Source organism: Lates calcarifer, linkage group LG19 (genome assembly GCF_001640805.2).
Source record: "Lates calcarifer isolate ASB-BC8 linkage group LG19, TLL_Latcal_v3, whole genome shotgun sequence".
NCBI classification, from domain to species: domain Eukaryota; kingdom Metazoa; phylum Chordata; class Actinopteri; family Centropomidae; genus Lates; species Lates calcarifer.
The window spans coordinates 18,179,103-18,251,191 of record NC_066851.1 but is presented as its reverse complement, the minus strand read 5'-3'; the positions used below and the strand labels follow the sequence as shown (position 1 = coordinate 18,251,191).

The following is a 72,089-nucleotide window of genomic DNA, read 5'->3' as shown; positions in this document are numbered from 1 at the left end:
ATCTCTTGAGTCAGATCCCGAAAAGCAACATCAGAAGACAAGTGTGACCGTGGCCAGAGAGGACACATTGAGCAACATTGTTTGTAAACTGAACCCTGAACCAGCGACTGCCGGGTTCACAGCGTGAGTCACAGCCTGTGGTGTCGCCAGAGTTTAGCAGCTCGGTAAACAAGGCAACAGATTGCCAAACAGGAGAAAGTGCCCTGGAAAGTACCCAAGACGCTTCGCTGTACAGACGAGGGGAAAATCATCTTTCAGCCTCAATCGATTGATAAGAGGAGACACTCTCAGCCCAGACTTAATCTCTACACGCTGAGGAAGAAACAGGAGATCAAAAGTTAGGCAATAAGCTGCGTGCAGGCTCAGTAAGTTTCTGTCTTTGTGTGTCGCAAGACAACAAGCGAGACTGAAAGAGAAAGAGAGGAAGAATGTGAAGCACTTAAAGGAAATAAATGAGAGAGGCATAAAAACAGTCTGAAACTACAGCTCCACTTTCACTAAAAAGCTCCATTTTGTCAGTCTGTGTTGCATCACTAGTCAACAAAACGACCATTTAATTCAACTTGACCCTTCACCATCTGAGGGGTTTTTTTAGAAGCCATGCAGCCCAGACATGGTCTCACCTTTTGTTCTGTGGGCAATGGAGTAATGACTCACCCTGATCCCAAAAGCAGGGTTTGGCGAAGGTCAGCATGCCCCTCTAGTTCTGATAATGGAGCAGCTGGGCCACATGAAGACAGAGTCGACACACTGTCAAAGTCAAAAGTCTGGAGTTTGAACCCGCTCCACTTTGGACTTGGCTGGAACTCAGAGAGGCTACAGGCCACTTGCTCAGTCTGATAAACAACTCCGGGGCAGAAGAAATAGGCCGGCTGAGAGGGAGCTGAGCTGAATGTACGCATTCAGTATCTTACACATACAAAAAAAATCCATTTGTATGAAATGATGTTTTACATATTGGCAAATAAGCATTCAACTTGCTCAGCTGAAGTGTATTTACATTATTTTCCTCAGCTGGAAACTTGTAGACCTCACAAATGGAGCTAGTGTGCCAGTCCATCCATCAGTCACCTCTACCTCTAGGCAGATTTTGAATATATGGTGCGTTCACTCAAGAGAATGGATATAGTTAAGTGACTCAAAGATGGCATAAGGAATACTAAAACAGCTTGATTTTTGAGTGTGCCGTTGATGGACACTATTGTCCCATAATGCAGTGCACTAAGGAAAACTGAGGAGTAACTCATGGCTGCCAAAAATATTTCCACAAACACATCAGAAATCAATAAATATGCTTAAACTTTGCAGGGTCTTTGAAAAATCAGTGTGTTTACTCGTGAGGTTTAATCTGAGGTGGTATTCCAAGATGACAGTTTATTTAACATCTGTCAATACCAAGGTTGTGTTACCAATGGGGAAAAAGGGGCAACTGTCCAGCAAGAACCCAGACCACTAGGCCCCCCCGATCTTGTTTCCAACTTGGATACCAAAAAAAAAAAAAAAAAAAAGTGCTGCTTGAAAGCAATGCTGCTGCTTGTAGTCGATGCATGATGCTGGAATAATAACTTCTCTATTTCCAAACATAGTGTTACTGTTGGCCGACCATGCACATCCGTCAGAGCTGAACAAAGGTGAACAAAGGTTAATCACACCAAAACAGGAAACATGCTCTTTAATTTGTCCATCATGCGGGCCTCATTGGGAGTAAATGAAAGGTGGAGAGAAGATTTGCAGAACAAAAATGCAGCGTGGCCATACCTTCACTGGGTGTCAGTGGGTGAAAATTTGTTTTGAACTGTACTGCATTTAAGAACAATGTCAGCTGTGAGGTACAATACCAAGGGCCAGCTTCATAACCTGATCTTTTTCACAGCAACCAATTGACTTGTCATTGTAGGAAAACAGTGAGACAGACAGCCAGCAGACACAACAACAGGACCCTGAAACTGAAACAGCTAAATGGAATTCAGCCATCATTAATTTTATGATTTACACTTATGCTTTTCCTACTGTGGTCCAATGTGAAAAAGGTCATATTCTAGCATAAAACTGGACGCAGAGAGTGGAGGAACTGGTGATTAATGGTGATACAATATCTTATATCACTTCCTGTTATTATAAAGGGAAAAGTACTGTACATTCATTTTATACTAACTGCAAAAACGGTATACTATCAAATTAGAATATTCTGAATATAGTTAGTATTTGGTATTGAACTGGAACACAGCTCTTGCCAGTAACACATTAGTAAGACTTGTCAGAGGTGGTCTACAGGGGACAAAAATCACCTTTATACATGAATATTTAAATGACACCACATTACCATGGGATTTTTGTTGTTCATCATTTCACAGGTATCTTCAAGTTTGCAGGCATTTTAAGAATTTTCACAAGCATTTTTGCCCCAGGACCTGTCGACTGCTCAGACTGCTGCGTTTGAACAGCCCCGCTTTACATGCAAACCTGAGCACAGGAAGTGGGCAGAAAGGGGAGTTCTGTCAGACCTAAAATAGCTCATCAGACAGCACGATGTATGTTTCTAAAGTTTTCTGCTTGGGTGCGTCCTCTATTGTGCTTCAGTAACAGCTCATTGTAATAATATGAAGGGGGAGATAATTTTAAAAACAAAACCAGGTGAGGAGGCCTCCACATTGCTGAAAACCAGTTCTTCAAGAAATCTGTGGCTTTCACAGTTCAAGTAGAGCCTTATGCAACAGACAAAGTCATTTATTTAACCTGCACAGGAAAGAACGAGATCAGTGTAGTGGCTGCAAAGTTCATTAGCCAGTGACACTATTCCTTGGAAGTCTCTGTCTGTGTCAGAGGCGTGTGGGGTTGACTTGAAAAGTCGGCACTGCAAACTCCGAGGAGGTCACCTCTTTAACAGCCATGAATCACCCAAAAACCAACAAGCCAAGTCCTTCCCATTAGAGCCTTTTTCCATCAAACTACAGAGGGTCATATAAAGTACATGGCACTGTCACTGTATACCGTGTAAGGGAGTGCAAGCTAGGAGATAGGTCATAAAAACATTTTACCATAGTATATGAATACTGCAACCTACTTCAGGAAACAGCTGTGTAATAATTCACCTCAGATTTATTGTTTTTTTTAAGCTGAGGGTGTTTTATGAGTGAAACTATCATCACCAATGTCATTAGGACTTTTCCCTTTTTATCATATGTTATCATGATTCATTAAATTAAAGTGCAACAAGTTCATGACTCTGTAAGTGGTGCTGACACGATTCAGGACAGTGGATGAACACACTACAAAACATAGCAGAGCCTCACATATAGTGGAAGGAAGATGTATTGCACGGCTGTAGACTAAACATTAACACACCAGAAGTTTACATTAAGAGCTCTAGGCCTGTAACAGCACTGACTCGGCTGGTAGCAGCAGCTTTACCACAGCCACAGATGTGCAATGTACGAGTATTGCACTGTTAGCTGATTTTTAGTCAAAGATGCATCTGTTCCTAATCTTGAATAATGCTCTGAAAATCTGAAAATTACAAGTCACAATATTATTTCGTTACTTTTTATGTGGGTTTTGGTCTTTGTTCTTTCTGCCCCCGCTCCATGTATGTACACAGAGGGATTGTACAGTCCATACAGATGCACTATGGAGCGAATGGGAGCTTCTGCTTTGTCTTTCCTCACTGCAGAAGTCCCAGGAGCAGCAGGAAGGCAGGAAGCTCCACCCTGACCCCCCTCCATCCTCCTTTAACCTTGCTCAGACTGCAGCCGGGCCAAGTCAAGGCCACAGTCTGATCCCCCTCCGACTTTGTTACTGTGTTATCGCGCATGCACGAAGGCATCTTTACACAAACAAACCCTTTATGGTTTTTTTTTCTGTTTTCTTTTTAACACAAGATCCTACAACTCCTAAGCCCGTTGATACATGGAGAGGAAATAAATTAACTTCTCTAAAACTCACTCTCCACCAACTTCTCTCTCTCTAACTTCTTCCAAAAACCCTGTACTCCCACTCCTTCCCTCCCCCCCTCCTGTCCTCCATCCTCCCAACTCCCCCTTCCCCGCCCCCCCTCTTCATCTTCTGGGCTCTCTCACTGACAGCTGGCTCTGATTATGGCTGTGAAAAATGGGGCAGTCACGCCAGCAATCCCCCCCTCCAGCATTCCTACAGCATGACTCCGCACTTTCTCCCTACTGGTGCTGGGCCTGTCTCTGCCTCCCTCCCTCTGCATCCCTCTGCTTCTCTCTGTCTTTCTTCAGCTGTCTTTCTTTCTTCCTAGCTTGTTGTTTTGCAGTTTAAAAACTGCATACTAGAAAAGAAGGAGGTAAAGTTTATGCAAGCAGCTGTTTGTTTGAGGGGATTTGTGTCCTGCTGTAATCAATGTGTTAAAAAAGAGCTGGAGAGAGGAGGGGGGGGGACTGAATGGGATATTATGTTTAAGTTAGTCATACAACAAAGACAGATGGAAGAGATACTGAAGCAACAGTCCACAGCTTCTTCACATATGGAGCACAATTCAAAAACACAATGAGCCCGCACAAGAGTAAACACACTCCATCACTGCCTCGTGCTTGGACGTTTATGGCACATTACATGACTACATAATGATTACAGCATGTCAGAAAACGCCTTGTTTTGGCAGATTTTTCCATACATACTTATTTATTTGTCTAATCCAAAAAAGAGAAAACCACTCTGTTTTTGGCACGACCATAAACAGAGAACGCTGGTTGGGTTTTGTTACATGATTTTGCTCCGCTGAGGCAATTCAGACCATAAAAAGCTGCAGTTTTAGCACATCTATCCACACCTGTGCTATGCTGCCAAGCTTTCCACCTTTGCAGCGTCCACTCTCCTCTGTTTGATATACTGGAAAGTAGGAAGCACGCCCAGAATTCCTAACAGAAACTTGATGCCATAAAACTTAAAATAGTTGGCTGGGAATTTATTTTCTTCATCAAGAAAAATGATCAGGGGATTAATAGATAGGGTTTCACAATCTGAACAATAACCCTAAATCTTACAGCTGAATAATAGAGTATACTATAACATCTAATGAAACATTTTACTGTATCTGCACAGTCCTGAATTCATTATAAAGACCCACAATAGCTTTGCCAGCAGGATATGGTAGTGTGTCTACATGACAGGTTTAATCTGTTGTTGCTTAAGCTCCCTCATCACTGAAAATGTTATGTCTTTTAAGGAGGTGTTTGTTTGCTAAAATATTTGGCATGAAGACAAGTAATAAATTCAGTCCAGATCGTTTATTCTGTGGTAACATGTATCTTGTACTCTGTCATCTATGCTGCTAATTGCCAGATGTTAGATTATAGCTAGGTGTTGCTCAAAGCTAATTGTCACAAAATAAAAACGCAAATAATGTTTTTGAAGAAATGAGATGCTGCAATTTCCCTATCTCTTAAATCTCCTGTATTTGAAATACTTTGTTTTCAAAGAAGAGACCATGGTCATGCTAAATGTGAATGCTTTTATGCTAACATGCTCATAGTAGCAATGCTAACATGCTGATGTTAAGCAGGTATAATGCTCTCTATATTCACCACATCAGGTTAGCATGTTAGCATGTCTAACATTAGCACATGACACAAAGCACGAGTAGCAGAATCACACCAGTTGTGCAGGTATATTATCATAACTGAAGTATCAGATAGATAAGTATTGGTGCTAGAGAAGAAGTCACCAAAGTCATCAGTCAAAGGATTCAGCCTGAAGGAGACATGAATGTGTGTTTCATGACAGTCTGTCCAGTAGTTGTTTAGACATTTTACTCAAAATCACAAATGCTAAGTCTATGACATCAGATATAAATTTCAACTCTGCCTTCAATAATGCCATTCCTTATTTTAGCTGGACAAGATTAAAGCTAGCTAAGCAGGCTATTAGATTTAAACTATGTGTTGTTCAGAGCTCAGTCAGAAGTCCACTAAGTACTGAAAAAATTTCCAAATAGACCAAATGAACTGAATGTCCTTGAACTAGCAGTAATTTTCCTACAATCTCCTGCATCTGAAATACCTTTATAATCTCTGTTTCAGTGTCTAACAGGGAGCGGCAAGGGTTGTTACAGCATGAAGCAAACGCTCCAGAGGCCAGCAGATGCCTTGTGTCAGGTTGCATAAACAAGATGGAACACTTTCATCCATCATGCTGCTGAACTGGGAGCTTTAGTCCCTCTTATCCGGCTCAAGGCATCTTGTTGAAGCAAAGAAGTTTTCAGGACGCCGACCTTGATATTACCTCAGTAGAGATAAATCACGACTGAATACTGAGCTCTACAAATACCCACTCTAGGCCTCTCTCTCTCTCTCTCTCTTTTTCTGACCTCAGAGAAGGGTTTTAACATGATTATTACACAACTCTTCATATTCAAATCGTGTCAAACTGTTCAACCCTTTTTATTCTGAAAATTCTTACGATAACAGAGAGCAGTTTTAATCTCACATGACAGCAATGTGATGGAGGGTGTTGATTCAGAGGCTTGTCAAAAGAGGACAGACTCATATCCTGTGTGTGAGCACACTCAGACAAAAACACAACACCCTCTGGCTCGAGTCGATTAAGGCAGTCACTCAAAAAGACGTAATCATAAAAGTCAAAAGTCAAAAACTTTATTAGTCTAATGTCAAATTTTCTAATATTAACAACAATGGCACAAATTGTACGTCAACGCTTATGTCATCATTCAGTATGAGAGCTTGTAGGTGTGAGTATGTTTATGTGAAGATCATGACAGTTTTCTGTGGTATTTTCAATTGTGCATCCACCTCACGCAGTGAGTCATGCAGTGAGAATGTTGCCCACAGTGGAAGCTCCAGTACTGTATTCTACCATAGGTCCCACCCACGCATCAGCACTTTCTCACCTGCTAACTCTTTTCCATTGTCACTCTCCATTCATAGACTTTACAGACTACATTATAGTTTGATTGTTTATAATTAAAGCCAATGCAGATGATCAAAGCAGGTCAAGTTGAACTCCCGAGGTGCCTGGAAACAGCTGTGCTGGCCAAGTCTGCACAGCCTAGCACTGAGGTTTTATATTCAAAAAATAAATAAATAAAGTAAATGATTGAGGTCACCATATTAAACGTATTAATAGGTTTCCCCCCATAGGGCTGGTGCTCATGTGGAACTAATTTCATCCTCACTCTTCCTAATATCTTTGATTTTATGGGATCGGGCCAACTCAGCGCTGGCGTTTTCAGAAGATATGAATGAATGTCTCACATAGAAACTGACCGCATCCTTCTCTGAGTACACGTGTGAACATGAGCCAGCATGCAAGAAGAGTAAAATCTCTTGTTTTTTTCCTCCAGACTAAAAGCACGAGCGGGAAAAAGAAAGCACAATTAGCATCAACAGCTCATTTTGGGACTGAGTTATTACAAATCCATTTCTTGCTGTAATGAGTTTTATTAACTTTGGATTGAACATTTTGTAACTGGTACGACACGGTTTTTAGTAAAACAGTGAAAAGGCAGTCCTTTAATGCATGTGTATGCCCGTTAAAACACTTAAAGATCTTTATTACAATAACAAAAGTTAAAAATGGAGATTGGAGTATAATGATGAAGTAGGTGCACATAGTTCCCACCAACAGCATTTGGACTGTTCCTCCCTCTGAGTGTTGAGTTGGAGGGCTTTCACCGAGTAAACACTGTTAACAGACAGTTGGAAGGTTTCAGTGAGTAGAAAGGGGGATTGTTTGGGTGTACTTTGGCAGTGGTTTTGGCATATAGTGGTACTGGTAATGGCATGAAGGTGGGGGTTGTCGGCTTGGGAGTTTTGGTAAATGTGCCATTATTTACGAGTCGGGTGGGCTGAGGGGGACAATAAACTTTCATTTCTGGGAAAGCCATTCAAATTTACTAGACTTTGTAGAACCTATAAGAGTACAAGACAAGAAAAAAAAGGGGGCGTGGGGCAAACCAGAAAGTATTTAACAAGCGCAAAAAGTGTTTCCATATTCAGCTGTCACACAACACAGCAATAATGTGAGTACTCCCCTGGGTTGACACAGCCACATGGGCTGCCATTTTGGGCTGATGTGACACTAATAGTGCTTACTGGAAACATACATAAGCAGCATTGTATATGTTTCTGACATGCTCATGACATTAAACCACTCACAAATGCTAAAACCAAACTCAATGCATAATTCATGGCAGTTTTCGCTCATTAAAGCACCGCATCACCAACAGGCAAACTTGCTGACACATATGTTGCTGGTCAAATTACAATAAACATCTATCTTGACAAGTAATTTAGCCTCATATTCAGCCTTCAGATCACAAATTTTCACAAGAAAAGAAATCACAAGAAAATCTATGCCAATGGGGTAAAGTAATTTCACTTGTTCCCATTTAAGTTTCTTTTGTTTGAGGAAGTCATGTAGAAATTGGTGTCACTACCTTGAAATAAGACATAATGCAGCAGTAGCATGAAAAAAATGACATTTGGTTTTCATAAGTCTTGAAACAAGTAGCTTTGTGTTGGAAACAAGTGGACCTGGCCATCTCTAAGGCTCAAAAATTGACTAATTGACTTGTTAAAATTGTAGTGTTTAGTGGTGCACCCAAGTCTGGACCTGTAGATGCTTCCACAGTTTGGCAGACAGGCAATTGGACCCCTGTGTGGTATATGGCTTTGGGACAATCTCCATTGTCCTGCTGGATACAAGTGGCTGGAGCCCAGGAACTGCTCTGGACTGGATGTTAGGCCCTGGCAGCAGAAAATTATAGCTTTGGCCAGGAAAGTCAACCAAATGGGCTAATTCTTCTCATTCAGCCCAAAGGACTCCACACAGCTGCACTTTCTTTCACTGCCAGGGAAGAAGACTGAAAGAGGGAGAGGAGAAAGAGAGGCGGAGTGGGGAACAGTTGGGGGCAGTTGGACTGGACCGGCCTCAAAGACCCAGAGGGTTGTTTTCTTTGCAAAAAAGCAGAAAAAAGAAGCAGCTTAGACTCATCTTGGACATCAAACTCTATTTTGGGCCATGCTGTGTTTGGACTGTGGGCAATCACACAAAATCCCTCAGAGTTGTTTTCTTTGAGTGATTGGGAACGTTTTTGCAAAATTACAATCAAAGAGGTAAGATGGTGATGTATTCTGGCCCCTCTGAGAACATAAAGCGCTGTTTGAGCCTTTGTCTGAGGAAATCCTTCTACCATAGACTCCTTGATCTTTATCCACATAGCCTGAGTTTTGCTCATTTCCTCATCATTTTCCATTAAAGAGAGATTGGATATACTTCACGAGCGTATGGGACTCTCTGGGAGTCGCAGCAGGTCACGGAGAAGAAAAGAGCAGACGTTACAAGGACTTTTCATCTCAGGAGGACAGGCAAAGGTGAAGTTTAACAGATGAATAATCTTTTGCTGAAACTCAAACACCTGTAGCTCTCAAGATAGCAATATATATTTAAGAGCGCAGACTTCACCACTACTCTCCTAATAAACCATAAGCTACAGGGGTCCAGAGAGCTCAACACACTGCAACTGAAGAAAGTAGTGCAAATAGACAAGATATAAGAAAACATCTTAACCAAACTGAAAATGAATTGATCGACTGATTCATTTCTTTTATCCCAGGGGGAAACTGGATTGCAGTTTGGGCACATAAATGAGCATGCACAATAAAACAGTGAAAGACATAGTTCACACATGGCAGAAACCCAACACAGACCCAGACAGCCTACTGCATATGGTGTCATACCACACAGACAGAAACAAAACAATGCAGCAGTTAGCAGCAGGCGATACTACACAGCACTGATCTGCAGGGCTTATACAAGTACAATCTGATATAGGAAACTGGTGTAAGCATAAGTGAAGCATAAGAAAATGCAGCTGCAGATATAGAGACGACAAGCTAATATGGAGGACATGGTGAAAAAACAAACAACACAATCAAACACAGAAAACATAACCAGTGTGTTGCTGCTTATGTTGTTATTGCCAGATGAATGCAATAACAACATAAGCATGGATGAATGTGTTTCTCAACTTGTCTGTGTTTAATTTCTTTACAAGATTTTGTCTAAATGCTCTGCGTGGGTTTTCAAAATTTGTTTTCTTAAGTTACAGTGTGTTGAGTACTGTAAGCACTAACCAGAAGTTTACTACCAACACAGAGAGTAGTAATGGAAATGAAAAACTCAAACCGTGTTGTATTCATCAAGTAGTCTGCAGATGATTATAGTTCGTAGCATTCTACCAGCAATAAAGACAGGCACCAAAACAAAGGTTCAAATAGAGCTGCAGTGACAGTAAATCATCGCACCTACAACAAGGAGGATTTTGACATCACCATATGCCCTGGGTCGACTGAGGACGGCTCGCAAACAATCCTGATCCTATTCTTACAGCTCGACATCATTTAATCGAAACCACGCTTCCCGTCAATTCACACATCATCAAAAGCTAATCTCTTTTTATGATCGGCGAGCTGTTGTCAAACACAAAATGCACCCATGTCCTCATCAACAGCATCTGGAGGGATATCAATAACTGGAGAGAGACGACACGTCCAATTCGATAAATCCGTGGGGATAAAGTGTGAGAAAAGTGGGCAGGGTCACACGGGCGGTTGGCTTTGTGTATTGTCCAGAGCCGGACACATGGACTGTGTAATTCTAGTCCAGGAGTGACCACACAGGGCCGGTTGTGAGGTCTGGGAGTGCTGGAGAATGGAGACAGATGGGACAGGGGCAGGTTTTTTTGTTTTTTTTTTTTTTTAGTGAGAGAATGCTTTCCACTGTTCCTACGTTATACAAAGCCCATTGATTTTTTCCTGCGCTGAGTGAGGAGCTGAGGAATATCTCGTTTCAGCGTCCGCCGCATGGTCATGACACCTGGACCAGGGTCAGGTCTGTCCGGACCCCAGCAGAGGCACGCTGAGCCCAGAGGTGGAGGGGGGAGGAGGGAGGGAGCATGAAACTGGACACAACAAACCCTAAACCCTTTCCTCACTGAGTGTGTCTGCACCAACATCATTGCATATCATGTAGCTGTGGTCATCGGCTCATTTTCTGTAGCTTGATGGCTTTGACCCGCGCTTCTTCCTCTGTGACCCCTAATGTACGAGTGGAAAACCAAACTCTCCCTTCCCATGAGCCCTTCTGGATAGACAGAAAGATTGTTCCTCAGGAAACGCGGGTCAGGAAGTCAGAGAAGGAAGCTGGCCTTTCGTTCTAAATACAACCCTCCTCTAGAGACCGGCGTGTCAGCAGAGAATTGGACAGTAAATCTCCTTTAAACGCTGACCCCCTCACTCTCTTGTTTTGTTGCTATTTTTGTGACCTCGCATTTAACCAAAACATCATTACTCTCTTATTTCTGCCACTAAACTGGCACTGACGGGGGCCAAAGACTTTCATTTCCAGGATGGGTGTTTGTTTTGAACTCTGGTCGTGTAATGCTGTGACGTGTCAGAGCCATCCCGGGTGAGCCAAGGCTCGCATTGATGCCGCATCCCACCCAGTGTGAGATGAAGGGCAGTGGAAGTAGAGTGGATGGCCATGTTGGAGCGATTCATGGGAACAACATCAGCAAGAGCAGTTGGCGGTTCACCACTAACAATGCTGTGGCTACTCTTATGGACAATTAATCGCTGCTAGTTCTTATTTTCCTCCTTCCCTGCCTCTCTCTCGCTCTCCCTCGCTCTCTCTCTCTGAGGCTAGCTTCACCCTGCCCGATGACCACAGTCCTCCCATATGAATTTGGCAAACATACCATGAGACATGAAAGGAGGCAATCATGGTGTCCTGGCTGTCAAAGCTTATACGGAGAAGAACCGGATCACACAAATTGGGGATGTGGGGAGGAGAATGTACACAGAAATAAAACCCACGCCGTGTCACAGTGAACGTGGCCTGATGCATGACAACGCATTCAGGAAACCAAAGCCCCTGCTCGGCTTGAACTTGGCGATCCGTCTGACTGCTGATTGCTCAACAATCAGCAGGCTGATTAGCTGTCCTGGCAGCGTTTCGAAAGATGTGCTCACATGCTGAAGAAAAATAGGAAGTTATAGGAGTATTAAGTAATTTATGGCTTTTTATAGGAGTTTAAACATCACTGACAGTTTTTTGTAATACATCATGCTTGAAGCTGAAGTTCTGTTTTAGGTTCTTGGATGTTACTTGAATATTTCCTTTAAATGCTACTCCACTCTGCTACATTTCAGGGACGATTTTAATACTTTTTACACCACTACAGTCGTTGTACTGCTTTGGTAGAATAAGATAATAAACACAACATATGGTGCATTGTTATAGATTACACTACCAGTACATTCTGTAGTATACATTATCTCTACCTGAATAAGGATGAAATAATAAAATATGTGATACAAGCTGGCCATTTTTCTGTGTATTGAGTATTTTGCATACTTACATAAATTACACTTTTTCTTTTTTCCTTCTTACACTGTGGTGATGCTACTTGTACGTAAGTATAGGATTTTTCCATCAATGTATGCCTGCCTGTAACTGACATAAATAATTAGGTCATATTTTCACCATAAATACATGATTTAAAAAAACACTTCTGATGGCGTTAATGTTCCACTTCCAATTGCTAAGAAAACCCTTAATTGTTAAGGAATTGAAAATGCAAGTGTGTGTGGGGGGGGGGGACTGTTTCCTCTGAAACAGATACTTCAGCTGGAAAATTAACTTTAAAAGAAATCATAAATGCCGGTATGTGACAAACAACTAACTCACTAGTATTCATCAAATCCCAACAACTACATAATATGTACCATGAAGCAGTAAAAATACTACTTATTCCTCTTTTAAGATGCCATTAATGAGTCTGTGGTGGCCCTGAGTGGGATGTGGTGCAGCACAGCTTGAAATTACCGCAGTGCTTGTGTGAGCATTTGTGTTTTGTAGCTGATAAGTCTCCCTGCCTCATATAAGGCCAGTAAGTTAGTGTGTCAGTGCACAGGCTGATTACACAACACACAGGCTTGTGCTGATTGTGCCTAATTCACCTCGAAGCCACACAAGGAAGGAGTTGTGTTTGACTGTGCTGACCTGCTTGTGTAATCTTTTATTTTAAATTCTTACTTGAGGTGTAGCTGCTCTGATAATCTAAATTTACACTTTGGGCAAACATGGGGACACTTTAAATACTTTACAAAGAGAGGGGGATAAATAAAGAACAGAGGAAAGGAAGAACTCTGCCCTCTGTTGGCTGTGAGGCAGAACTGCAGGCTGTCACCACTAACATTCACAATAACCAATTTAGTATGCCTCTCTGTGACTTCTTTCATCTCCAGTTCAGATAGATAAAAATTTAACATCCTGTCATCCCACTTAAACATTATCAGTGACCTCAAGCCTCATCCCCATCCTCCCCTTTCAGGAGAGGTCATCTGAGATGACAGCGCAGGAGGCAGAAATCAAACTGTCCAGTAGAGGCTGAGGAGAGACTGACTACAGCTCCTACACAGACTGATAGGCCCTACAAACCAAAGGAGGACAGCCTTGACCTCGAGGAGCACAAATCCTCAGAAATAAACTCTCCTGAGAAGCAAGTCAACTCTGTCAACAGCCTGTGGAAAATCCTGCCTGAGGAGCTGTGATTTAGTTTGTTCCTTTTGTGCTTTTTCGCCATGGAAGTCGAAGGAATTACTGGATAGGAAAACCTCATAAATATGCCACCTGTACTTTCTACACGCTGCGATGGGATATATGAATGTGTTTGGAGCTAAAAGAAGTAATCGATTAATCAATTAATCAATCAAATATTATCTGTAAGCCAAACATTCTTTAGTTCTAGTCTCTCATTTGTGAGAATTTGTTGATTTTCTCTGATAAATGTGATAGGAAATCGAAAATATTTGGATTTTAGACTCTTGGCTGAACAAAATAAGACATCTGAGAACATCATCCTGAGCTTTAAGGACGGCATTTTTCTCTATTTACTGACATTTAATAGGCCAAATGATAAATCAAACAAACAACTGTGATTAATCGAATTTAATCTTCAGTTGCAGCCCTAATTTTCTCACAGTACATTCTAATATTGCTGTCAGATGTCACCTTTGAGTGAATACTGCATATCCTGTTTTGTAATCACTTGTGCAGAGTCAAGCCTACACCCTGAAATCCCACCAAATCCCATTTAGGGACTTGGTCTCAGTTTTCTTTTAGAGGCATGGAGTTCAGTATAAGTGCATTTCAGCAAACACAACTTCTTAGCAAAACTAAAGGTCAAGGGGCGTGTGCAAACTTCTGTGAGGCACAGTGACAGAGTTATGTCAGTTATGGGGGTTTACTGTCTGCATCTATAAAACAGGAACACATCTGACATTTTCCCTTGAGAGATTTTTCTTTCTTTCTTTCACTTTGGCAGGAAACAGGTGCCTCCTCCTACACCTGGAAGGATAACCCAAGTCGCACAATATCAAGCAAGCACGATACATCTGAGAGTATTAAAGTAAACAACTGCAGCGAATGAGGCTGCTCGAAGATATTTCCACCAGAGTCAGTGATTTGTTGTCAAGTTTTTCGAGCCCTGCTGACCTTGTGGAGTTGAAATCTTGTCTGAGTATCTGCAGTGAAACTCCTACATCACAGTCCCCTGTGCATTTACTGTATTCAAATAAACCCTGGCTCTGACTCTGCTTAATGTGTGACATATTACAAGTCCTTTAGGTCATTTCACACCAGCTAGAGGATTTTGTATAGCTCAAAAAAACGATGTGATTCCCCTCCTACTTCCCCGCTATAGCTACTCCTCAGAGGGCAACAATCGATCTGATCCACTTAATCAATCAGTGACAGGGCCTTTGAACTGCAGACGTGATTTCCAGCAAGTCTGTCATCCCACCCTGTCGTCTGTGAAAACACTCCAGGGGGAGATTGCTCCACACAGCCGTGGCTCGTAAAACTCTTTTTATGTTAAAACACACACCCTCGCTCCTCGCTGACTGGGCTCCAGAATAACTTGCGTGTTTGCATATCTGCTTGTCTTTAATGCACGGGGGGAAAAGATAACGTTGTAGTTCTTAAAGGTCAGTTTATGAAAGGGCTTTGTCTGAGAGGAAGAGAAGTTGAGCTGCATCCCAGGCCCCGCATATCTTGGGTCTTTCCTATCTCGACTAAATTCAAACAATTTGGGCACAAAAACAACTTCCCCCTGCCTCCTCCGTGGCTGCTAGCAGCGAGACAAAGCTCTCCACCTCCCCCCTGTGTGGCTCCTGTATAGGCATAGAAGAGGAAGGGGAAAGGGAATGTTTTGCCTCTCTCTCTCTCTCTCTCCCCACCCCTCTTCCCTCACTTCCCTGGGGCAGCGCTGTGTAGTAATAAACGTCCCCCATAAATCTCCCCCTCACGCCATCATCCCCTCCTCCAACTCCAACCTTTTCTTTTTTTTTTTTTGTTAACAGCTCCTTTTCTTCTCCCCAAACCCTGCCTTTCTTTTTCCCTCTCCTCTTTACTATTGCAACCCAACCCTGACATTGACTCTGCACATGGCCGATGGCTGCTCTGTCATGGATTTAGAGGGAGGGAGGGAGGGAGGAAGAAGGAGGGAGGGAGGGAGGGAGGAAGAAGATGGACCACAATGGATTTGTATAGGTTTCACTCTCTGCAGCCAGGCTCTTTCATATGTGGCTGCGAGTGTCATTTTTGACTGGCTGTGGTTGAATTTGGTGAGCTCACCCGCATATCAGGTTATCGCCCACCTGACGAAATGACACATATTGTACATCCATGTGTACACATTGGTCTCAAGAGGAGAGGAGTTTTCTACCTGTTGGTAAGGAAGAGGAGATGAACTGTGGTGGAAACAGTAGAAAGAAGAGTTTGTGTGGGGGGGATAACTGTGGTCGGGAAAGAGTTAAAAGCCCTGGTTGCCTGAATTCACCGGAAAGTCCCACAAGTGACGTTACAGTCCGGCAATTAAGAGTAAATTAATTACAGAGTAGTGGATGGTAGCTGAAACCCTGAGGATAGTGCAGCGCCTCCCAGTAAACAACTCCAGACTGTTTAAACATCAAATTTCCATAAGAAAAAGAACGAAGCAAAGTTGTGGCCAACTTTTTGCCACTGGGGTTTAAAATTTACTGATAATAACTTTAGTTTTATTAATAGTTTTATTTACTTATAAATAAAAGTAAAGGCACAATTCTTCTTAGAAAGTTAACAAACAGAACATGTATCACTCACTTCACTAAGTCACTTTTTATGTGTAATCCAGTTTCTTCACTCTCCTGATAAACTCATAAAGTGACTAACTACAGAGTTAAAGATAAAACTGTCCTGTTTTTAATCTATGTGTCGCAGAAATACAAAACTTACAACTGTTTAGTATTCATACTGCGTGTAGCGGTGTAGTAATCTCAAACAAACTGACAAACCAATGCAAGTTTGTCAAGGAGAAGAGGAAGGAAAAAAAAGTTAACAGAAAGTTAACGCCCAGCGCTTGAGGCTCCTCCTGCTTAGGATTATAAAGCAAATGTCGGGGCTGGTGCAGGGCAGAGGGGGAGTTCTGCAGGGTCAAAAATACACAGGAGCTGCAAATCAGAAACTCAGCAGACCTGCGCAACTTTCTAACAAGCAGTTGTTTTTTTTTTACTACTTTGACTTGATTCTGGTCGCTGCAAAGATGACCACAGCCGTGGTAACGCCTTTCTTCGACTTCGAAGTAATGAACAAGGTAGCTACAAAACTTTTTTTGTCTCCTCTCGTCTTTTTTTCTCCAGAAATGTGAACTCTTGTTAGCCTGTTAGCAGCAGTGAGTTAGCCCGCTGTGGAGGAATGATGAGCTGCATGCCCGCGGCCCTCTGCCGTGACGCCTGTGTGTGTGTTTGTGTGGAGGATGTTTTGTTTTGCTGTTTTGATTAGTTTTTCCGCTTCATTTCGACTCCACTGTTTGTTTGTTGATTTCGCCTGTTACGTCCTCTCTAAGCCGTCGTCCCAGGCTTTATTTATGTTAAAACTAGTGTCTGAAAAGTGAGCCGAAGCGTGGCGATAACATTAACTAAACATTTGCTGCAGTGTTAAACTTTCTCGTTTTCCACGTTCAACGTGTGCCACATCAGCTAGATTAAAATTAATGGTTTTGCTTACCAGTTACGGTGCACTTTTCGAAGGGGGCAGACGACCGTTAACGTTAGCTTCAGTTTAACTCGTGTCACCTCTCTTTAAATGAGAGCAGTTTTGCGCCACTTTTAATGCTCCTCACAAAGCAGCCACATGCTCGCTAATCATTCACTAGATTCGTCTGGCTTTAACCCACTCTTGCTCCTATAAAACTTGTTTTTACAGTTAACCGCGTTTAACGTTAAAAATCGGTTGGAAAAAAGGGGGAAACAACTGGTTTTAAAATCGTAACGGCTCCTTCGGTTAGGTAATGTCTCTCTGCTCTGCTTTGCATACATTTTAAAGTTTTCAGTGTCAGATTTCTTCTCAAAACTTCTCTCTGCAGTTGTTAGGATTTAATTCTCTGTCATGTAAATCAGTGACTAACCCAGTCATCTCCTCCTAGTTTGGAGGTGTATTGAAAAGCAGATCAGTTTCCCCTTGTAATTCAGCAGGATGCTTGGCCACTTTCATTATCTTTCAAATGATGCAGCCTCTTTGTAGCCACCATAGCAGCCCACTGGCCTCTCATGTGCTGCTGCTGCTGCTCCATTTACTAAACAGGCACACATTCCTAACCAGGGCAACTTGCCAAACCAGCTGCTGTTCTATAGGCCTGTATCCGCTCATGTTGTCAGAGCCAAAAGAACACAGTCATGCAAGAGGAGGCTGTGGATTTTTTCACTCCAGCCCGCCAGCTCTCTTTACATTCAGGACTGCATTGACTGCCAGTTTTGGTGAATCTGTAGAATGGTTGTTCTGATCATGTGTTTTCTTTGTGCCTTTGCAGAACAACAAACTGCTCAGCTACAACAACAACCTGGGCGCCCCCCATCCTATGTCTGTCCCTTGCACTGGCACCAATGTGCCCATCTCCAGCCCCACCGGAGCCCTGCTGGACAGGAAGGCGGTGGGATCTCCCTCTGTGGGAGGTGTGTATCAGCGGCGGCACTCTGTCAGCAGCACAAAGTTCAGCCAGAACCAGTTTCTGAACAGCCTGAAGGCAGCGGACCACTCCTCGCTCATCTCAGGGGTTGGCAATGCCAGCAGCAACAAGGAGAACCGCCTGCGAGACCGCTCCTTTTCCGAGACAGGTGAGAGGCTCATCAACAAGTGCCTGGGCCCTGCCAGTCCCACCAGCGGCAGCAGCCAAGTGAACTCCAGCAGATACAAGACAGAGCTTTGCAGGCCCTTTGAGGAGAACGGATCCTGCAAGTATGGCGACAAATGCCAGTTTGCTCACGGAATCCATGAACTGCGCAGCCTGAGCCGCCATCCCAAATACAAAACTGAGCTGTGCCGCACCTTCCACACCATTGGTTTCTGCCCATATGGGCCTCGCTGCCATTTCATCCACAACGCCGAGGAGCGCCGTGGACCTCCACAGCAGTCCTCTCCTCTAAACTCTTCCAACAAGATCGAGAGGCCTCGACTGCAGCACAGCTACAGCTTCGCAGGCTTCTCCAGCTCAGCTGGGCTGAGAGACAGCCCCACCTCGGTCACCCCTCCACCCATGTTCTTCCCTGATGAAGTCCCCGACTGGCCCAGCAGTAACCCCTTTACCTACTCCAGCCAGGAGCTGGCCAACCTGTTTGGGCCCAGCCTCAGTGCCGGTCCTGTAGGCACAGAGCCCAACACCCCTGCACCTCCCTCTCCAACAAGCACACCTTACTATTTCAGACCCATGTTGGAGTCCCCTCAGATGTTTGAGTCTCCATCCAGCCCTCCTGACTCTCTGTCAGACCAAGAGGGCTACCAGAGCAGCTCTGGAGGCAGCCTGAGTGGCTCTGAGTCCCCCACGCTGGACACCACCCGCCGCCTTCCCATCTTCAGCCGCCTCTCCATCTCTGACGACTAAACAGCATGCACCCACCAATGACTTTTGATGACACAAAGAGAACACGGCACTCCCCTCTACCTCTGCCCTTTTCCTAAGCCTCCCCATCTTCCCTTACACAACACACCGTGTTAGCATTATAAGGATTTAGTCAATTAAGGGAACTCAAATTATCATTTCATCCCTGATAATCTGCACAGCAAGTTTTAAAAAGTACCCTGCCATGTGTCATAGTGCCAAAAAGGAGAGGAAATTGAACAATGAAAATCATGAGAACAAGAATTGACTGTTTTGCCAGGTGCCACTTGTTTTTTTTCTTTCTTCTTCATTTGTTCTTGAATGTGTAGCAGCACAAGTGGCCTTGGAAAGGGGAGTGCATTGCACTAGCCCCCACCCCCTCCCTCCCTGCCTGCCTGCCTGCCTCCCTCCCTCCCTCTCCCGTCCCTGACGATACCACTTCCCCCGAGCTAGCTAGAGGGTGCTCACTAACGTAACTGTAGATCTACCGCAGCCGTTTTTACAGACTGAGTTAAGACAAAAGGAAAAAAAAAATAACAGACCCTGAAAAGATATGAATAGTTTTTAAGAAAAAAAAAAGAAAAAAGTGCCTGGGGCGGTTTCTGCATGTGTTTAGGGTGAATGGACTACTGTTTGTTTTTGGTTCTTTCTCATTTGCCCCCCCTCCACCCCCCTGTCACAGTTCTTCTCAAGCCCCGTCTTATGTAATTGTGGACTGGGTGAGTCTGCAGGAAGGACTTTGAACTGGAAGTTGGTTATAACCCCCACCCTCCTCCCTCTGAGTTTTCTCCTCCTGTTGCTGGTCACTGGCTCCTTTTTTTTCTTCTTTTTTTGGGGGAAGGAAGTCTTGATATCAAACTGATCATTAAACCTGTAAGATTTTGTCCTGCCTCTCAACCCTGCCTCCCTCCCTTCATCCTCACCGATCTGGGGAATTCCAGCATTCCCATGGTGCAGTTGTACATCCTGCGACTTGATCGAGATCGGATCTCCAAGCTATTTTACTTTACTTCTCTCTCCCCTCCCCAACTTTAAAGCATGCTCTGAGGAGCACCCTCTGTACTCATTACATCCCTTTTTTGCTTTCTTTATTTGATAATTATTTTTTATTAATGTTATTATTATGGTTATTATTATTTGAAAAACTTTCCAAACAGAAGGTTTTCTTGTCACTGCTTATTTAACTTATCAGAACATATTTATTGGTGATCATATGCATTTTTGTTAATTTTGTTTTGTATTTATCTGGATAATGAACAATAGAATATATTTTCTTTTATGTTAAATTATGATCTTCCATATTAATCTAAAGATTGTGAAGACGTTGTTGTCAGTTTTCCTTTTTTCACAGTTTAATATATTGTACTTCAATGACTTTTGTTCTGCAACTACACTTTGTCAAAATGAAACTTAATTTAAAGCAAAAAAAAAATGCAAAAAAAGATGTTTTGCGTTTTGATTATTTATTGTACTTTTTTTTCTTAACTCCCTCTTATTGGACTGCAATTCCATCTAAACTAGATTTGCTTGTATTCATTCCTGACGTTTTTTCCCCTCCACACCTTTACAATAATCTGACAATAACAGTAGCTAACTGTTATCACATTGATTCAACTCATCTGTTTTTGTCTCAGATCTCGTCCTGACTTTAACGAGAATTATTCCCAACAGTACTGGGGTTTGATGGTAGAAGTAAAGGGGTGCTAAATAAAAAGACCTCTCACATCACTGGTTTAGGAGGATTCTCCAAGTTAGTAAAGACTGGTTATGTTGAAATGTCTTCTGTAGGTAACGTTCTTACTCCCAGTCTATTACAAGCAATAGCTGTGACCAAATGGGTTGAGGAAAGTTTATTTAGTTTTCTTTTAATTTGATTGGATGCTTGATGCACTTGCTTGGGCCCCCCCTTTCGACCATTGGAAGTGCCTCGTTGAATACATTCCAGGTAGCTAAGGCTTCTCTAGCCTTTTATATTTGATAATGGAGGATGATGAATTTTTTTTAAGTCACTCGTTCTGTGTTGCCTTCACATGTTCGGAAAGAGGTGAACAGATTTTGACACAAAGAAAGTAAAAACTGTTGAATGTATTTTTTCAGCCATGTTTTTTTCACTACAGTAATTTCTGTGAGTTTATATGAAAACCTGTTTTTTTTCCTCTTTTGTAAGTATTGATTGCAGTTAAGTCAATAAACCCCATATTTTTGGAAAAGCTAAACTGTGTAATGAATTGTGTACGAGGGTTTTTATGGGAAAACAACACCTGAAGCAGTTACAGACACATTTACAGCCACATGATGCGACAGAATCTGTATTCTAATTCTGTATTGTAATCAATATTGAGGTTAAAATCATCACATTTCTAACTTGTGCAATGAAAATGAAAGTTTGAAATATCTATATTTAAGAAATTATCAAGTTAAATAATATTCCAACTTCAAGTTGAACGTCTCATATGACCTTATTTTGGGTGGTGTTAGAAGAGACTGGCTATTTAATACAAGCCTTGAGGGACTTGAGTTGTTTTGGAAGGCAGCCGTATCAAAGCCATTTGTCAGAGGTTTTGAAAGTTAAACCCCTTCAAAACTTGCCTGAGAATAATGTTTTTAAGTTTTCTTCAGGATCAAACTAATGCAGCAATAGTTCTCCAAACGTTTACAAATACATCGCAAACACACCCTTCCAGTAGCTAATTCAGCATACTTTTAATAATGCCAGTTTGCCACAATGTTAATAAATAATGGGCTTGAGTTCTAGCTGACTCTATGGCAACAATATATTTCAGTGTCAGACTCTTAACACCCACGCTTTGTATAAAGGAACAAAATGTGTTTGCAGATGTTATATTCAAAAGTAAAATAATGGGAAATAACACAAGGCTGTGCTTCTCTGTGCATGATGCAGAACTAAAGGGAGTTTCACTGTGGTGGAAGTTGATTGGAGAGCTGCACTGAGACCAGTCAGGGGTATTGACCTGGGGATGATCAAACTCAGATAGAGCAGGTCTGGTTACGCAAAAATACACGAAGCTCCTGGTTTCAGCAGAAGTATTGATCTGGGTTGGTGAGGATGTGCTGTAACTGTAATGTTTCCAAGAATTAAAAAAAGAGTGTGATATGCTGAGGTTATGACCTGATCAGTGATCCTGAGGTTGCATGTGAGCTGATCAATAAGTGTGTGAGGATATTCCTGGTAAGACAGGGATAAACAATTGAGTCATAGCTTGTCAGATTGTTCTGATTATCAAACCATCTAGCACAGCTTCCCATGTGGTCTCTTTTAGGTATTTTTACATAGAAAATAAATGGAGATAACAATCTTTTTTAGCCATTAATACAAGCAGAGCAGTATTTGATTTCAGTAACAACATATTGAAGCTTCCTCTTTATCCTCTCCACTCAACATCCACACTGCTTCTGCTTTTCCTTGCTCTCCGGACACTTCCGTCTGTCCATGTTTATATTCTCTCAGATTGCAAAAAGGAGCCAGAACAGGAACTCCCTTCCCTCCATACAATGGTGGGTGCTGACCCGTCACAGCTGACCCATGGAGGCCCCCTTGTTGCTTTATTCCAGAGAACCTGGGCCTGCTGGATTCTTGTCTTGTTACTTTGCTCCCCACCACCCACCCTCCAGCCCCCATCTCTGAACAAGCTGCCTGCCTGCTGAGAGTCTGACTTTACCTCAGGGCCTAGTGTCACTTCAAGTGCTTCTCTGCATACCAATGAGCTCAGAGTGAAACAGCCTAAAATATTGCTTTTCTTTATATTCACAGGTGGTTATAACAAGTTTTCTTTGATGATGATGGCTCACTACTCCATATTGTTTCATTCTGTGTCACACAGTCTTTTAAGAGCAACAAGAGTCAAAGATCTCACAACACGGCAACAACAAACCAAAACCAATGAGTATTCACCATATACTACAAATAAAATCATCGCATTTTAAAGCATAAATCAACACCAAACTTGGCAGCAGAAGCCAAAATGCAACAGGTAGTTACACAAATGTACTCTGAAGTCACTGTGAAAAAATATGGTACACAGTAGTACAAATTCGAGTCACCAAAGCAAGTGCAAAAGCAAAAAAGGCCTTACTGCTATGGTTCATGTTTTATCAGAGCAAAGAGCAGGAGATTACAGGGCCTTTTTAAGAGCTAAAAACATACTTAACACTGTTTTATTAGCTTATAATTTAATAACTCTAACAAATTTTTATGAGAATTGCTCACAGGCATGATTTTGTTTGGGGTCTCAGAGGCTCCAGCTGTAAATCATGGTTAAATACAATGAGTTGTTACACTCTGTATATCTATGATTGGTGTTGACAGTACTGTTTACAGAGCACTACCCAACAGAAATAAGTCTACGGAGATATCACAACCTACAGTATGTGTCTGTGAATGACTATTTTGGCCAACAACAATTATTTCTGTATGTGGTATAATGAGGTTATTTTCATAGTTTGCCACTTTCAGCAAATGTCTGATTCCCCCTTTAAAACTGTTCTATATGTGAGTTTTAATAAGGTGAGAAGAGAAGACAAACATTCAAAGGTTTTTATATCAAGCTAAACCAGGTGAGAATGACTTGTGCGTACCTTACTTTCTCTCGCAGCCTTTCAGAAAAACTCTGAACTGCATGCAGTGTGAGGGACATGAAAGGGGACTGTTTCCTGTTTGTGTGGTGTGTGAATAGAAGCACCTTGAGATGAAGTACCAGGAAGTGGGTTTCTGAACCTCCAGCAGCAGGTCTGAGGGTGGCGGAGGGAGGGGGGGGGTCGCCTGCTCTTCGATATGTGGCAAAAAAAGAAAGAGAAAAAAAAAAAAAAACTACCATTACTTCATCACATTTTACAGCAGGTTATGTTCCAATATGGAAACGGAGCAGTGGCACAGATCAAGCTTGCGGTTCATTCATTACTTCCTGCACAACAGGATAAAGCAGGTGTGTAGTTCTACTCTCAGAACCCAATCTTCATTCACCTTTAACCTGTAGGGTTGAGCAAGAGAATGTGGCGGCATGTACACTTTGTTAAGTGTGTTATCAGAGGCAGGTTTACCTCTTTGTTTGAGAAAGAGGTGAGCAAATACTGCTGGATGTGCTAACTGTGCTATTTTCCTTATCTACGTTCACAGCTGAGAGTAGGGTAGCTGTAGCTCTGCGTGCATGCATGTGTCTGCATGGCTGCAGTGTGACAGGTGATGTGGGAGGGATAATTAATCACCAAACAAGGGCTGAGGTCAACAATGAGTGATGGGGTTAGGTTAGAGGGTACTCAGGGGCTGCTTTGTCTGTAGAAAACAGAGCGGCACAATTAACCTCCTTCAGACACACATACCAGAGCTCAGAAACCTGCATTAGAAACATCCACCCAAGTAAAAACTTTGAACGTCAGTGGAGGGATTAGATGTTCCTCTGAGGAGTGAAAAACACTGACCCATGGTGAGATCATAATCCTGCATGGAACAAATGTGCATGGTTCTCAAGTTTAAAGGAATAGTTTGACATTTTTGGAACTATTTGCTTTACCTCTCCCATGAAGCTACACACACTACTTAGTTAGCTTAGCTTAGCATAAAGGCTGAAAACAGGGGGAAACAGCTAGCCTGGCTCTTGGTTTGTGTAATCGGTGTAAAAACCCAAGATTGCAATTTGACATTTTACTTGGGGTTATGTGGTGGACTATTTCTTGGCTGGTAGTTTCAGCTGGTTGCCTGGCAGCTGGTCTTGGCCAAGAAATAGTTCCCCTGTAAAATGGCAAAATGTAATTTTTTTCTCTTTGGTTTTTCGTGGGCATTCAGGTTCCTGAAAAGTGGGTTTTCTTATTTTTAGACAGAGCCAGAATAGCTGTTTCCCTCATTTCCAGTCTTCATGCTAAGCTAAGCTAACTAGCTGATGGTAACAACTACATACAGAGTGGTATCAAACTTCTCATCCAACTCTTATGGAGAAAGCAAATAAACATATTCCCCAAAGCTTGATGATTGCATTACAGCAAATGCCAAATGTCAACCTGTGACAGTCCAATGAGTTTAGTGTCTAAAACATACCTGAACAAGGCATGCATGATCAAACCTTTGACCTCACACTCGTTACAGGAGACACTCGGAACCCTGCCACCGCTGCTAAAGGTCACTTTTTGCGTATGTATAGTGAAAGTACACCTTTATCTCTTTTTGCCTGCACTCACTTTTAACTCTGCTGCTCTGCGGTTGATGTGCCCATGACTTCACAGGTGGGATTGTGGGGAGTTAAGAGTCTTGTTTTCGCAAATATTGAAATTCTTAACTTAATTATGGGGATGTATTTTATAATTTGTGTTAACAAGGGGCCTTCTCATCCCATCTCTAATCCCTTCCTGGCTAATATCAGCCTGTATCTTACTGTATACTTCACTGTTGGAGTTTACCTTTTGAGTACAAAACAATACAGATTACTGTGAAACTGTAGCCACTTTCATTTCCTTGTTGATAAATGTATCTTCTAAGTAGAATAAAATTAAAGATGCCAACTCTAACTATTGTAGTACAGCTGATATACAGTAGCTTACACATTATCAGCAACATCAGCACTGTCCTGTTCTCAACCTCTCAATTTCCCCTGCATACAGTATGTGATTCTGGGTAATCACATAGTTCATACAATATCTCATCTGACGATCACGCTTTAACAATAATTGTCAAGCCTTACAGTGAGAACTTTAGCAATCAAATTGCTCTAATCTCAGTATATGTAACGCTATTTCATGCAGTTGTGCAGTTTGCTCTGTTGCCCGCAGCAAATGGCAGGCTTTATCTTTGTAGGTCTATGGCTGTATGTGTCACTGTTAGACTGATTGCAGATCAACAAAGACAACACTCACAACCACTCCCTGATCCTGTGGGTTTAACCCAGGCACTCCACAGCCCTATTATCTAGGCAACTGAGGCTATGACACACTGCTTACCGAGTAATGACATTAGCCCTGCCAGGATCCAGTGTCACATGTGCTTTTCTTCCCTCGGGCTAAGTGGGGACCCTTGACCTGTAAAAGAAAGGAAGAGAAAACACATATGTGTTGAGCAGAGGAGCAGAGAGGTGAGGAGGCTTCAGAGGAGAGCACCAGTGATGGCCGTCTGACAGGTTGTGGAAACACACCCTTCCACTCCTTAGTGTGACAGAAAAACAAACACAGAGCCACTAAACTCTCGCTGAGCCCTGCACTAATGGACAAGCGATGACTTTTTCCTAACGAGACAGGCTGGTCCGGTGGAAACAGGAGACGAGGACCGGCCAATGGGAGAGCCCGTCCCGAACCTGACACTGTTGTGCTTTAGTTTTCTGGTCCACTGGGCCGAGTGAGTCACTCCTTCAGCTTTCCTGAGTGCCGAGCCACTTTAGCTCTTCCTGTCTGATGATTCCCACAATCGAGGCCTGATGGGAGCAAAGTGGCCCCCCTTAGTGGAGCAGCACCTGTTCAGCATTTTGACTTATTTACAGAATAAATCTGGTTAATTTTAACTTGCTTATTTTTGTAGTTTTAGCCATTCATTTCTATCAGTTATAATTGAAAACTGTGCTCACTTAAGTCATTGTTTAAATGTGGGAACATGGCAAAATCAGTCTGAGTGGTATGAAACAAAAGTCAAGCCTAGAGTTTAGCCAGATTATCTGAACCAGCAGTTCCCAAGCTTTTTTTGTGACCCCTTAATAAAAAGTAATCTCCACTCGCTACCCCTCATAGCATATGTGTCTACAAGCAGTGTAATGAAAGACTGAAGCCATTTTACAACCCTGAAGAGATAAACAAGACAGTATTATAATATGAAAAGGGCAACATGCCAAAAATAAACATACTTATGTGTAACAGAGTTTAGTTTTTTTCTCACTTCCTGCCACAGTAATCATTTCGCAACCCCTTGTTGGGGTCCAGACTCCTATGTTGGGAACCACTAATCTAAAACACTTTATCTGGAGGTGAAACCAAAAGTGAACAGACCTGCAGTGTAGGTAAAAATCCATTATTGCACAAGATGAGTATGTGTGCATAATTAGAGCAAGCATGGAGCAACCGTTATTGATGTTTGGATGTTAATTTTACCATCTGCTTAGGGGTTTGTTTAAAACCTGACTGTCTGACTGCTCATGTAACTTGCTTGTCTTTTCCTGTTAGCATCTCAGCAATGGTACCAGCAAATATAACTTGTGCACACTTATCCTGCTGTGCATTACAGTACATGTACATATAGAGGAGAGACTACCCAGCTTGATAACACCTCTCTTATTTCCGTCTGTGTGTGTGATGCATGATAGTGGATGAGGTTAGCGTTAAGCCACTGAACCATGCTAAAGCTAAAAACAGCACGTTTCCTCGCACATGATTCTCAGTTTTGTTTTGCAGCATCTGTTTCCTCTGGTGGCAGCGGTGCTGGAAAACAACCTCTTTCTCACTTCTTAAACGTAGTTTTCAGTTTCTCACAAGTTTCTCTCCAGTTCAGGAGTGTGATGTGTTTGTGTGTGACTTCAACTCACACACAAACACATCACACTCATAGTAATAAACACACTCCTACACCCTTATCAGCCTACAGATATCCTTAGGATCATGACAGGCAAGTATAGTTGACAAACCAGCCACTCTGAGTCACAGGCCCTTCAGAGGTATAAGCAGACAAAGATGACATCAGTGATAGTCTTACAGGAAGCCCTCGCTTCGTCTTGTATTGAGGCCAAGTATGCGCTATGCACAGATGGCCATCTTGTATCTGTGATCTAATACTCAACTCAGTCACATGATGTTGATGAAAAAAAGGATATTAAAATTACGAAATGGTGCAATTGTGATAAGATGCAAGCTGCTTCAATGTCACAAAAGTTGAAAAAAGTGATAGTGGGTGCTTTAAAAACAAAGAGAGAGAGGGGACAGTGAGACACAGAGGACTGGACTTAAGTCACCCTCCTGCTAATATAACCACGGCTGTATCATTTTGTTGTTTGAGTTGTAAACAAGCCCTTGATATCTGGCCTTGGGAGGCTAGGGAATAGTTAAAAGTGAACTCTGTATCTCTCTCTCCCTCTCTCATTCTGTGTGTATTTCACAATGATCTGCTGGCTGAGGCTCAGAGAGACGAAGATAAGAACTGACTGTGAGAAACCGCAGATCTCACACCCACTCACTAGGAAGGAGCACACAGATACAACTGGGCGTACACACTGAAAGCACACACAGGAACATGCACGTACGCACACATTCGAGGCGTAGGTGCATGCATGCTCCGGCTCATATAAGTCTGAACACACAGAGTAGCAACCTATGAGAAGGCATATTTAACAGTTGACTTTGGATTCCCTTGTGGACGTACGTGGGGCTCCTCACATTTGAGGAATTTAGTTGTAAAAATGCATCACAGATTGTTTGGAAGTGTCTGACTGCTGTTCAGATTCTCAAGGCAAGTCTTCCATTGAGATAAGGCCCCGGCCTGAAACATGTCAAGCTCGCTCCTGTCCCGCACTCACCCTCAAGGCTCACCTGCTAACCTGTCACGACATGCACTCACACAGGTAGGCAGGAAAAAAGGATTAGAGCGTAACTTTACACAAAAGCCGTGAGTGATGAGGGTGTCAGGGTATTACTAAATCAACAATCACAAACTCAGTGTGCTACCAGTGTGCAGTTTCTATCTTAGACTTTCTGTAAACTTCATCAGAGGGTAACAGAGGGTGACAGTTGACTCAAACTAAGATGACTATTATTGGAAGTGTGCTTTGACTGACTCCAGAGCTGTGAAGCTGTGAGAGTTAAAACTTAGACTTGACTTAGACTTAGACCTCAAAAATGAGGGCTTTGGTCTTTACTGAAACCAAGACTAATGTTACATAACTTTTAGTGGACAAACTAACAAAAGGTTGGAGTCAAAAGCAATAAATCACACCCTTGTTTAAAGCAATACACTCAGGGCTGCTACAGCCTCACTTGTTCTGATTTGGCTTCTAGCTAGCTTGCTGTATGTTAGCAAACATTAGATAGATGTTACATTAAGTCAGTTTTTCACACTATATGATTGTTGTGCAAAAAAAAAAAAAAAAAAAAAATCACATATCACCATACTTCCAGCCCACGGTTCCAGTTTCCTCTTCATTCTTAGTCATGTTGACCAATGATGCCTTTAAAGCCAGAAATAACACAATAACAGTCTCCCTCTTACAATTTAAAGCTGAATTCATAAGCAATAAAACACACCCTAGTTCAGTTTAAAATACACTAGAGTTTTGTTGCAACATCCTTATTTGTTCTGGTATAATTGCTAACTAGCATATGGCAGCTAATGGCAGCAGATTTTAGATTTAGATTTAGATCACACTGTGTGACTGACAGTTACTGACAATTTCAAATGATCAGGAAGGTATTAGACAGGCCTTGCGGTGCATGTAAAAAACCTGTTAGTGTAGAAAACTCTATTAACACATCTTTAAAAGGAAAATGTGAACATCCAACTTCATCTTATTTGTCAGTCTTTGGACCTGAAAGACTTGCAATTCACTTGTGAAGCCATGATTTGGACTTGCCCTCAAGGATTTGAAACTTACAACTTGCTTTGACAAGACTTGAGACTTGACTTGGAGCAGCCCCAAAAGACATAAAAACAACTCCTCTAGGGTCTGTATCTACCCAAGAAAAAGCCTAAACCATCTACACAATAGCCCTATGCAAGGAAACAATAAATTTGTTCTCCGAGGGGAACTCATCTGGCTTTTCCACTCGAGAATCAGGCATCATTGTTATCGGAGACACGGAATAACAGGCGAGAAGGGGAACATGATGTGTGAGGGCAGGCTGAGGCCCAGAGGAAGGCCGCAGCACAATGCGAGGCAAAGGAGATCTCTATAAATCACAGCCCTAACTGATTCCCCACCTGTGTCCGCTGTCTTCCCAGAAACACACAGTCACACACAAACAGCTGCCCTGCTCTGGAAAACCATCACGTCCGTGATACTCAGACACAAAGTCACACAGTCAGGAGTTTTGGATATCAAACGCCAGCAACGCGTAGGACAAACTACGCCTTTAAGGGAGAAATTGTTGCTTTGGCATAGGATTTTGGTATGATGTTCCACAGTGGCGCACACACACACAGCTGTACAAATTCATGCTTTGCACACAAGCGATCAAACAACACAGCCTATTAATTTGATTAAAAGGCTCTTAACAATTTCCAGTTTTCAATCTTAAAAGGGTATTGTGGTCTCAGCCAAAACCAAAAGCCTGAAATAAATTAAAGTCATCCATAAACCATCGTCATATTAACAGTAAGACAGTGCCATCCAGATTTAGAGTATTTCCCAGTAAAAGGTTGTCAGTGTTTCTGCGGGTGACGCATCAAGTGTGTGTGTATATATATATATATGTACAAGTCTGCTGCATATGTAAACACATCCAAATGTGTATGAGCATACAAACACATGTGTGTATGGGCATGTGTGCTGAAAGGGAGGAGGGTTGTTTACTCGGGCAGCCTCTCAGAGAGTGTTTCCTGGCCGGCTCCCACTTCCTGCCCCTGCGCCTGGAGCAGCAGCCTGTCTAGTCAGCCACCTAGGGCTGACAGGCAGACCACATGCTAAAAGACTTATTGGCCTACTTTAGAAGACCTATGGGAGAGAAGGGGACTATAAGGCCTGCTCTGGGTGGGGCTGGGACTGTTTTGAAGGGAGATTGTGGGGGGGTCTAATGCAGGGGGGGGGTGTCTGATTTTTTTAATAAAGCACTCAGCCTCCCTCCCCTCGCTCCCTTCTTTTTCTCTGAGTGCTTACAGCTGCAGAGGGATGGAGAAGGGGGGCATAGCGGAACAGAGCGAACAGGCTCTGCATAGAGAGGGCCCTTCATGAAGTCACATCTGGACCTTTCCCAGAGAACTCAATGGAGCGGAGAGGCTAATGAAAGTCTTAAGTTATGTAATTGAGCTCTTCCATGTGCACCAGACGGTAATGTTGGCTTGATCCGCGGCACAGGATGTTAGCAAAATCCTATGGACATTTATGTCCCTCACAAAGGCCTACAAACTGGGCCGGGCTCATGTTGCTACTGTCATGTCATGTAACAGTTTGCTAACACAGATATACTAGAGCTCCAGGCCCATAGATGGAATCACTTCAGTGAGAGACTTGGCCTGTGAGGCATAACAAACAGGGTTTGGCATTTACTGCTACTAAAAGACCTACTTAGGTTGATTGGCCCATGTTGTTTTGCTGTAGTTAGGCTTCCACTGTCCGGCAGGCAGCAGTGGAAAATCACTAGAGAATTATGAACATTAAGTACAGCGCATGATTAAATGTGGTGTACAATGATTCCTTTTGAACTTTGTTCAAAGTGTAAACGATTGTAATGTAATTTTGAGCCTTCCAGTTTATGACAAACATATGTCTGCTGGTGTATTGTTATGTTTAGCAGTGACTTGAGCAGAGAGGCTGTAAAATAAGCTGCCTGGCTGGTTATGAGTGGAGGAGGGAAAGAAAGACCGGCACTGTAGGATTACATGGTGAGAGGTGGAGTGATGAATGTTAGAAAACACACATGCACAGTGTATGTGTGGATGCTAACGAGAATGTAGTCGTGTGTGTGTGTGTGTGTGTCCATATTTGTGGGATGACTGCGGGATGGGTGTAGACTGTAACCACAGTCAGATTGAATAAGGTCTCCAGTATCAGCCTCAGCTTTGATTTACCTTCCACGGTCGAGGGGAGAAGAAAGAGAAGCAGCCGAAGCGGAGGAGATGCTCCTGAAATGAACACCTTGGTAAAACCTGCCGCTGTATAAAGTGTCAGCGCTGGGCCTCTCTGTGGCGCGGTGCCAACCCTGAAGCCACTATCACCTCCACCACCGTCACCACCACACCGCTGTGCCTTCCATTAATAGAGGAGAAGAATAACAGTGATGGACGGGACGACAGGCCGGAGTGACGATACATTACCTGCCAATTAGACGAAGGGCGGAGGCAATGAGGAGAAATGCGTACCATATGGGAGGCTATGTGAGAGGCCACCTGACCCAAGGGGCCCACAACTCTCACATCAACACTCCTCGCCAGACTGGACCTGTTTGATGTCTTACATAATGCTCTGAATACCACCCTCTTCTCCTTCTCTTGCCACAGTCTTTCCAACCTCCCCATCCACCTCCTCCTCCTCCTCCTCCTCCTCCTCTTGCCCTTTGCTTTCCACTCTGAGACCACAACCACAAAGACATGCTCCGGCCAAGACAAACACAGCCCAGAATCAAATCAATTTTGAGAAGTTATGGTGCAACTATTACAGCTTAACACACTGCTGACAAGCCGCATGAGACGGTCCCCTCATGAGCGTGTGAAGAATGAAGGCTGTTACGTCTGTAACATAAGCGATCAGACACACAAGAGACATAACAGCGCTTGCCACTGACAAAGTCCTTCTTCATGCATCCTTTATATAACATGCATTAGTAATCCTGATGATTATTCCTTGGATGTTGCTCAGTGGAATCAAGCAGCATACCGTGACACAGATCTCTTATACCGGATCATTACTGGGTCTTTCCCTGTGTTTTCCAATGCTTTGAAAGAGAATTTTCCAAACATTTCCTTTTGGTGATGGAGCTGAAGTGTTGCATTATTTCAACAAGCATAGAGTAAAAAGCTTCAAGGAATGGTTTGGGAAATACACTTTCTGGCCAAGAGTTAGATAATAACAAAAGCATTCTCTTATGTGTGTGCTGAATATGAAGCTGCAGCCAGATGCTAGTTAGCTTAGCATAAACACTGGAAACAGGGGGAAACAGCTAGCCTGGCTCTGTTCAAAAGTAAAAAACTCAGCACCTTTAAAGCTAATTAATTAACATGTTACATCTTATTTGTTGTGTGAAAACAACCGTTTGTGGATTTTCTAGGGTGATGACATGACAATTTCTGCCGGGTGTAGTGACTTCCTGGAGTCAAGTCTGGCAAATTCACAACCTATGAAATAATCCTGGACATACCCTTCCATAAAACCACAACATGTCAACAAAGCAAGATACAACATGGTAATGACTGAGTTTTAGAGGTGCTGCTAGGCAGAATTTGGAGTTTGACAAAGAAAGGCTGGCTGTTTCCTAGCTTCTTTGTAGTCTTTATTCTAAGTTTTCTGTAGCTTTATACACGATGCACAAATATAAGTGGTATTAATATTCTTATCATAGTGTGCAGTGGCTCTTCTGCTGGCTCGGCCTGGCTAGTGGATATGAGCAGCTTGTGGCCAGGTCTAGTCAGAACCAGAAGGGCCAGCAGCAGCAGCAGCAGCAGCAGCAGCAGCAGCTCTATGGAAACACTGACTCACCAGCCAGGGGCTTTAACTCAACTCTGCCTCCTCACAGCTGGCTGATGGGGGAAAAAAAAGAATTTTATTTCTAAAACACCTTCATTGTTACCACACAAAACATAACACAGATAAAACAAACTTGCGAGAAAACTTTACCACAATCCAGAGAAATAAATCTCACACCTCACACAAACAAGCCCCAGAAAAAAAACAAAAAAACACTCACATTAAAAATCAAGCAGCACTTCGCCACAGATCCTAAACCACCATAAAACAGAAAAGGAGGGAGAGAAAGACAGACAGAAAGCTATATCATTAACGTGGTTGGACCCCTGGGAGACTGCTGGCCCATCATAAGCCTCTTATTAGACGACACTCCTCTGAGAACTTGTGGTCTAATCTTATAAAACTCTGAACACCCGCACCCTGCATGCTCTACCACTGGCTTATTAGTCACAGCTCTGTTTTTTGGTGCTTCGGTGTGGTAAATGGACCTGTTATACTTCAGGCTAACTTAAAAAAAATGCCACTATGACAGAGCCCCATCTGAATTATGGAGGAAAAGCACAGGCCAAAGAGGTGTTGAGGTGTTGTTAGAGTGTCACAGGTTTTTTTTCACACTTTTCTGTGCTGTTGCTGAAAGCTGAATCTTTCATCAGCCCAACCTTGCTCAAACCATGTACAAAGTCCTGTGCACAGAGCCCAGCCTACACACCACAGTGAAGTCATACTAACACAAAGCAGAAATAGAGTTTAACGCATTGCAATGTACAAATTTGTGTGCAAATTATGTGGTTTAACAGTATTTGTGTATTTAAATTTCAGGTCAGAGGTCTCAAATTTAGCTCTGTGGTAGGCAAACAGACTGCAGGTTTTCGTTTTAACAAGGTACTTTTACCTTAAACCACAAAAGAGGAATGAATCACTCAAGCATCATCATCCTTGCTGAACTAATTTTTGACTAACCCAGGGAAACAGGAAACAGCAGTGATAAAGGAAGTCAGAGAATAACAACAACAGCAATAGTTGTGGTGAAAAAGGCAGCTCAGAAAATATGACAATTTAACTGTTTATTCATCCCCTAATGGTTTCACATCCTCTGACAAAAAGCAAACAAACACTTTGAAAGTGTCGATGCTAGCATTAAGATAAAAACAAAGCATGCTATGCCACACACACAACCACTCACTCTGTATTTAGATTTGCACTAGAAAAGGTTTTGCAGGATTTATGCAGCATTATATTGACATTTGAGAGTTAGCTGAAAAGATTGATACTGCTCTCACATCTGTGCATTAATTACAGAGCTATAGCCAAGGCACAATTAGCCTAGCTTAGCATAAGAAATGGTAACAGGGCACTTCCAAAACTCACTAATTAACACACTGTAGTGCACTTGTTTAATCTATTCAGAAACAGGAATGTGAAATGAGCAACATCCAGATTGATTCTTGAGATCAGCCTTTAAAGGGTAATTTCACCCAAATTTCAGCTGTTTACATGTGGGGACTATTTTACCAATAGAAATTAGTTCTGATTAAATCTGTTTGTAGCGAGGCCTGTGGATTATTTGGACTGACTGCTATGCTGTTACTGAAAACACATGTTTCTATTGGAATTTTAAAATGCTACTTTGCACTGCTCTGAGCTCCAAGTTAATATTTTATGATGAGGAAGGAGGTGATAGGAAACTTTGAAGCACATATCTCAAAAACTGGTTGGAATAAGCCATGGCTTTATACATGGAAATGTGTTTTTTTGTAATTTGGGTTAACTTGGAGCAAACTTTACACCAAACTCCTTCTGAAACTGAAAAAAATGAATCATTAAAGATTTGTGTAAAAACTCCAGCTTGTGTCCCTGCTCCGCCCACGCCCCCTGTATTCGCTCTCCAGGCCAGGATTTGGTGTGAAACTGAGTTCCAGCAGCTGTGTCCAGGGCTGCAGAGACCTCTTGGTCTCTAGGCCAAGTTCCATGTCCGCTCTGATTATAGCACTAGAACAATGCAAGCCATTGTGGCGCAGTGAGTGTGGAGTCTCTGCAGTTTTCTCCATCATCTCTCTCAAATGCTCTCATTCAACACACACACACACACACACACACACACACACATACACATGCACACACACACAAACGTGCTGTAATGGACTGTAGTGTTAGGTGAACCACATAAAGGTAAAAATGTATGGTGTTTTTTCTTTTTTTTTTTTTTTTTTTGGAGTGAGAATGAAATATGGTTGACTGGGTCCCTGGTGTTCAGGCAGCCTGCCAAGACTTGAAACAGGCAGTTGAAATTCATCACACACGCACACACACACACACACACATATGCAGTCACACACATTCTCGCTGCTGGAGACCTCAGGCCACAGGGGAAGAACAATCTGACATGCCACACAGCGAGGCTCTCTGCAATTAGACAGTCACTTTATCACACTACAAACTTCTCTCTTTCCATCTCTTGCGCACTCTCACACACACATATACACATGCAGACACACACCCAAACAAACGCACGAAGGTGTAATCATTCACAAACACACTGCCAAACTCAAAACTGCTATTATCTGTCATTAGACACACACACACTCACACACACATGCTCTGTCAGAAACACATTTCGTTGCCCCACATTCTCCATAAGCAAACACAATCAGCTTACTAGCCAGCAAGTTCCAGAGAAGTGCAGTAATACACAAGTCTCTTGCAAAGAGAGTTATAAATAGTTATAAATAGTGAAGTGTTATGCTGCCTGTCCCTTCGGGGGAAGACTGGGAGGATCAGTCATAACCTCTGCGACCCATGACCTTTAACCTCTTACCCTGGGGGTTCAGTGGACGTGCTGAGAGTCAATGATGTCCAGAGGGGTGCACAGGAGTATTAGCTTTTATATGGTCTGTGCTCATGTCCCCCCTTCACCCCGACTTCCTGGAACACATCTTGAGTTCCACTACTCTGCATGTGTGAAACGGATACATGCAAGTAGATTTTAACACATGCTTACAGGCATGCAGCGAGTACGTATGTGTGTACACAAACACATAAGGCGGGCACCGCTGCGGTCCTCACATTTGGTGTAACCTTACATTTACACCATCAACAAGTCACTGGGTGACTGTTTCAGACCTAGAGAGCAAAGCAAACATGGAAATCCAGACAGTGAATGTGTGGGTGGTCAGAGATGTTGTTGGCTATGAAGATTTGGTCACAACTAGGTGTTATGAGTGAAAAGACAAGAATAAACATGCACTGAGATTGGCTGCATCAATTGTCATCATTGATAAGTGGCAATTAGCTTAGCTTAGAATACTGACTGTGGAGGGGGGACAGTTAGCCTGCAAGTTAGGTAGTGTAATAGTGTATGAACTATAGTTTATCCATGCAATAAAAAGTCATAGCCTCTCACCCATCATCCACATGTGGTCACAACAGAACAGCCCATCAGCCAAGAGGCTCACAGTGTGAACACAGGGTCAGAGGTCAAGCAGTGATTGGCCAATAAAGGGAACGTAATACGCAGGGCAGAGCTTTGCTGAAGATTTGTCACCCTTCGTTTCACTGCATCCCTTTACAAAACAGATCCCTGCTCTGCGGTGGGAGCACAATAGCTTAAAAGGACTTAAACCCCAGCTTAGAGAATGTTTTTGATTACCTTGATGCAACAGTTGGAAGTAAATGTGTGGACCGGATGGCACAGGGAAGGCAGGGTGTGGAGTGGGTGGGGGCTGGGCAAGACTGAACTGGCATGGAATAAACAGAACAAAGATAAATGACAGTGTGTAAGTGAATCACACCAGAGACTGGAAGTTATTTTAAAATTATCATACCGTATATCACAGTGTCACCTGGAGCAGTTTATGGAAACATGTGGCATCATGGGACACCATGTTTTACTGGAAGTAATGGGGGAAATGTGGGGCAGGGCCAGGCAGAACTAACTTGCCTTGCGAGGCAATCAAGGTTTTTGCGTTTGAAATCAATTCAAATCATTATCCATAAATATTTTAAGTATAGTGTAATTCTTCTTCTAAAATACTGGATTGCAGTAGACCTAAATATCCTCTTAAGTTCATAATCAATGTGGTTACTGAGGAGTCACAAGTAGATATTGCACTATAACTTGAGTTAACCAGAATCAAAATATTGCTCCATTAAGTGAAGTTTTATCTTGTGTATCATTTAGGTAAAATGACAAAAAAAGCTACTACTAACTAGTGATCAACATTAAGAGACCCACAACAGAAAAGAGAGCAAAATATATGCTATCACATGTTTTGTCCATTTAAAATCACCTCACTTCTGTTACTGTTACAAGTAGCTGCTTTTGTATATCAATTATACTTTGACACATGGTTGTGAGGAGGCAGATATCGAGCAACCCTGCAATTAGTGGACGACCTGCTCTACCTGCTGAGCCACACAAGTTTCTGTTATGACAATTCCTGTCTTGAGTGACTGTGGCATAAAAATCACACCTGTGAGCATGTCTAATTCAGTTAAAGGTAACTGTAGCTTACTAGCCAGCAAGTTCCAGAGAAAACACAAGTGTGTAATTCAGTTAAAGGTGGCTGTGAAGCACGATAAGGAGCATGTGTGTCAGTGCCATCATAAATGTCAAAGGTTTCGTCACTGGCCATTCTGATATTTTAGTCCCCACTATCTTTCCAACCATTCTGCCATGGCAATAATTCATAAGGAGTGACTCACACCTGCATGTGGGAGGGGTAAATTTCAATTAACAAGTTTTGCTTTTATTCTGACAGGTGTTTCTAATATTTTGGAACTTCCTTCATATAAATGAGGCAAGACTGCATTTGTTTTAATTAGGTGTACTTAATAAACTGGTAACTGAGTGCAGCTCTTAACTCTGTGTCATCAGTAACTTGCATTGTGCAACCAACTCATTTTCAGAGAGCTTAACTCCCACACATCTGAAAACAACTCCTCACTATAGCTAGGACACTCATGAATTAATCATAACAGAATAAATACAGCTCTCAAAATATTCTCCTCCAGTAAATGCAGCAGATGTTTTGCTCATCTGTTTCTTCACCATTAAACACCAACCCCCCCAGGTCTCAAAACAAACCCTCTGAGTAGAATGTAAGCAAAGCGAGAGGAAAGAGGAAAGTCAAAAGAAGAAGACGCCAGAGAGGATAAACAAATGCAATTCAACTTGACATCAGCTCTTATGTAGTGGGAGGTGTAAACATACAGAGGTGTAAACATGTAGATGGCAATGGCTCCAATTCAAGACGAGTGAACTTTCAGAGAGCTCGAACGAGGTGTGAACGCCCTCCGAGTTACGTGTAGGAGAGTGTGTGTGTGTGTGTGTATATGTGTCTATATTTGAATGTGTGTGCAAGCTACAGAAGAGCAAGCTAAGAACATTGTGTCCACACATGCAGACAGGCAGTGAGTCAAGGTTGCAAGCTGTATGTGTGTATATGTGTGTATATGTGTGTGTGTGTGTGGTGTCTCAAACCTTGACACTACTGATGCTGCTGTACACTTTAGCCAGACTCTGCGTTTTCTACATAAACAGTTCAATGATCACAGCTCTGAAATAGTGTCGTATAAAAGGAAGTGACTGGAGGCTGGACCTGCCCGTGGGGTGTTCTCCTCGACAGCACCTCAGATCAGTGTCTCCTTTCACTCTTCTGATCTTTGTAGCTGTCATCAAAGACACCAGAGCTGTTTGGCTGAGGCTGAGATGGGCCCAACCCTGCCTGCAGTGCATATACACCCTGAGCTATTTCTCTTACTTACCCTGTAAAGATGGTTTGGTTTCAGACAGGCTGCTACAGGCCTGCATCTGGGATCAGGATGGGGAAAGACTCCTGCCTGTGTGTGTGTGTGTGTGTGTGTGTGTGTGTGTGTGTGTGTGTGTGTGTGTGTCATTGTATGTTTTCAGAGAGTGAAACAGATTTGCTAGAAAGGGCAGACAGGTTGGTGCATGCTGCCGTGTTATGCCCTGAGTGTAATACTGTAAAATAATCTTTATATAACACCTTTTAAAACAGAAAGGTACTGCACAGAACAATGCAGCACAAATGCATCAATAGAGTAAAGTAAAAGACAAAAATAACAGGATAATGAGTAATAATGTGTAAGACTGTCTACAAACCATCTCCAGAAAGTTAAAACTATATTCTGAGCCAAGAAAATTAACTTTCTGTGAAATATAATGTGCTAGAAGCAAATACTGGTGAATACGTGTAGGTCTAGTGAACTACTGTAGCTAGGCAAAGCAACAGTCACAACAGATGTCTGGAGTTTTTTCTTTTTTCTCTGTACCGGCCCGTTTACCCCCACGGCATTCTGTTCTCAGGATTTAACATCATTTATTTCAATAAAGACTTAACTAGGTTAACTAGGTACATAACTGACAGTTTATCTTAAGACTTGGCGTGTACCATAGATTCTTGTCTGTAGAGCATTCCTCTCTTGTGGAGCAGTTTATCCTCAGACAGAGGGGGTTAAATATCAAAATACAGTTTTAAATGCAGACGTGACGAAGCCTTTCAGGTCCTAGGACTATGCCTAAGTCCTCAGGCGTAAGGCATAAGGGGTTAAACAGACAGAAATATATTAAAGGATCAGGCGCAGATGTGTTTTAAAAGTAAAACTGAAAATCTCTTTGAAGATACAAAAGTAGGCAGTGTAAAGGTGTTAAAAGTGGTGTTACATGTTTACTCTTTGGGATCCAGAAGATGTTTTTTTTTTTTTTTTTTCCAATTCAAAATTACAGCTGTCAAGACGAGATGATTTACGTTGGGGGCCTTGGAGAAACTAGGTTGAGACATTCAAAGGATACGTGGGTGTGTTTTCTTGTTGAATGCATCTTATCAGTAAAATCATTTAAAGAATTCCTCACAACTTCCACATGAGTCACTGGTTCAACGCAGAGTAAGCTCTGCTGCCAACACTGAAAATGTTTTCACAAAACAGTATCACCATTGGACCACAAGGTCTATTTACTGTAGTAGCTGTGCTGGAACCGTCTCTTATATCACACGATTAAGACAAAATTTAAAACATCTATAATCCTGTGAAAACTGGGGAGGCAACAAAGGACTAACAGTATTTCTTCTTTTTAAATTAAATTATTCAAACAGCAAGTCTCTGCATTTTAACCACAAAGACAAACTGGCTCATAAAATCTCATAGTGTTGATTTAGTCTTGCTCCATGTGCGCTCGTCTTGACTCTTTCTCTTTCGGCAGCAGAAGTCTTTAGTTAACCAAGGCTAAAACATTTTTAGGAACAAGTAGCACAATAATCTGTGGTCTGAGAACCCAACATCAGTACACAACACACATTATTTAGTGGTTAACCATGATTGAAAAGACGATCTAGCGTGTGGTCTTTCATATGTGTGGGGTAAAGACTAATTATGAGATTAACAATAAATAAGCAACTGATCTGAATCTCTTTGAATAACCTGATAATGATAATAATATACTGTCAGGGTTAAAGCTTCCTACCACAGCCTGTACTCATCTGTCAGGAGGCGATTGCGCAAAGTAGCCTTGCATCAGACACCCAGTGACAGGTTTGATGAGTTGATGGAAGTGATTGCACTTCACACTTCAGGTCCTCTCAATGTGGCAGGGCCACACTCAGGCAGGACAAGACACGCCTGACACTCGTGAAAAAGAACACCGTGATTACTTTATTGGCACTTACACACACAGGATAGGATTTATAAAAAATATATATATATAATGCTGCTGTTTTTTCAGAGGAGGGCTTCAGAAAACAGGGTCATCAAACTCTGCAGCTGCCTAAAGTAGCTTGATGCCAAGTTCAAATGCATCAAGTTTGACCTATTTACTACAGGTGCTTTACCTCAAAGACAATGAATTTATAAAGTATATAGCTATACATCAAGTTTAACCGTTTCTGATAGTATGATTAAATTAGAAATCATGTGCTCCTGGGTGTATCTGTATCTGTTTTTTTTTCTCATAGAAACAACAACATTCAGAGATATGATCAAGTTATGAGTATTTGCTTCTGTTGCCAAGTTTGTGACAGACTGTTCTCTTAATGCGTGGAGCTATGAAATGAGAAACTAATGTTTAAAACTGGAGGCTAAGCTTTGATGACATGTAAGATTTTTTTTAAAAGCTTAGGAAAACCTGAAAGGTTAGTTGAACAGCTGATAAGTGACTCCTCATCCCCCATGCTGTTAAAATCCAAAATCCAGTTTTGATGTTAGCACACTTGTCCAGTGTTCCCCAAGCTGATGAAATCCTGGTTGCTGTTCCTTTAAATATGATTGGACTCCTGTCTATCAGTCTTTCAGACCTCCTATCTCCACCTTGACCACCAGGACATCCACCTTTCACCACCAGCTTCTAGACTCCAGGGAATCTGGTCTTAACATCTATCTTCATTGGGCTCACTCTTAATGAAGATGCTCATTTTCAGTCTAATCTGCAAAACACTGCCAACTGATTTCTCCTGAATGAATGAACAATGATAATGGTGGCAAGATTTTTGGAAAAAGGGTTCATCATTTCAGGTGCTGGTATCCAGTGTAGTTATCTAGCTAATTAGGCTAACTTTGTTGTAAAATAAAACCGACTGAGGCTAAGCTGAATATATGGAAAAATCTGAAACTTGACAGACCTGCCGTGCAAGTTCAGTTACGAAGCTATGATTGGACAATCACAGTTCAAAGGAGAATTTACATGAGCATCAGGAAAGACAGCAAAGATATACGTGTACTTCCACATACATCACATGCGTATGCGCACATACAAACCGGTGTAACATGCATATCCAGACATGTATATATGTACATACACGTCCACCTGTCTACATCTGTGCACACAGTCAGTTTTGCCTCAGTTTGAGAGATTTTGATTGATGAACTAAATCCTTACTTCTTGTGAAATTATGTATGTCAGTTTAGTAACTGTATGTTAACTTTAAAGGTCAAGTATGAGGCAAAAAAAGTGAAATAATGGTTCAGCAAAAAGCAGCAGCAGCTCCCATTTTCACTTATTTACTTACTCAGAAAGTAAGCTTGTGTGACTCACTCTTCAGTAGCCCCAAGACAGTTCAAGCAGATTATCTTTGTTTTATTTCTGAGAGGGTGTTGTTCTTTTCCAAGAAAGATAACTCAATCTATTACAAAGGTGCTTCAGTGCAGAAACACGTCTGTGACTGCTTCCTTTATTTTGACACAATAGAAAAATCAATCAACAGATGAAAGCAGCCAGGTATTTAGAGGAGGAGGAGGAGGAGGAGGAACCTGCGAGGGTTTCTCCAGGAAAACGTGTTCCAGCTGGGAGATTTTATAAGCTTGTCACATATCAACTGACTGCCTAACAAAATAACACTTTCCACACCCAAGGGCTCCCATTGTACGAGGTGTGTGTGTGTTGTGTATCTATCTGATGTCTAAATATTTTCAGTCAGGATGCAGGGGCTTTGAGGAAGAGAGAGAGAGAGAGAGACCAGGACCCCCCCACACACACACACACCTCCCCCTCTCTACAGCCTATTCCAGTTACTTACCGTAAATGTGTGGTTAACCAGAAAAAGCTGTTGGTGGGGGCAGAGCAAATCTTGAGGGAAGTGCACTTTGAGAAATCCCGTTTTTTGGTAATGTTGAGGGCATTGTGGATTTGTTTAGGCCGAGCCCGTGACTTGCCTGTGGATGTGATGATTATTATGATTGAGTTTGTGCATTTGTGTCTGGGGTAAAAACATGCATGTTGCCTCTCTGTTGCCTCTGGCTGTACAACGAGCTCGGCAGAAGCCAGAAGTCAACCTCTGTGTGTGTGTGTGTGTGTGAGTGAGACAGAAGAGAGAAAGAGGGATAGAGATAGAGTGGGAGGAGAAATAGAAGGCCAAAAAACGAGGCTGTGAATGAAAGAAACAGATAGCGAGAGAAGAAGGACTGAGAGAGGAGAGAATGACCGAAACAGCACGAGAGCGAGAGAGCAGAGAGCAGAGAGAAGGGAGAGGAAGAGGAGGAGGAGGAGGAGGAGGAGGAGGGAGTGACTGAGCATTGCTTTTCAAGAGCAGGGAGAACAAAGGCTCCTTTGTGCACAGTGCTGAGAGAGTGAAGTGGAGCCAGGGCTTAGGGAGTGTTTAACAGTGTACACCGACTGCATTCCTGCAATGTGATTACAAGACGCTTTTAATTTATACTCAGGAAATGGACTTAACTCTTCCCTCTCCTCGCATTCCCTTACTCGCTACCTGTCTCTGTTTTCCCTCTCGCTGGGTTTGTTTCAGAGTTTTAATGAGCTCAGCTGTAGCCAGTCAGCTTAAATTGTACTGTATGTGTGCCTTTTGTGAGTTTGTACAGTAAAGGTCATTTTGTGCGCACAGACCTACCTGTGGGCCAACCATTACAAACTAGTATAGTAGAGCCAAACACTGCTGAAACTAGCATAACTTTACATTTTAATGGAGACTGATGATGAATCTAAAAACCCTTGTATACAACCTGTTCAAAGCAGGAATGTTGGAGGGGGGGCATTGGTATCTGTGATCACACATGGGGGCAGCATCATGCTGACTTTGTTTGGTACAATGTAAACTAGCAAAGACAGCATAATGAGGGGTGTTCTTAACGGCAATATAGCAGGAATTATGTTTAAATGATGCTTAAATCTGTACACTTGATGAATATAAGTCAAATACTCACTCTCCTTTTACCTCTGTCTTAGTCTCAACCATCTCCTGAGAGAAATATCTGGCTCTTTAGCTGTTAAATGCTCCACTATGTTCACCTGCTACATGCTGACTTTGTCTGTCTGCTGTTGGTGGATATTAAAAATATTGGTAAGTGCAGCTTTAAAGTAATCAAACTGTCTCAAGCTTTCACTTTTTAACTATTAATTAGAAATTAAACTGTTGTATGCATGTTCCTATTTTTCCAGTTCACTTATAACTCAGAACATATTAGTTCACTCAAAAGAAATTACAATTAGATAAACTGGTGATCATAAATTTCAAACCGCCTGAAAAACAACTTCTGTTGCCGCCCCCAAAAACACAACAGCATTGTTTGCCAACTAGAGTGCCATTACATATTGTGGACAGCCTCCATTATCTAATTTAGCAAATAACATTTGGGCCTCACAGTCTCCTGACTTGGCTTGCCGAGTCAGAAACGCCTGCTGGCTGGAAAGGTGGAACGAGAGAGAGGGAGTGAAGAAGGGAGGGAGAAATCTGGTGGATCTGGAGGCCGAGGTCAGGGCACAGTGGACTTCAACCTCTGGCCTCGCTGCTGAAAAAAAACAAAAAAAAACCCCAGTGCATGTCTGGAAGTGATCATCACAGCTGCTTGTTATCAGGAGGAAACATCTGATCTCAGATCATCTGCCCCCCTCCTCCTCCTTCTCCTCCTCCTCCTCCTCCTCCTCCTCCTCCTCCTTGGGATGAAGACAAAAGTGTAGTCTCAGTGTGTCCTCCTTACATGAGACTAGCCACTAACTGCTTCTTTTACAGCACACTTCCTCTGCTGTTTTTTTTTTGTTATTCCACCCCTCACCCAACTCCCCCACACCTACCACCCACTGTATTCATACATTCAAATGTAAGATAAAACTCCCCACATTAAATCCTCCTCCTTGCTGTGTGATTTACTTTTCTCCTTTCCCTTTCTCTCTCGACATCTCTCTGCTCAGACCTCGTTCCAGTAATGAGGCTCTGCATTGTCCACTCGCTCTCAATCTTCCATCAAACGCAGAGAGAGAAAAAAAAATATTTCACTAAGGGTAAAGAAAATCAGGGGTGGGCTGAGAATGCATGAAACAAGAAAAGAAAAGTTTTTTGAAAACTCTTTTAAAAGCAGGACAGGCCAACTCCCACCCACCAGATTAGCTTCTCCTCAGAAAGACGGTATAAAGATTTAATTAGTGAACCGTTTCTGCGTGGTCCACTATTCACCCTTTTTTCTTTTATCTGTATTTCAATATGCCCACTCTGCATTTTCCAGACCACCTCAAAACCTTAACTCCATCGTTTTTGTGTGTGTGTGTGTGTGTGTGTGTGCGTGTCCTTTTTCCTTTTCTTTTACCTAATCAGAAATGCAGCTCTGTGGTGAAAGGAAGGGCTAAAGGGTGAGACGAGTGAGGAGGGAAAGCATTTGGAATTGGGAACAGAGGGTGGGGGGTGTTACAGTATATTGTCCATCAAAAACAATACAAGGTTTTATATTCAGCTAGGATTAAGCACCCAATCAACAGGTCTTGAGTGCATGAGGTACCACATGAGAAGCTTATGAGTGTGTAGTGAAGCAACTAAGCAAATTTTTGTGTTTGTGTGAGTAGCCTGTGTTCACACTCACGCACATATATTTGAAAATGCATCTGTTTCTCTCAGTTTTTGCAATTCCACCCGCACTGAACTACTGTTTTTGATCACCAAAGAATGCTGATGCATGTGATTTGCTGTAAAAACCTCTGGCTCGAGTGGCTCGTACATTCCCAGAAGAAGAGTTTTTAAGTGTTTACTTATAGTTTTGGTGGTTGCTGGATCAGTTTTGACGTTGAATGACTTGGGAGTGCGAAGGTGCACGGAAAATAAGTGAAGTTCTCCAACTCATACAACAAAACAAGTTGTGTGTCATTACCTTCCAAAACAAGCCATAATGAGCGTGCACCAAATGCACCACTGCTGGCAGTTACATCAAAATAAAATCCAACATTAACACTAATACAATCCATTCAGCTTATTTAAAAGGAGCAACACACTGTTGTATGTGATACCACATGGCTACAAAATGCTACAAATATACGACGACAGTAGCTAATTTAAGCTTTTTATCTGGTTTAACTACAAAGTTAGCTCTCAAAATAAGGGGTGTTTTTCCTGACTTTCCCATGGGTGCATTTCCTTCCTCATAAAACATTTTCAAAGTTGCTTTTTTAAGTATTTTAAATGCGATACTGTTGGAAAGGCTGTGGTCATGGTTAAAATAAAACACTGGATATTTGTAGGAAATGGGATGTGAATAGTGTCAAAGTAAGACAACATGAATGCCAAGTCATCCTCCCCTAATTTCATCCTAAGGCAACATTCAGACTGACTTTGTTTAAAAATACGCAGCATTAAATGTACAAATGCTCATTTTTGGGCGATTGTAACACCAGTACTGTATTTCTGCTGTTTAGATCACAAACATTGTGACAAATGATTATAAAAAAGTGCCTGTAATAACTTTCTCATAAAATTATAAACCGCTAATCAGTGTTTTGTTATCTGATAAGCCTCATGGATGTATTACTCAAACTGGGTTTCCTGTATCACCAAGTTTCATCGTGTGCCTCTTGCTTTTTTTGGCCTAAACGCCCGATAAAGTAAAATCATGTTCAAACAGAGAAAATCCTTCACTTGATTGGCCACAGGAGGGCGCATGTCAAGATTTTTGACTAAATGTTGCAACGTAGCGCTTGTGGTGAGGAAAGTCTCGGAAAAACCTTAAATATGTTCAATAAATTACATTTTAAAATTTAGACTATACTTAATAGTGTGGTCTTAGTTTTAGTGCCAGTAGGATAGTTCACAACAACAAACAAAATGTCACTGAGATTAGAGGGGATGCAGGAGAAAAGAGTGGGAGTGCAAAAAGAGCGAAGAGCAAAAAGAGCTGGGTACGTTTGGAGGAGGCAGCTCAGTGTGCCCGAGGGTCTGTTTTGTCAGTTGAAGAGAGACAGAGTGAGGGTTAGAGAGAAGAGAGAAGCAGTGGGGGACTAAAGGCGGGAGGAGGCAGGGAGGCATGGTGAAAGTTAGTCTGTATGAAATCCCTCTTTTTTTCACTTTACATCAAAGCTGAGCCTGGCAATAGAATTCAAAGAGGCAATCTGCATTTCCATAGGCTCCTCCTGACCCTGCCTTGCTACCCCCACATCCCTCCACCAAACACCACCACCCCATCTCCTCCCAAACCTCTCCACCAACCACCAACCACCCTCCTATCCCACCCACACCTTTTTCCTCCACTCACACAGCAGGACTATTGTCATCCACTCACATTAGCCTTCAACTGTAACCCCGTCCAGACCGCTCGCCCCCACATCTTCCCCCCACCCTCACCTCCTCTGTCACCCCTCTGTCCATGTGTCCAGTACTCCACCAGTAACACCAGTATAAGTATAAACATTCAGTATATCACAGCAAGAAATGATGGAAATATTGTTGTTAATAATCCCTGTAGAAGTTTCCTTTTTTGTGTTTTCACACTCTGGTTAAGTCTAAGGTGAAGTTCAGCTACAGAACAGCATCTCTGTGCTCAGACTAGACTTGCTGAAGGGCACATCAGCAGGGCAGAGGCTTGCCAAAACTGGTTATGTATCTAGGTCATTGCCTAACCAACCATTATGCTGTGGATGAGCGTATTTATTGGTGTATAAATGTAAAACCATGAATTTTCTGCCCTCTTGTTCTGATTGTGAATCCAAGTTGGTGAAAGTTTATGTCAGCTTGTATGTCATTCATCTCTACATTTTATATTGAATGTTGGATCATAAACTAATCACAAACCTCAGTACAGTACAGAAAGAAATTCATATGTAGTGTATCTTTTCATCTTTAATAACATTCTTGGTAAACTTCCTGTCTACTTCTGTAAAATGCTCTCTCCTGCTCTGAGCAGCTATCGCACTAGATCATCTGTATCGATAATCTTCCAGGAATGGTTAGACATTTTGGGAAACACATTTGTTTGCTTTTTTCCTAAGAGCTGAGAAGATTGACACACTCTCAGTCTGTGCTGTGAATATGAAGCTGCAGCCAGCATCTGATTAGCTTAGCTTAGCATAAAGAATGGGAAGAACTAGCCTCACTCTGTCAGAAGGGAACAAAATAGGCTCACAAGCACCTCTCAAGTCCACTAATGAACATGTGATATTGTACAAAAGTCCTGGTGTAAAAATTACTATTTGTGGTTTACCAGCTGCTGGTTTCAGCTTCACACTGACTGGACAAATATGAAAGCGGTATAGATCTCATCTAACTCACAGCAATAAAGCATTTTCCAAAACATCAAACTGTTCCCTTAGATGTCCTCAAACACATTTTGGCCCAGTGTGTCTTGTTAAAGAGACAATGATTCTCAGTACACTTGTTACCCTGTTAAACAAAGCTTAAAGGAAATACCTAAAAATACAACAAAGACAACACAGTTTCATCACTGCTGCTGTCACCAACCGTCCAGGTAGTGAGTCATGACTATATTGTGAGTCATGACTATATGAATGAAGGACAAACCTGATCAACATAGCTCAGCACAGCAGCAATTCCCAGCACTTATAAATACTCACAGTCCTCTGTACAGGTGGAGCTAATATGATAGACTGATTCATATTAACTTCAAATATGATAAACCTGAACTTTATCAAGGCGTCTTAGTGCTTTTTGGAGTAAAAACAAAATCAGGCTATGAAATTACATGTCTGCGTGTTTACTGGCAAATACATGCTACATTTATTTGTTTTGACTACTGCTGGATAGTATTGGTTTTTATTTGTTTTGTTTTTGTTGATGCAGTGGTTTTTGTGGGTGTGGGTCGACATTTTGTTCCACTGCCGGCTGTGCAGTGCCAACATTTTCTGTTGGTTTTAGTTGCATGCTTAGTGGTTTTATGATCAAAATCTGCTCCATTTTTCTGGGTCAACAAGCTCTGAGAAGAATCTCTTGGCCACAGATCCACATACAGTGGCCTAAAAGTCAGCTACGGTTGCCCAAAGGACACAGTGGTGAACTTGAAATTGTAGCAAAAACAATAAAACATGCCTTCTATCTATGATTAAAAGTTATTTTGTAAAAAAACCCAAAAACCTCTGACCAAAGTCCTACTTAATAATTGGCTCTAAATGCTACAATAGATATGTGTGTGCCTTAACATTCACTAGTTTAACCATTCATCATTGTTACTTGCATTGTTTGACTTTATACGGCATATAAGATGTCAAAAACACAGGTACTATATTTTTTTCTGCCACCTGTGCTCCATTGCAGTGGGCCTCCCACACATCACCAGTTTCAAGATCTTGTCTTTCATTGTCTGTGGGTGAAGATGACATGTCAGCACACCTAAAAAGGTCAAACCACAAACGGAGAACATATCTGAGAGGCAGACAGTCGTGGCCAAAGACGTATGTTTCCAAACCACCAGGTAGCCGGACTTAAAGAAGGACCAGGTTAGCCATGATGCATTGGGTACCGCGCACTGTGGTCGGCCAGTGTGATGTGGTTGGAAAAAGACACACAGGACATGAGAAATGGCAGAGGAGAAAGTGCACGAGATAAAAATACAGATCGGAAGATGAATGCGGAGAGAGATGAGACAGAGTGACTTCTGAGAGAGAGACACTTCAGTCAAAACCACAACATCACTGTTTCTTGTGAGATAAAGATAAATTAGCCAAGAAGCAGGTTTCATATCAACATGCTGACTTAGTCCCTGCAGGTTCTCTCCTTCTGAAATCATTCATGACAAACAGGCTTCACACTTTCTGGTGTGTTGTAGTTAGTTAGTTGTAGTTCACTACAGAGATTCACTCAAGATTTTAACACATGCAGTACTAGAGTGCACATATTAGTGTTGCCCAGAGCTTTTCGAGCATACCCACTGGTCATTTTTAGCAAACAGATCTTGCTATAAATGTTAAAACCATTCATTTTCAAGCATGCATACTTTCCAATCCACCCTGCATTCCAGTTGGTGAGAGAAATGCTTGCCTACTGCTATCAAAATCAAGAGACAGAAGAAGAAGAAGCAATTTCTTATCAGGAGTTCAACGCTATTTGACTGTCTTTGTGTTGTTTCAAAGAAGAATATAAACATGGTTTAATGCCTGATTTCCTTGCACAACCTCTCTTCACAAGAGAGAGCATGCACACTTGCTACACGTACAGAGGGTCACACATTTTGGGTCCATCAATGGATGATGACAGTTCAGTGCAGTCCAGTATTCACTCTCCTTTTAGCTCTGATTTTGGTCTCTACCAACTCCTGAGGGAAATATCTGGCTCTTTAGCTGCTGCAGGAAACAAAGTTGAGAGATTATGATAATGTAATACAATGACCTCCTGTGTTGAAATGAGTAAAGCTGTGAGCCATAAAACCAAAACAAAGAGCTAAGGCCCTAAAAAGCTCTGTAGCTTTAAACTACACCATGACTTAGATGAAGTGACATCACACTGATAACAACGCACGAGACGCTGCATTATTGCAGATTTGTTGCTGGGGCAGAGCCTAAAATGAAAAATACAAACCAGCAAATCCAGTTCAATTGTTTGTTTTTTTGAATGTCACCATGACCTAATTATTAACCTCAAAAGTCAATGATTTTGTTCTCCACCTTGATGCTGGCATGGACAGGAGATCATTAGAACAACAGCAGAGTGTGGGAATTTAACACGATGTGTAAGCACGCAGGTATTTAATCAGTCAGTGCAGTTTGTTGCCAGATGATGGTGCGCTGCATTACCGAAAAAGGAAAGCCACAACTCACTTGGTTTCCTGTATCATACTCTCTTGTTTTTGTTGATGTTGTTTTGCCAAAGCTCTGCACACTGCCTAAGCAGACACCCGTTCCTTTTTAGTACATCTGTTTTTTGGTTTTGATGATGTTAAAGCTTCTACCAACTTATGGGTAGCAATGGCAGAGCTACATCTAAATCATCTTAAATCTCCAGTGCCCTCCTTTGAAAATCTGAGACACACACACACACACACACACACATTCAAACACCCCCACAACTACGTCTCTGTTTAGACAATGGCAGGATTTGGGAGATACGGGTGCACTCGTCCAGATTTCACGCTCCCTCGGTCACAGTGGAGAAGTGTTGACCCCAGCAGTGCTGCGTTAGCGCTCAAGACACTGGGCTCAATTCAGCGGGGCCCTAAAATATGAAACACCCCGCTGTGTACAAGACTTATCTCTCCCCTTCCTCCCGTCCGTCCCTCCCCCATTTCTCTTTCTGTCATGTCTCTCTGTCTTTACACTGTATTCAATGCTCAGCCATTGATCAGTGCGACTGACACTGGAATGTGTTGCTTGGCATCATTTTGACGTCTCTTCAGGGAGAGCTTTGGAAAAAATGCTCTATGCAAATTAATCTAGGTGTAGTTTTATTTTGTTTTTGATTTGCCTGTCAGTTGTGGTTATTATCAGCTGGAAAAATGTGGTCAACAGTTTTTTTTCCACTTGTGTGTAATAACAAATTGAAAATATCTACTTTGTATGTTTCCATTAGAGATGTTTGCCACAACAACAGCATGACGGAGGGTAAAAAACGACTCAAAATTACATGGAATGTCTGGTGTCTTCAATAAAACCAGTTGCATTGTCGTTGTTTAATTGCCTCATGGTTACGGCCTTATGATTCAACAGTTGGCATCTTAGTTTATTTACCACAACAACACTGATCACAGCGGTAATGATAAAAGAAATCAAGTGCAGTGGAGGTTTTACCAACAGAGCAAAGTGGGGTTTGCCAACCCTTGGATAAACCAAAAGCCTTTGTAACGTAAGACTCCAAGCTTTTGTTTACTTCTTCATTGTAACTACAGCCCAAAACACAACTTGTCCCTTTCCAAAAAGACAAAAGAGCCACATGCGTTTTATTTAGGAAAAAGCTGAGCGAAATGGAAATTAATAAATGGATCTTTTCAAGCTATCCCTGTGTGACCCTGATGAGGTAAGGGGGACATTTTTAGAAAAAGAAACAACAAGTATACCTGGACGTTAGCTCGGGTGCTAAGCAAGCTCTAAGAATAGACACTCATCTCAATAAATACTAGAGAACGATCTGGGTGTGCCATATTTCACCTTGGCACTGATTCTATTGGCTGAGGTGTGCCGATCCCCCGGATCATACGAGCCCAGACAGGGGCAGGAAGTCAAAGGGTGGATTCAGCGTTCAGATCGAGACAAGGCTGAGCTTGAAGTCTAATCTCACTCCTCCCTCATATTTATTGTCTATCTAAAGTTAGCAGAATGTAATCACATGAATGATACCTTTAGTACTTGTGACCATTGTTAAGCAGTCATAGCACCGATGTAATGGTGGTGTATTAATAAATTCACAGATTATTTTTACCATTCTCTGCAGTTTTTGTGTCTTTTAACCCACTGTTTTGATAACATATTTAACTTTTTAATCTAATAACATGTCAGTGTTTTGTTTACAGCTTCTTGTGGCCCTCGAGTGCCCCCCCCCCCCCAAAAAAAAAAAAACATTTAATGCAGGTTTAAAGTAGCTATAATCAATATTTTTATATTCACACTGTGTCTTAGTCTTGTCTTTTAACTTACTGCAGACGGACAAAGTTTGTGAGTCACTTTGTCATTTAGCAGCGAGAAGAAGACAGAATATTTGACTTACATTCATCCAGTGGCCAGAGACATGGCCCCAAATGAATGGGAATGTGTTGTGTTACTTGTATAATAGCTCCGTAGGGTAATAACATGTTAATGTTGTGTTTGGTTTTATCAAAAGAGAAAGTGGCGAAATATTCAGCCCCACATTTTAAAGAAGGTACTGAAAACCACTTCTGCTCCCACTCGTTTTCACTTTAGCATTGTCCTTTTCTCATTTCTCACTTTCACAACACACCTTTACACCGAGATCACCTAACATTAGAACATATTGTGGTCAGCGACAACTACCGTAACAGTAACACTGGCACTGTCAGCATGATTTCTAGGGCTGTCACCTTTTCAGGTGTTAAAAAACAGGAACTTGACATTAGCTGCCTGATGACTGAATGGCAAACGCACAAGTTTACATAACAGTTTGTTTTTTCAGTTCATCTTAAAGGTTTCACAAACTCAGCCCAACTGTGAAGTTTCTTAATTCACTTGGGAGCAAAGAAAAAAAATCAGCAATCATTATTCATCTCTAGCTACTACAGAGTTTTCAGGCTGCACAGCAGTGTGTGATTGCATCCATAAGTAGAGTCATGTCCTCATCTCCATGCGCAGCAATATATTCACACACCTGGGAGTAATTTGTGAGCAATGTGGGCTCTGATGAATCCGGAACACAGATTTAGATTTAATAATCCAAATTGGAGGGATTACACGAGTGGAAAGACAAGTGCGCCTCCTCTCCTGGCTTCACCCTGTCTTCGTTTTACCCCACCTCTTCCATCTGCTACTACCTTCATCATCATCACCATCATCCCTTCCACTCCCCTCCCTCCCCACACTCTGCGCTGACCCTGTGACCCCTCCCCCACATCACTCACGGGTCATCAGTAAGAAGAAAGGGGGATTTAACGGCTAACTTGGCCCGGGGAAGGCCTGTGGAGGTGGGGGCCGAGTATGTCTCAGAGAATTCCTGTCTTCAGCTGACTCCCCCCCCCCGTCCCACACCACCATCCCTCCTGCCTCCTTACCTTCCCACTGCGCTTTTCTGTTCCCACTGAGCAACAGAGAGAAAACATCTCCCCTCGTTTTTTTTTTGGGTTGATTATCAGGGCTGGAGAGCACAGTCTCGCAGGAGTCCACAGATGAGGAACAGAGACGCCAAGTCCCTCGACACGCAGTCTTGTAGACACATGGCAAATGATCTGAAAGAGAAAAAAAAAACTTAAAGGAATAGTCTGACATTTTTAGAAAAGACTGATACCACCCTGAAGTCTTCACACTAATGTAGCTGAGGCCAGCAGCCGGTTCGCTTACTATAAAAACTGGAAACAGAGAAACAGCTGACCATTAGTATATATATATATATATATATATATATATATATATATATATACATATTCTCATGTACAGTTTTAGATTTTCTGTGATCTGTTTCTGTGATCTTTTGTGTTCTTGATGAAGAGTTAATGATAAGTTTAACACCACTCATCTCTGGGAAGCCACAGCCAGCAGAAAGATAGCTTAGCTTAGCATAAAAATCCTCTAAAACTTACTGATTAACAGTCTCCAGACCACAGACACATGTTGAACAGACAAACATGAGAGTCGTAACTATCAGCAAAAAAGTGAGCAATTGTACCGCATTGGCCTCAATATACGATGATTTTAGGTTAGAAAAAGTTGGGCTAGTCTTATATTTGAGGACTAGGCAATTAAATGACATCAGATATCATTTTTGAATGGAGATAACACCAGTTTAACACAGTATAATGTTGCTAGGTTAGCAAGTGTTTTCAGTCTGTTTATAGTCTTTTAGATTCAGTCAGTGTTTTGTTAACCCAGTTTAACCGGCATGAGTTTCTGAAGACTTGTGTAACGTGTTTTACTGCCATGGAACAAACAAATTCATGACAACTGAAAACAAGTTCATAGCGACTCCTGACATCTTTAGTGCAGAAATGAACTGTGAAGAAAATCTGTCAAATGGCCAAGAATAACAGCTGTCACAGATGATGAGCTGAAAAAAAAAAAACAACTCTCTGATTCCGGCCGCTTCATCAGCCTGACAGGACTATATATGGCACAATATAGGATTTTCCAATACGTCTAATTACTCCTTATCAATTTATACAAAAAAAAAACCCAAAGCATAAGAAGACCAATTTGTCCTTTTATGTTTTGCTGTTCAGATCAGATTCCGTGACCTGATCTGCCATGAGCTGCCATATTGTCATACTTGACTGCATGATTTATTGTGATAGCTGTTACCAAAAATGGTGCCAGTATAGCATTTAGAAAGAGTCACACATTTCTGACAAATCAGATGACACCAAAGGATCAATTATATGAAAAATATAGAGAAATATCATCAGGTAAAGGGTTAATGCTCCACAGAGTGACCTAGTAAACTAAAGTCTGAGCTCCCACAGCCAACAAAACTTGTGACTGTCTTGAAATCTAATATCCATAAATATGTACTCTCAATTTTTGGTTAACCACTACCAAATCTGGGACCCTTTCTAAGACCTGTGGGGGTAGACAACAAGAGGTAACAAGCAGAAACTTCAGGAAGAACAACTTATCGTTTCTGCGCTTCAGGTTGTGCAAAGATCAAACAGGCAGGTGTTGATAGACAGATTTTTCTACACCTTCAGACAAAGCCAGGCTTGCTATTTCCCCCCATTTCCAGTCTTCATGCTAAGATAATCTATCCTGTCTCCAGCTTCATATGCACCATACAGACATGAGAAAGGATATCAGTCTTCTCCTCTAACCCTCAACAAAAAAGCAAATAAGCGTATTTCCCAAAAAACTATTCCTATATGGTGCCTTCTGCGAATCAACAAGTGACTTTTTCGGCACTTGCAGGGCAAAGTAAGGATTTGAGGAGTGAAATTATGTTTTGTTGTCTAGAAACTAAAGATTAAGATCAGCAGAATCACAAATGCAATCCCACCTCTTCTCTAAAGAGCCTCATATCACCCATTGAGAGGGAAAGTCATTGGGAGGTATTTGTTCCTTCCAGGACTCCTCAACTCACTGCTTCACTTCTGAAGCAGCGCTGGCGAGGCCGAGGCGGGGGGTTTAGCCTTGAGGTGGGGAAAAGAATTGAGAGAAGGACTTGTAGAACAATTCTAGCCTGATCAATAACGCTATTAAACACTAATGCATTCAGTGGAGGCAGACTCAATTTGATTGTGAAGCTTTATTTGAACATGGCAGGAAGCAGCAGCAGCAGAAGCACATCAAAGGGAGGCTTTGTGAGGAAAGGACCAGATTAGGGCCTCTGACGCAAGGATGGACCCAGCCAAGAGGAGGCCATGAATACACACACACACACGCTAACACACATCAAGGAAAACTGCTTCAGCACACAAGCCAACACACTGCAAAGGCATTCAATCTAATTCCACATTTTCCGTTCGCTTTCATTGGATGTCTACACGCACAGCTATGCAGAGGCATATGTGCACACACAGTCAACAGCACTCAGACACACACAAATACTCCACAAGATTCAGGTTTGTCTTCATGCTGCCTATCCAGAAGATGGGTAAAAGAGGCATTAATCATTCTTTTTCAAGGAATTGTTTGACATGTGGGAGATCAGGTCTATTTGCTTAAGAGAGTTAGATGAGAAGACTGATAGCATTCTCAGGTGGGTTATGTCCTAGAACAATTTCTCGGTCAGGAGCTGATTGAGAGTCGATTGAACCCTCTAAATCTCACTAATATTATTTGTATAATATTATACTGTATATACTAATCTATTTTATATACTCATTTGTTTTATCAGAACAAATACTTAGACAAAGACAGGCCTCCTGTTTCCAGTCTTAAAGCATGCTAAGCTAACTATCTCCTGGCTGTAGCTTCATATTTAGCAGACAGATTTTTTTCTTTCACATAACTCCTTCTCCATTTTCTAATGTCCATTTTTTTTATTATTAGAGTCATTTAAGGTCATGGCAGCCATGTGCGCAGTGTGATGAGGACCACCTTGGAATTTGGTGTCGGAAACAAACCCTTAATTCACCAAATTCAGCATATTTTCAGGAAAATGTTTTGGTGTATTCTGGCAGAGAAAAACATTTATAAACCCAAGGAAGTGGCAAATTTATTGACTTGTCTACTCGCAGCCTTTTGTTGCAGGTTTCATGTATCTATGAGATGCGAGCAGTACAACACCATGAGAGTGGTCTCTCTCAGATTGTTTCATTTGAATAGTTTCCAGTGGCCTGTAGAGGAAAAACTATCCAGTATTTCGAGTATTAATCTGTGTCACAGAAATGTGTTTTTCGTTTCTTTTTTCTTATCTCACGAATCATCTCCAGAGGTTTTACTGACTTTGAGATGAGTCTGGCATTGTTTAACACTTTCCTTATTGTCAAATCCCATGAAAAGTCCTCCTGTTAGTACTTCCTGACTTCCCGAAGCTGTGTGTGGCTTTCACCCTAAACCCAATTGTTCTTACTGAAGATTTAAATCTTTAACATCAGGTCACAAATAGGTAATTGAAGTAATTTCCTAAACAGGAGGAAACCGTGCATTTGTTGGGGACTACTTTCAGCAGCGGAGCGACACACATTTGGTGCCCTAGTCACTTATTTTACAGCAGCAGGATGGATCAACTCAAAATAAACCACAATGTTCATATTCACTGTTTATGGATAACAATGGAGGACTATGGTGCAGACAAAAACAATACTGTAGATCAGGATTGGCTACGCAGATAATACTTGGTTAGTGGGATCGATTTAGTGCTGATTTGGGTAGTTTCAGGTGATTTGTTGACCTTAAGAAAACCACAGACTATTGAAACACATTGTTGCATACTTCCCTTTATTCCGCGAATCATAACAGTGAAGCGACTTTGTTGAGAAATACTGAAACACAGATACATTTAGACAGTGGTAAGAATTGGGAAATTCCACTTTTTGATTGTATTATTTCTAATAAACAGCATTGCAACAGTGTGTGGTCTATGAAGTAGCGTCTATCTCCACTCTGTTAGTAAAGTTTGAGAAGCTGCCAAGGTTTACATCTATGTATAACCAGGCAAATGTCATTTGATTTGCATTTGTCACACCAATGAAACTGTGTGGGAGAAGGGTACAAAAAAAAGATATCGAAAGTCTCAAAAGCACCTGGCTGCACTAAAAATATACACAGGTTACTGTTTATTTCCTACAGCCGAAGGGATTAAAAAAGAATATTCTGCAGATACAAAACTGTCCACACTCCCACATCTCCCCCACCACCACCTCCCTCCTCCCACTTACCCTCCACCCCCACCTCCTACTTTTACAATGCCCTGCTTCCTAATAAACTTTTGTGGTGTTTGGAATCCATTAGGAGCAATATCCCACTTCTCAAAACATCCTGGCTCATTCTGGGGGAGTGGAGCAAGGAGACGGGGAGCCGCGGGAGGGGAGGGCCTCAAATTTCCATTTCTATTGAAGGCAGACTGAGGGGATTTGAGGAGGGAGAACGGGGCTGCAGGGCCGCTGAGCGTACAGTCAGATAGTAAAGAGAGGGAATGTCATAGGAGAGGATCTCAGGGGGAAAACACACTGCTAGCATTAAATGTTCTCTGGAAAGGAGCTTTTTTCTGCAAGAGCAGAGTGTTTGTTAGCAAACCGATGCCATAATCATTAAGTTTTTGAAGGTTTTGTGTCCTAAAAAACACTGAAATGTCTAAATTAGAAACAAACTGGGTAAATATATCAAATCATCAATATCAAAATATATCAAACGTCCTTTGGAAAAATGACCTATTTTGTACAATAGCACTTTTTTCCCTTCTTTTTAGCAAACTAATTCCACATTTATCTGGTTTTTGATGCCATTTTTTTGGCCTGAAACACATTAAAATCCCTCTAAATAAGAAACAAACTATGAGAAAATCTTTCAAATGTTATAAATTAGATGTATTAGAAGAATGTCAGGGGAGGATCTCAGGGGAAGTTCATCGGAAAATCAGCTGGCAAACTTTTTTGAGGTTTTCTTGGCCTTAAAAACGCACTGAAATGAATCAAAATTACAAACTAACTGTGAAAATATGTCAAATGTTATACATTAGATGTGTTAGAAGAATGTCATAGGAGAGGATCTCACTGCTAGCAAGCGCAGGTTTCTTAGTAAACATATGTCATATATTACTTTCAAATGAGATGTTAAAGTATAGGACTGTACTGTTTTACTGACTGGCTTGTTTCATACTCAGACACTTGGAACACACCAACACCAAACTGTGAGAAGTCTTTTGGAGTTAGAAAACCAAAGATCAAACTAACAGGAGCCACATGGAACAATGAAATGTTCCTCAAATAAAACAAATGAACCATGTAGGTGTTGAACCAGTCCTTCAGTTAGTGGTCATAAATCTGTTTCGCACCAGTTAAAAGAGGAACTTTTGTTTTTCAAGTGTAGAGTTTGTTGTGTTTCTGCGTAAAGGACAATGAAAAGTGTCCGATTTCTTTCCTCATAGAACGATTTGGTTAGTCAGAACAGAAAGAAGATTTAAGTAGAACATCAATGCACTAAAGACTGCTTTTAAGGATCTGAGAATTTATACTTGAAAGAACTTTTACTTTCCATTCTACCCTTAATTATTAGCTGCCCCTCCTCTGCCTCCACCTTTAAATCTACAGGTATTGTGGGGTATTGTCACAGGCTGCTCTTACTCATATGTATTCCCACCGTATCAGCTCTAGTGGGTGTTATCCAGCTCCAAACAAACCTTTAATCCAATTCAGATAGCAGGCACTCAAGTGTCGCAACAATTGTTCCCACAGTGTGAAAGTAAGCCACTATCTGGAAAACACAAGAGCTGCAAGACAAATGTGTGGCTGCGAGCCAGCGGTGGGAGGTACAGGAGCGAGGGGCCTGAGATTACAGACAAAGCAGGAGTAAACAGTGCCTTCAGATAAAAAACACTGCTGGGTACTTTTAACAATAGTTCTTTCCTGGCAGGGAGCGACAACAAAGCGCCTTCCTGTGTGCGCGCCCCCTTGCATGCGCCCTCACTTCCTGTGGACGCTCAGACATGTGGCTTGCCGCATACGCATCAGCGCTGACCGACCTCTCGTACCATCAACCTCTGACCCAGACACCGCTCTCTCACACACAGTGAGAGCGGAAGAAGTATCTTAAGTAACAGTAGCAGTACAGTCAAGTACAAATACTCTGTTACAAGTAAAAACTCATTGTTGTGTTTTGTACGACATTATGGCCTGGCACTCACTGTCTCTACATGGACTCATCCACTGGTACAATCTGATTCATAAAGTAATTACTGGTATTTTGCCTCCTTATTAATGCAACTTTACTGTTTTACTGCTCGGAAAACAAACGTTGCCAGAATATCCAATTAGTGAACAACATTTCCTCATAATGTTAGTAGAAAATGCAATCAGGTTGGCTTTATACTTGTTTAAAAACTCATTCCAGAGAGACAGGGTGTTAGATAATACTGATGCATCAGTGTTTAAGTAGCATATTAGTGTTGTAGCTGGTTAATTTTAATTATTTAATACGCAGTTTGGTGGGGTAGTCCATTGTTTCACAACATATAGGGTCGGGCCTGATGACTCTGAGGGTTTGTAAAATGATTAATAGTGTAGGAGAGAAGGAAAACAAAACTTCTGCTACACAAATTAACTTTATTTCTGGGATTTTTCTCAAATCTTTGCTTTTTTGTGAATCATTAGATATTTTGGGAGTCACCTTTGGGCGTCAAACTGTTATCTAAATGAAAACTTTGGAAAAGTCTAGAGAGGAAATGTCTCCAAACATCTGAAACAAGTGGAAAACAAGCTTTTTTTTAAGGAGTCGGAAGCCAAAAAGATTATGAACCACTGTTTTGATAACAATGTACTGTATTTAATAGGCTTCTTGCATGTTTTGAAACTGTATCTGTCAGATAAATGGAGTGGAGTAAAAAGTACCCTCTCAAATGTAATAGAGTATTAGTATTTGGCAGCTTAAAACAGAAGTAACTGCAGTAAAGTGCCTCAAAATAGAACTTAAGTACAATACTTGTGTTAATGTAGTTACTTTCCAGCTCTGGAAACCACACACACAGGCACACACTGTCCCATAAGACATCTATATCATCAGAAACTGTCCTCTTTCCCACTCCCACTCCTTACTCGGCTGCTTCAAAACAGCACAAACATCTCAAGGGGCAAACAACTATCTAGAGAAGAAATTACGGTTCAAACTGGGTAACTGATTCATTATGTTTGTCTTTTATAAGTTCTGGCAACACATGCTCGGCTGAGGAAAAAGCATATTTCTGGATGGCACATCTCTACAGACACGAGAAAGCCTGTTTCCTTCTAAATCATGACTATAAATGACGTTTGTGCGCTCCATGCTTTTATGATTTGAGCCGAGGAGGGGGCTGAGGATCATAAAAAGAAAAGAGAAAAGGAGAACACAGGGCTTGTGGGTAATTACGGCACAGAGTGGTGGGAGAGGGAGCGTTTGGGAAAGACTCGGGGGCCAGATGTGTGAGGAATGTTCTGGCTGCTGCAGCGTGCAGAGAGGTGGGTGGATGGATGGTGGGTGGAGGGGAGTAAAGACCAGTCGAATTACACAGCCTGCAGATCGTTAAAGAGCTGTCAAGCCTCCAGCGCTCTACTGTGTATTTCACATCATCTCACTGAGCAGCTACAGCCTCACCTTTCTGCCTGACAGCGGTGGAAAGTAAGAATATTTACTCAGGTATTGTACTGTAGAAGACATTTGAGGTATTTGTACTTTACTTATTAGTATTTATATTTTAAAATACTTTAGACTTTACGTCATTTTTAATGGAAGTACTGCACTTTTTAGCCATGCTAGCTGCACAGCATCAGTCTGTCAGTGAAACTTTGGTCCAAACTAAAATATATCAACAACTATTATGAGTGTGACGCATATTCATGGTCCCCAGAGGATGAATCCTACTGACTCTGGTGACCCCCTGACTTTCCCCCTAGTGCCACAATCAGGCTGACATTTGTAGTTTTTAGTGAAAAGTCTACTAGTCTACTACTTGACGGACTGCCATGATATTTTACTTTCATATTCATGTCTCCTTCAGGATGAACTGTAATCACTTTTGTGTATGTGTCCCAATACTTCCCACCAGCCTCAGCTGCACTGTATGTTTAGTGCTGAATAGCAAATATTAGCATGCTTACATTCTAAACTAATATGGTGAACATTTTAAACAGTACACCTGCTGTAACAGATGTTGTTACGAGAGACTTTTCAGATTAAAAGTTTACATTAAAAACAGGTAACAGGTAAAATGATCCAGTATTTAACAAAAACAGATTACAGAAAAGTCCAACAAAATAGATAAAAATTGACATTTTATTTTTTGTTTTTTCTTCTTTCCTCTCTTGTTAATCATCTCACAACCCCATAAAGTTGTGAGAAACCACTGGTAAAGTACCTAACAATATATAAAGTAGTTAAAACAGCTACATCAGTATTATTAATCTAATAATGTCATACGTGACACTAAACTTTTCCCAAGGGACATTTTTCTACAAAACAAGCATTTTTATTTTAGATACTTTAAGTACATTTTGCTGTTAATTCATCTTTACTTCTCTTTAAGTGGACTGTTAGGTACTTTTACTCAAGTAAATGATCAGAATACTTCCTCCACCGCTGCAGACAGCTGCATCACCACAGCCAGCCATCCACGATCAATTTGGAGCCACAAGAAGCTGGGCATACACTCCTCCAGGCTACCCACAATGCACCTGGAGAGCTCAACCTGCGTCACAGGCAGATAATTTCAGAAAAAAAGAAGAAAATAAAAAACACGCCCTCCATCTGCTTCTCATCATCCCCATCCATCTCCTCTTCCACCACCCCCCTAACCCCTGTCATACAGACTCCCTTCTCTCTCTCTCTCTGTTTCATGCTCTGCCACACTAACTCATCCAACCCTCCAACACCGCAACCTCTGGAGCTGTGGCATGGATAAATAGGCCACAACAGCTGGGTCTGAGTCCTGACCAGGACCACCCCTCCAGACCTGACCAACAACACTCCCTTTCCTTCCCCACGACCACCATCACCACCACCACCAGCCCTCTATGAGTCCACATGTTTTGAAGATCAGAACTCAGAGACGTTTCCCCATTACTGGCTTTGTTTACATAATGATTTATTTGGGTGTGGATAGTTTTTTATTCATTAGAAATTCATTACCTGAGCTTTTGATAAATGAACATGCTTAGTCTGAGCTTGTAAAAGGTTTGTTTACAGTTGCAGAGTTCATAAAAAAAAAAAAGGGAAAAAAAGTCCAGGTTTTGAGTTATGACAGCTCTACAAAAATCTATTTTCCATGTTCTGTCTTCAGGGTCATACACAAATATACCCATAACGTACATGGTCCAAATAAATTCCTGATTGCGCCTTTAAGTTGAGAGCATGTTGTTTGTTCAGCTGCTGAGGGCCTCAGAGAGAAACCCAGGGAGGCCGCGAAGAATTCATACCTTCCATTCATCACAGAGGAGAGGGATGGAGGAGGCGGAGAAGGAGGGAGGAGGGGGGTAAAGAAAGAGCGAGGAAATGAAGAGGCAACAAGAGTGTGTGTTTTTTTTCTGCTCTGCTGAGTAAGGGGAGAGTTAAGCTCAGCTTTCTGACAGCTGGGCTGTGAAACCTCTGCTCCACTGATTGACTGCTCATGGCTCATTCATCGTGACCGTTTCGTACGAGTCACCACAGATTTGCAGCCGTCTGGTTTAAAGTCATTACAGGCTCTCAAAGAGGACGTGCAGTTTTCATTTTTAGGAAACTATTCAGTGTGATTCACACTTTACAGGCAACAGCAGTTTGGTTTCAACACATCTTTAAAGGAGTACAACGTTTCAGGAATCACTTTCTGTCTGAGAATTAGATTAGATGATCAATACTATTCTCATGTCAGTGTGTGAGGTACACAGCTGGAGGAGGAGAGTGATTAACTCAGCTTAGCACAATGACTGGAAGCAGAGGGAAACTGCTAGCCTGACTCAGCCTTAAGTTAAAAAAAAACATGCATACCCACACCTTTAAAACAGACTGATAACATCGTCATGTATACATAGTTATATGTCCATAGTTTGTGGTTTTAGGAGGAGATAGGTGTTGGAACAAATTTGGGTGTGGTGACTTCCTGAAGTCTTGTCTTTACAGAAAGGGTAGCCAGGAAACCAATGCATAGCCAGAGCTGCTGTTGAAATTGCTTCCAAGCTCTATCACCACACTTCAAGGAGCCCTGTGGATCTTCCTTGTAAACAAAGTTCTGCATACATTCAGTGTAACTCATCATACACGTTGTTTGTATCCTCAAGGTCTAAGGAATGTAGCGAATGTGTTTTCTTATGTGGTTCCATGAAACATTTGCAAATCTGTTTAGATCTTTGTTTAATTGCTGGCAGTTGGCAGGACACTCGATGACACTACTAGTGGCCAAAAACTCTGCATCTCATCAAAATTATCTTCAATCCAAGGATATAAGAGTGATGTTGATGTTCTCAGCTAACTCTCAGAATGAAAGCAAGAATAACAGTATTTCCCAAAATGTTCAACTGTTTTGAATTAAAACAATGTTGTGTCATGCGAAAACTGAATATTCCCTGTAGCTGTTGTTGATTTGAGACAATCTATTTTAATTTTTGATTGTTTGACTGACTGTTTAATCTACAAAATATCCACTACTTTCTAATTTTTCTCCCATTTTGTTCAAATTCTCATATTTGAGAAAGTGGAACCAGTAAATATTTAGCATTTGTGCTTGATAAATATTAATGGATTAATTAACAAATCTCTTCACTAAAGTAAAGCTTATGTATTTAAAAAAAAAAAAAAAAAAAACGTTCTCAGCTTCTCTTGACTAATTGCACCAGAACTGACAGGACGCAGAAACTCCAGGAGGCCTGAGTAACGTCTGGTTATGGAGTCATACTAATGTGAGGACATACATGAACCATTTGGGTACTCATGGAAACATATCATCTTCTTTACAGTCTCTTGTCACTGCTGTTATCATCACAAAGCAGTCATAGTCTGTTAGGACCTATTGAAAGCAGAACTTTCCAAATACGCAAGGTTGCTACGAGGCTAACAAAAATACAAAATAAACTGAAAATGCACACAAGTGGAGGATGACTAATCCCTGGTGGTGTGTCCATGTTCAACCTCAACTGACTGTATCTTTACTGTCACCACGACTCAAACGGAGACCCATCTCCACTCGGCTCCCACTTCCCTAGTCATGTCCGAGGCCACGCCACAGCCTTGCTTCATCCTGTTGTTACTCACTTTAGTTGCACCAGTGCTGCTACACAATTGTCTCATCAGCACTTCTCACTTCCTCAAAACCTTTGCAGACCAAAAAAACACGGCTAGATGGCTGACTTCAGATCAGGAAGAACACACACTGCGGTCAAGGAATAATCCCAACCACGTGAACCACGCTGTGCCTAGAACAGCTGTGAGCCCTGCTGATTCAACAGAATACTAACAGTGTGGAGGGATTTTTTTGCCATTTGACCATGTTTGAGTAAAATATTTTGACATAATCACATTTGCTATCATACCAGCGCCTGTCGGAGTCGAGCTGAGGCCGGGGCGAAGGAACTGGGACAGGAAAAATAAGGAAAGGGCGGGAAAAAGAACCACACGAAGGAGGTTGTTTTGAGAGCCCCAATCGTTTATTACCCTCGATTTTCAAGGGCTGAAATTTCAGCCTCGCTGTGAGGAGAAACTCGAAACGGTGGTCCAGCTGTCCACAGCCTGCCAGAGTTGAGAAAACCACCACCGCATACGCTCTCCCACCCTTCCCCTCCTGTCTCATCTCCCCCAGCCAGGTAATCAATGGGAAACGCACACCCAAACACAACACGGCTGTGAGAGGGATCAGGATAAGCTGTTGCGACATGTAGGCCCTACAAACAAATCTGTCACTTGGCTCTGTGACCATGTTCCCAGTTGTATGTTGTTGTTCCTTTGCTTGTTCTCACTCTGTAGCTAGAAAACACAGATAAGAAGGTCAAACAATTTCAAACATTACTTTCTTTGAGGCCTTTCCCACTAGAAGAAATTAACGGCTCATAACTTACGGTGCAGACATTGTCACTGATTCTGACTTTGGTTGCGCTGTGCTTCCCGTGCATCTTAAGTTTGGTTCTGCAGGACATGTGTTTAGATTAGCACAGCATGGATTAGGCTGCTCTTGTTATGCAGTCATCTACACAATCTATAGACTGAGGGCATAGGGTTGGGGAGTACATAAGTAGTGTAATTACATTTCCCAGTGACGTTTGGGTCAAAATGTGCCCAAAATCCAAGGTAATATATTTAAGTCTCACTTTTTCTATGGGAGTCCTCCATTAATTTAATGATACTGACATTTAAAGCAACATTATGTAACTATTTTACCTTAAAACAACAGCTTCTAAATCATTTTGATGGTTCACTGACTTGTAACAGGGAGAATGGTGCCTCTGTGATTCCAGCTCTGCAAAAACACACCTGCTCTGCACCATGTAACTTTGGCGAGCAGGTACAATCTCCTGCTAAGTGAATGAGTAAGTAGGTAATGGCGAACTGCAGAGCAATTTAAAAAACGTAGAAGTCATTAAAACCCAGCGTTCATCTCCGAAATCCAGCTAATAAACTTTTAATATATCAAGAATTATAAACCAAATTTTTCCGGGAATCGTGGGTAATACACACCATTCAGATGTGTTTCAAGTCAGTGAGCGTCGCTCTGTTTAAGTGATTGACAGGCTTTGTCTTCTGTACATCAAAACCACTCGACCACTCAGACTCAGAGCCCAGCAGCATTAATTACCACTCATTGCTGCAGAGGGCGCTGTTCAGCAAAAGTTACATTTTGTTGCTTTAAAATGCAACATATAAGCAAAGCTATACCAGTGCCACTTCTTCTATCCCAAAACTGAACCCTTTTCCATAAGCTGTCACCTACAATTGATGAATTGATTATCTTTCCAAGTTACAAGTTACAATTTTTTTGTTTTGTCTGTTCAACACTCAAAATCTGAAAATATTTAATAAGCAATTAAACACAAGAAGAAACAGCAATTTCTCATTATTGTGAAGCTGGAATCTTCCAGTATTTGGCCATTTTGCTTGATAAATTACTTTATCAGTTGACGTCACGAGTAAATATAATAAAAGAAATCCACCTTTGCTCTCCACTGAAAACTTGTATGTCCTCCAAAGGTGATTATAAATTTCACAGATATGGTGGGATAACGTTTCTTTATCAGTTGAGGAAATTCTTCTACTTCTTAAGGCTAAAAACCATGTCTAAACTAGCTGATTTATCTGGCAAAAGCCTTGCCACTCAACTGAACACAGGGCTGTTCTTCTCAGATTATAGGAGGGTCATGAAGGGACAGCGATGCTAGATAAGTGCCATGTTTGTCCCAGGATTGCCTTTTCAGTGACGTATATCTGAACTGTTCTGGTTCGTAGTACACAGTCAATGACGAGGCAGAACCTGGAATATTATGGATTCTTCACATTGAGTTCACATTATGAGAAACTTCAGGTTACAGGTCATTTAGAAGGAAAGAACTACAGCAACTCTGCGATCGTGATCTGCTAGTCCAGACATTCTGTTTTCTCCATATCTGCCACAGAAGGGAAGGAAGGACACTCCGACCGCACAGTGACTCATTATCGAAGCCTGTCACACACAGGGAATTAGTTTAACCTTGGGCACTGGACAATGAGGAGTTGTCTAAACTGCTGGTCTTATCAGTCTCCTCTGGCAGTCAGTCTGTATCTGGGACACTTATCAACAGGTCCTCTCGAGCAAAACTCTCCCACAGCCTCCTACAACTCTCCTTAGCTCAGAGACAAGAAACGACACCAAGTTACCAGGGCAATGTGGAGGCAGAGAAATGACTGAGCTACTTTATTTATCTTCCTACACTTTCCACATTAGAGAAAGAGTCTTTTTTTTTACTCAAAAATTTACTTAACACTACACCTGTATGTAATTTAGTCAAGATTTTTTTCTCATTCATACAGATGGTGTTTTTGGTCTAGCTGAGAACAGCCTGTACTTTCCTTCAAACTAAACACTACAGAAGCTTAGGAAACATGTGCAACTTGTTGCATTTAAACCTGCATTTACTAATTTCTTTGGCCACTAAGGGGAGCACAGCAACCTGTGAACTCCATTGACAATATTATTAGCTTAAAAAGTTGCCATTGTAACTTATATGGAGTCATGTTAGTGTCCTCCTGATGAATCTAAGTGCAATATTCATTCTCATCTTAGCTCAATTTTTTGTTTTCCTGAGGGAAACATCTGGCTGTTTAGCTGCTAAATGCTCCACTATGTTCACAAGCTAGCTGGTAACTTACTGCAGATAGGAGCTGGGCAGTTAGTCTACAGTGGGTTTATCATTGGATAAAGAAAAATACAGGGAGAGTGAACCAAAATAGCTTAAGTTGCAGGTTGTAAAAACCAAAACAATGAGTTAAAAGGCACTAAAATGCTCAGTAGCGCTGAGGGGGAACCGCAGAGTCGGGTGCGTGGGACTCATGTCAACATTTTAACCATTTATGGCAGCAATGTGCATTTTATTTTGGTACACGCTGACTGTCCCTGAGATTACAAGAAAACAGAGAAGACTTCTAGCTGATGTAAGCAAATGGAGGTTTTGAAATATGCAAAAACAACTGTTTTGCAAATGTTTAATGAGGAAGGAAATGTGTTCAAAAGCTTTGTCAGGCTTCTAGGAAATACAATGTGATCAAATATAACTGTTCTGCCATACTACCTTGCTTAATATGCCCAGTTTTTGTTGACACAGTCATAGAGGTGTTGATTCAATCACATGTTTTCACATTGAGGTCATAGTAAGTGATGGTGTTGTATTGGACTGCATTGTATTCAAAAGTGTTTGTAATATTTTGCCTCCTTAAGACAAAAAACAGAAATACCCCTCAGTGTAATGTAGTCCAACTTTAACTATGACATTAATATTATGAAACATTACATTATGAAACATTAATCATTATGAGTCTCATAAAGATAGATGTTATGGCAGGGCTGTTGTATTGGACTGCATCAAACTGTGTATGTAAATACAAATCTGAGTTTCCCCACAGCATACTTCAACACAAATATGTTATGGTGGTTGTTTCAACAACTGTTACCGCAAAAATAAACATAATCACATGGATATAATCAAAACTATGGCTCTGAATCTCTGCTGCATTCGTTCTATTCTAATCACATTTTTGATTTGACATCAAGTAGCCATTGACTCCTAATGACTTCTGTACACATGCTAACCTGCTGCTTATTTTATTTACCATAAAATACGTCACTGTAAGCGTGTTGTTCAGCTCTAGAGGGCGAGCTGCTTGGATTTTACTGCTCTGGAAGTCAGTTGGCATTGGCAGCAAGTGGAGTGATCAACAAGTGCCAGAGCAGCGCGAGAGGGTACAGGAGGAGAAGGAGGAGGAGGAGGAATGAGGTTCATGGGCCAGCAGATGTTTCAGCTTTTGGGTTTTGGCTAGAAAAGGGCAATTAAGAACTGCTCTTAATGAGGCTGGCAGCCACCCCATAAACTGTCTGGTTCAGTGAAAGAGTTGCTCATTAGACGGAGCTGCCCAGAAAAACGCCCACCCCCCACCATCACCTCCATCTCAAACTGGAACAGGAAGTGATGGATCAGACATTTGAAAAATTGTATGCTAACATCGGACAGGGTTACTTTATGTTACGTCTGGGCTTGCTGACATTGGGTCTTCTGTGTGTGTGTCTGTGTATAGGTACGTGCTCAACAGTGTTTCCTTGTGTGTCGACATGTTTGTTGCGCGCCAGGCCAAGTGTGGTAATGATGCACATTTTCCATGAGGTAGCTAGCTGTGTACCTCCAGCATTAAAGGCCAGAGCAGCCAACCAAACATTACTGATGAGAATGGGCAACATTAAAATACCAAACGACCAAAATAGACCCCGCTATGATCCCGCAGATCTTGTTTTCCCACCCTCAATTTCTGTGCATCATAAATTTCTAATTTAACTAACAAAGAACAAGGAGCAGAGCCGGGACTGCGCAGAGCTGGCTTACAGCACGGCCGCTGGTTAAGGCAGTCAGACACAAACACAGACACTGACTTTCTTTCCTCTAAAGGTGCACTCACTTGATCTCTGGTGACCGCCACGCTCACAAATCAAGTGCAGGGACTCCAGTGGTGGAAAGTACATTTACTGAAGTACAAATTAGATTTAACTTGAATATTTTCAATGTTACTCCTACAGCTCAGTGGGAAATATACCACCACATTTATTTTTGAACTAGTTAACCAGTCAAGTTTTTGCACACAAATCATATGAAGCAAATAATTTAGAAGTCTGTCTATTAGGCTGATAGAATATTGAGTCAGAAGTGCTTGTCGAATGGTCAAATAACTGCGGAAACCTTCCCTTACACCTCTCTGATGTCAGATTAGTGTGGGGCTGTGTCCGACCATTTCTGAAACTTTCATAAACCAACAATCCAACACTCACACCCACTTGGCTTGGTGTTATCACTCATATTTAAATGACAAATTGATAAAATAATTAGTTTCAGCCTTTTAATGGTTAAAAATGAGCTGCACCACAACAATAAAGTGCTGCTTACACATGCAAGCACAAATGCAATATTATAGTATAAGTAATATGAGCAATGATTTAATTATATAGCAGTCACAGGACCACTTTTCTACACTGACTACTTTTAATTCTTTTTCATTTTCCTGGTTATACTTTTACTTAAGTTTCATTTTCAAAGCAGAACCTTCACTTCTAAAGAAGTATTTCTACAGTGTGGTATTAGTACCTTTTACACAAGAGCTGGATACTTCCCCCATCACTGAAGGATTCTCCACTCTCACGCTATCTGGTGTGGCCTGTCCTCAGACCTGTCTGGCATCAAGAGCGCTTGGCACAAGTCTCCCTATTGAGTCCTGACAAAAACTAGGTCATTGGCAAAACTCTCACTGGACACGCGCAGTGGAAAGAAAATAAACGGGGAGATGAATGGAGCTCGACTGGAGGTGGTCGAGCTTCCTGCGAGGGCCGCGGAGGGAGGTTAAGATAATGCAAAGTTGTGATAATGTATTGCCATTTCTGTTATTTGCTATAGCAATAGAGATAATCATCCTTCTGATATTCGAGTCTTTCTTTCATTTTTGCATATTTTGCAAGTGATGTGGCTGTCCAAGTTTCCTCCTGGTGGGTTCAATAACATTTATCTCATCTTATAAATCATGCAGGAATTCCACATCCCATATCTCTTTCATAATGCACCCCCACGTCTTTTCTCTATGGTCCTCGCAGACAGGCCCTGTTTAATGTCTGATAGCAATTAAGTATCCGTGGACTTTATAAACAAGTCAGTCACAACACATATGACCTATTGTTCACATCACACTGAAGCCTAAAACAAGTTTGCAGCACACATGTTGTTGTCATCACCACTGAGACGGGACTTCTAGAAATATCTGGTGGAAACCAGCCGTGCAGGAAGTGAGAAGAAAAACGCTCAGATGAGAGACAGGAAATCAGGTGACTGTAGAGTTTTATTGGTTTTTTTCCCTCATAAAGTCACAATAGAAACAGATTCTGGCTTAGAGATAGTTCATTAGAGCCAAACAAAACGGCACAAAAATGCTCAAGCTCACACCTGAAAGAGCAATATCTCTCTCGTTGAAAATACTCAAGTGCTCAGTCAACAGTGCATAGAGTTATGGAATCGATCCCTGCCCCCACATCCTCCCTTCACCATGAGCCTGAAGCGTATGTCTGCCAGATGTCCAAAGCAAAGACTGGGGGTGGTGGGGATATGAAAAGGCTGAAGACTGCCAGAGGTGTCTTATATCGGAGGAATTATTATCCTAACGATATAACATAACACATGCCGTCAGTCCCTCCAGGAGAAACAACCCCCCGATCCATATTAGATCCATGTCCCTTTCATTTAGCTGACCTTTTGGAAAAGCAGGAGGAGGAGGAAGACAACGAGGATTTTCCTTTTTCCAGCTCGGACTAATCTACCTTCAGTCTGTACCTGAACGTATAAAAAAGTCAAATATCTGACATATTTTCTCATGAACAAAAGTAGTATTTTCATTCACAAGTTTCTAGGCAGATAAACAGATGACAACTAGGTGCTGAAACTGACCCAAAACAGTTGTATTAAAGTTGCGTTTGTAGTTTAACTTCATGAGATGTCTTAACCAATCATAGTACATACAGGAATACCAACATCTATGGCTATGAGATAAGTTAATGAAGCAGCTTTGTTCTTCTAGGTAATAACATCACATAGTGCTAGAGTAAAGTCCTGTGAGCAGCAAAGATTAGCAAGTGGCTAAATGGGATAGCAGTGAAGCAAAGGCAACATGGAAAGACCTACGTTATGTGTATTTCTGTACATATTACAAG

The 72,089-nt window shown here is 41.7% G+C and overlaps 1 protein-coding gene and 1 long non-coding RNA gene across 2 annotated transcripts; one reads left to right on the top strand and one right to left on the bottom strand.

The window, feature by feature from the left end:
* The first annotated feature begins 16,479 nt into the window (after positions 1-16,479).
* On the top strand, positions 16,480-21,171 carry zfp36l1a (zinc finger protein 36, C3H type-like 1a). The gene is made up of 2 exons (XM_018663474.2): positions 16,480-16,675; positions 17,891-21,171. The coding sequence occupies exons 1-2, from the start codon at positions 16,625-16,627 to the stop codon at positions 18,956-18,958; spliced, it is 1,119 nt and encodes a 372-aa protein (XP_018518990.1). The 5' UTR covers positions 16,480-16,624; the 3' UTR covers positions 18,959-21,171.
* Positions 21,172-22,827: 1,656 nt separating this feature from the next.
* Positions 22,828-53,803, bottom strand: LOC127143613 (uncharacterized). Its single transcript, XR_007815178.1, has 3 exons — positions 53,641-53,803; positions 25,901-25,978; positions 22,828-23,735 (listed from the first exon to the last, which is right to left on the bottom strand). It is a non-coding gene; the product is annotated as an uncharacterized LOC127143613 (long non-coding RNA).
* Positions 53,804-72,089: the final 18,286 nt, after the last annotated feature.

What these genes read in the sequence shown, in the direction of transcription:
- zfp36l1a (XM_018663474.2), top strand. Translation starts at nt 16,625, where the DNA reads ATGACCACAGCCGTGGTAACGCCTTTCTTCGACTTCGAAGTAATGAAC. An exon ending in ACTTCGAAGTAATGAACAAG is followed by an intron (nt 16,676 to 17,890) that starts GTAGCTACAAAA and finishes GTGCCTTTGCAG; the next exon opens with AACAACAAACTGCTCAGCTA.